Below are 72,089 nucleotides of genomic sequence, written 5' to 3'. Positions count from 1 at the left end.
GTCCCTATCACAGAGTTCAAGGTCTTATACTTTTACTACAAATTCATTGACTCAAACTTTGCAAACTTGTTGAAGAAATGAATGCTATATTCTTTGAAGGTGCCCCTCCCTTATATTTAGAACTGCCTATGATTTTCAGTGCAGTCTGACCTTTGACTGCAGGATATAATTCTCCCTAAAACATCATCTTCACTGTAGAAACTTTATCTTTCACAAAGTTCCTAGGTGATAGTGATCAATCTATATTTTTTATTTTCTTTTTTCAAAAATGCCAAATCATTTAATTTTTTTCAGTCATCATTTTCTCCATGCTGTTTGTATGCCAACGGTGCTACATACCCCACCACTTCATATTGCAAGGACACTTCATCTCGACAAGAGTGAGAATCGTACTAACAGTGAACCTATGGTTCATTAATGGTGAAAATCATGGGCTTACCCAGAAGTGGGATCCTCACTGCTTAATACCTATTAATAATCTAGCTCTAAAATCCCACCCTGGGATTTAATTTTAGCATCATTCCTCATTCCAGCTAATTTAACCTAGATGCTATTGAAGGTAGAACATGAGACAAAAGAAGACTGAAGAACACAGGAAGTGGAAGAGAGGGGAATGGAAAATACAAGGGTACTACAAGGCCACTGCCCAATCACAACAGGGCCTGGTGAGGACCTTTGTGAAAGGCTTCGCTTAACTGTTTACCTGGTGTTTCCATTGGTCATCGTCCAGCGATGGCTCTGTGGACATTAACCCCTCTGTACCTTTGGCATAGATGGTATCTTGCACAGGAAGACAGCAGTCTATCATATGGGGTCAGGGCAGGTTACTATCTGCATACTGATACTGATCAAACAGCTGAATGAGGCTGTTTGAAACCAATTTATAAGTGATCATAACAGCAAAGATTGAAGTAAGAAGTGGGACCAAGAATTTGCAATGCTGAATGAGACATCTTTAAATTAGAAACACATCTTTAAAACTTCCTATAAAATGAAGGCCTTTTGTCAGAAATGCTATAATAAAATACTACATATGAAATGTCTACATTTTATTATGTGACGCTAAACTAAGTAAGGCATGTGATGCTGGACTTACCCAGAGATACATGATATTTTTGTGTGTGAAAAAATTAGTGTAAGTTTAAAATTTTAAACAATTTCTCACATTCTTTGTTCCTCTTTTGCAGGTTTTAATGATGGCTCTAAATACTGTTTTTTGGCAGATTTGAGGTGTTGCTGGCTTGTTAGTTTTTATTTCCTTTCCATTTTTTTTTCTTTTGCTTTTCATTTGCATTTAAGCTAACAAATATCTCATGTTAGTTGGTGCTTTCATATAAACCCAAAATTAGGGGGCCTCCCTGGTGGCGCTGGGGTTAAAGTCTCAGCTCTAGCAAGCTATCCAAGCCACTGCAGCATGAGTTTGATACCCAGCCAGGGAGCTAACCCACATAGCACAGCAGACCTCTCTTGTCTTCCCCACTGCTCCCCTCAGCAGTGTATTTCAGTCAATCTGCCTGTTCTGCTCCCCATTCTGTCTCTGGCGAATCCTCTCACCCCCTGCACCTCTGGCCTACACCCCAGTTCCTGTATGTATAAATAAATAAAAATAAATCTTCAAAAAAATAAAAATAAAACCCCAAATTAGAACATTTAAAGATTCTCCCCATTCCTTTATCAAGATATTGTCTGAATTAGAGATGAAATCATCTGCTTTGCATGCTTCCATTTCTCCTTTTCCCTTTTAAAACAGATACTGATGCTACATCATTGTTTGATGTAGACTTACAGGGACAATTCCCACTAACTCCAGTTATGCCTCATATTCATTCTCAATGTAACATTTGAGGAAGTTTTATTTGGAACATGGGATGAAATGCAATTGCTACTTCTGGAGTCATTTGAAATGCAACATTCTTCTCTCTTTTTTTCCTTCTCTTTTCCATGATTTTTAAGGATGAAGATACACATTTTTCTCAGGAATTCTAATTCTACTATTTGAGAGGTATAGATTCTGGTGAAATAAAATATATCCTACTTTTAATTGGTTGTGATTCATTTACTTAAAAATGTATTCTATACCTCCCTATTCAAACATTTCCAAAATAAAAATATTGATCAAGTCACTCTTAAGTTGTCTAATGATAATTCAAAAGACAAATAGTCTTACTGTGAAATAATATGAAGGTATGGCTAAATATAAATAAAGTAGGTTTATTTAGGCTCAATTAAAATTTCAATGAAGTATAGGAGTGCCTTAGACAAGTCTTACTAAAATACTAAATGACAGTTCAAATAATTCTTTTTAGAAATAGAGATTAGACTTCAAGTTGGAAATACATTTTGATATAAGCCATTGTTTAGTTTCCACTGCAGATGTCATGTGAGATCTTTGAAGCTTATAATATAGTCAGCAAAGTTTTTGATGTGACTAGACATACAAGTTTGTAAGTATGAGGCTGTGTTTGAAGAAATAATAGAATCTCCTGGCATCCAGGTCAATGGACTAATGGGGCCATACAATGCTTGTGTCAGGAATTCTGGAATCATTGTATTGAATTATGCACAAAGCCGTGAACTTTGGTACAATTTTTTGAAACTTAAAAAAGATTGAAGATATTTAGAATGTTTTCTAAGTGCTCTCAATTATATAAGTTCAAGATGGGTGAAAGACAAGTCGTGATTAATTTCTTTGTACTTAACAAGAAGTGTTGCTGTTGCACTCAAGAACTGGACTTAAAATGAGGGAATTTATGGTAAGAATGAAAATGAAGTAAGAGTGATGCAGAAGATGGATGATGTCATTTCTATGAACAATACTAAAAATCTAAAGTCAACGAAGGCAACTATGCTGAGAGAATTGTCCCTGTAAGTCTATAGGTAAATCAAATTATGAGAAATTATGATTATCACTAACTACATAAACTTTGTTCTTAATAATTATTTTTTTCCTTTTGCCTATCATTTATTAAAAGTATAAGGGAAAGGTTCATGGCAAATAGCCTAAGTTTTTTAATAGGATTTGATTTTCACTCAAAAATGCTATGCTTTTTTGCTATCAACAAGATAAATGTTATACTTACAGGGAAACTTACAGTTTGGGTGAAGAATATACAAATAGCTTATATCAATTTAAGATTAAAATATAACATTATAGAAGCTATAAACATTACCTGACAAGAGTGTGAACTCTGGGGGCGGAGCAACATGGCGGCGAGGAGACACTGCGAGTAAGATCTCCCATTAAAAAAAGTTAATAGGGAGGAAAAGCGGCAGGTCCCAGTGAGAACTGGGACACAGAAGATAAACAGACGACTCCAGCAAACTGCCCGAAGAAGAAAGTTGCCATAAAAGAGGACGAGAAGGGAGGGAAGCGCAGAACCCTGCTCCCCTCCCCCGCCCACAGAGGCGGCACTCTCCGACCGGCAGAGAGGAGGGAAACAACAAACCAAAACGCCCAACAAGAAAAACGGATGCAGCCAGTGGGACTGTGAGTGGAAAGGAACTATTGCAGCCACCACACCCCGTGAACGGGAGCTGAGGCGAACCCTGCAGGATCCGCCGCGGAGGTGAGCTCCACGGGCCATTAAAGAGAGCCCCGCCCACAAGGAGGAGACCAGCACCAGCACACAGCCCCGGCCGCCCGGTAAGCTTGCGCGAAAGCAGCGCTCAGATTGCAGCTGCCCAGGTCCCCGCGCCTGCGACCTAGGCTTGCGGGGAGACGGCGGAGGCCCTCCCTGAGTGAGCAGGAACAAGGCGCCCAGGCAGGGGAGCGGGATTCAAAAGGCCGCCATTCCCGCGCCACTGATCTGGGCTACAGCCCGCGTCCTGGAACTGAGGGCTTTGGAACTGAGACCCGGGCGGAGGCCCTCCCTGAGTGAGCAGGAACAAGGCGCCCAGGCAGGGGAGCGGGACTCAAAAGGCGCCATTCCCGCGCCACTGATCTGGGCTACAGCCCGCTTCCTGGAACTGAGGGCTTTGGAACTGAGACCCGGGCGGAGGCCCTCCCTGAGTGAGCAGGAACAAGGCGCCCAGGCAGGGGAGCGGGATTCAAAAGGCGCCATTCCCGCGCCACTGATCTGGGCTACAGCCCGCTTCCTGGAACTGAGGGCTTTGGAACTGAGACCCGGGCGGAGGCCCTCCCTGAGTGAGCAGGAACAAGGCGCCCAAGCAGGGGAGCGGGATTCAAAAGGCGCCATTCCCGCGCCACTGATCTGGGCTACAGCCCGCTTCCTGGAACTGAGGGCTTTGGAACTGAGACCCGGGCGGAGGCCCTCCCTGAGTGAGCAGGAACAAGGCGCCCAGGCAGGGGAGCGGGATTCAAAAGGCGCCATTCCCGCGCCACTGATCTGGGCTACAGCCCGCTTCCTGGAACTGAGGGCTTTGGAACTGAGACCCGGGGCACGAAATTAGGGGCGTGGGTTCCCCACGACGGTGGGGCACAAGGCAGACACAGCACCCCAAAGCCGTTGAGGTGTACCCTACCATCCCCGCTCTGCTCCCTGTCCCACGGGGTGGAAAATCAGCTCCCCAAGGGCTCTAGGAGAGATCTCTGGTGCCACCTAGCGACTTGACCCCAGCACAGGCTACTGAAGGAGCTAGTGGCCAGCTGGGGAGTTAGCCCACACCGGGCCCCTTCTGAACAAGTAGTCTGAGCCCACAGGGAGAGCGAGCACCCACAGCCGGGGCAGACCAGGCGTGCAGAAGAGTGTGCCTGAGACCAGAAGCGCAGGGAGTGTGGTCCCACATCACCATTTTAGAACAGGGACATTTCTTCAGTAAAGACTACCTGCAGAAGGCTTCCTCAGGAGCCAGAAGTGAGCGGGGGAAGTTCGCCCACGCCAGACCCCCTCTGGCCTGCAGTCCAAGCCCAGAGGGGAGCAGGAACCCACCGCCGGGGCAGACCAGGCGCACAGGGGAGTGTGTCCCCACATCGGCATTTTAGAACAGGGACCTTTCTCCAGTAAAGGCTGCTTGAAACTGACAGATGACTCCTGGAAGAACCAGAGGGGAACAGAGAAGCCCACCCAAGATGCCGGCAAGTCCCAGCAACACAGTGTCCCAACGCATACGGCAAATTAGAAAACAGACAGTAGGGAGGAGAAGAACCACACGCAACCAAGCAACTCTCCAGAGAAAAAGCACACCACAAAAAGAAAGCCAGCCCCCAGATTGCAACGACAATAACTTGGAAGAATTTCTGAGCCTTCCAGAAAGAGAATTTAAAATTGCCGTGATTAAAAAACTGACAGAAGTCATAAAGGAAAACAATGATAAGGGAAAAATAATCAACGATCAGAAGAATGCAATTGAGTCCCTAGAGAGGGAAAACAATGGTCAGAAGAAAGAAATTGAGTCCCTAAAGAGGGAAGTAAAAGAAATGCAGGAGATCAAAGAATTAATGGAAGAACTAAAGAATTCTGGGAAAAGCAATGAAAGCAGAATAGATGAAATGGAAGAACGAATAAGTAATCTTGAAGACACAGAAATAAAAAGAACCAAAACAGAAAAGGAAAGAGAAGTACGAAGGAAAAAGAACGAAGAAAGACTTCGGGAACTATCTGACTCCATGAGGAAAGGAAATATAAGAGTTATAGGAATACCAGAAGGAGAGGAGAGAGATGTAGGAACAGAGAAAATATTCAAAGAGATAATTGAAGAGAACTTCCCAAATGTGAAGAAGGAGCTGAAAATTGATATACAAGAAGCAAGAAGAACACCAAACTTCCACGACGAAAGGAAAAATACAGCAAGACACATAATAGTAAAGCTCCCAAGAATCCAGGACAAGGAAAAAATAATGAAGCTGGCAAGAGGGAAGAAACAGATAACATTCAAAGGAAAACCAATCAGGCTGACATCAGACTTCTCCGAAGAAACACTACGGGCAAGGAGAGAGTGGAGGGACATAGTCAACAGACTCCAAGAAAACCGATGCCAACCAAGAATACTCTATCCCGCAAAGCTCTCCTTCCTCTTTGAAGAAAGAATATGGACCTTCCCAGACAAACAGAAACTCTGGAATTTCATTGCAACTAAACCCCCACTCCAAAAAATACTACAAGGAGTCCTAAAGCCAGAACCTCAGAGCGACGAATAACAATGAAAGAAGGCCAAAAAAAAAAAAAAAAAGTTATTAAAAGAATAAATAAATAAAATCAAAGGAAAGACAAACACAATGGCAAATACAGATGTTAACATATCAATATTAACTCTAAATGTAAATGGACTAAACTCTTCAATAAAAAGACACAGAGTTGCAGCCTGGATTAAGAAACAAAACCCAAGCTTTTGCTGTCTCCAGGAAACACATTTAGCTACAAAAGATAAAAATAGGCTCAAAGTTAAAGGATGGAAAACAATCCTACAAGCAAATGGACCAAAAAAGAAAGCAGGAACAGCTATACTTATATCAGATAAAACAGATTTCAAACTCAAAAAGATAAAAAGAGACCCCAATGGTCACTACATTATGATCAAGGGGACAATACTTCAAGAAGAAATAACACTCATTAACATATACTCACCAAATGAAGGAGCACCAAAATATATCAGACAACTGTTGTCCTCTCTGAAAACAGACATCAGAGAAAACACATACGTAGTGGGAGACTTCAACACACCACTATCAACAATGGATAGATCAACAAGACAAAAAATAAGTAAAGAAACCAAAGCTCTAAATAAAGACCTAGAGCAATTGGGCTTAACAGACATCTATAGAACACTAAACCCCAAAAAAATGGAGTACACATTTTTCTCAAGCGCACACGGATCATTCTCCAGGATCGATCACATACTGGGGCACAAGACAAACATCAACAGATACACCAAGATTGAAATCATATCAACCATCTTTTCTGACCATGAAGGCATCAAACTAGAAATAAACCATAAAAAGAAGGCAAGGAACTTTCCTACCTCATGGAGATTAAAAACCACACTACTGGAAGACCATTGGACTAATGAGGAGATCAAAGAAGAAATTAAAAAATTTTTTGAATTGAACGACAAGGAGGACACCAATATCCTAAATGTATGGGATGCAGCAAAAGCAGTAATAAGAGGAAAATATATAGCAATAGAAGCTCACATCAAGAAACAAGAAAGAACGCAAAGAAACAACCTAATCTCGAAGCTCAAAGAACTAGAAAAAGAACAACAAAAAAACCCCAAAACCAGTAGAAGAAAAGAAATAATAAAAACCAAAGCAGAAATAAATGAAATTGAAACTAAAAAAACAATCCAAAAGATCAATGAAACCAAGAGCTGGTTCTTTGAAAAAATCAATAAAATAGACAAACCCCTAGCCAGGCTCACAAAGGAAAAAAGGGAGAAAGCACAAATAAACAGGATCATCAATGAAAGAGGAGAAATCACAACGGACACAGCAGAAATCAAAAGAATAATCAGTAACTACTATGAACAGTTATATGGAAACAAGTTTAACAATCTAGAGGAGATGGACAAATTCCTACAACTCTACAATCACCCAAAGCTAGATAAAGAAGAAATAGAACACCTAAACAGACCAATTACAAGCAGCGAAATTGAAATGGTAATCAAAAACCTCCCCAAAAACAAAAGCCCAGGACCTGATGGATTTACAAATGAATTCTACCAAACATTCAGAGACGAATTAGTGCCTATCCTTCACAAACTCTTCCAAAAAATTGAGAAGGAAGGGACAATACCAAACACGTTCTATGAAGCCAACATTACACTAATACCAAAACCGAACAAGGACAACACAAAAAAGGAAAACTACAGGCCAATCTCCCTAATGAACACTGAGGCAAAAATCCTCAATAAAATTTTAGCTATCAGAATCCAACAATGTATCCATAAGATAATTCACCACGACCAAGTTGGATTCATTCCAGGGGCACAAGGATGGTTTAACATCCGAAAATCAATCAACGTTATCCAACACATCAACAAAAAGAAATATAAAAACCATATGATAATATCAATAGATGCTGAGAAAGCTTTCGACAAAGTGCAACACCCATTCATGATAAAAGCCCTTGAAATTCTTGGGATACAAGGAACATACCTCAACATCATAAAGGCCATCTATGACAAGCCAACAGCCAGTATCATTCTCAATGGTGAAAAGCTGAAAGCAATTCCATTAAGATCTGGAACAAGACAAGGATGTCCACTCTCACCACTGCTTTTCAATATAATACTGGAAGTCCTAGCCAGGGCAATAAGACAAGAGAAAGACATCCAAGGAATCCAAATAGGAAAAGAAGAAGTCAAACTATCACTATTTGCAGACGATATGATATTATACATAGAGAACCCCAAAAACTCCACAGAAAAGCTAATTCAACTCATCAAGCAGTTCAGTAAAGTGGCAGGATACAAAATCAACACGCAAAAGTCAGTAGCCTTCCTATACACAAACAATAAATCTGAAGAAGAAGAAATCAAAAAGACCATCCCTTTTGTTATTGAAACAAAAAAAATCAAATATTTGGGAATAAATCTAACAAAAGAGGTAAAGGACCTATACAAAGAAAACTATAAAACACTGTTAAAAGAAATAGAAGAAGACACAAAGAAATGGAGAGACATCCCCTGCTCATGGATTGGAAGAATAAACATTATTAAAATGGCCATCCTTCCAAAAGCAATATACAGATTCAATGCTATTCCAATCAAAATTTCAATGTCATTCTTCAAAGAAATAGAACAATTATTGATGAAATTCATATGGAATCACAAAAAACCCCGAATAGCCAAAGCTCTCCTGAAAAAAAAAGAAGGGAATGGAGGCATCAGACTCCCAGACTTCAAACTATACTACAAAGCCATAATCATCAAAACCGCATGGTATTGGAACAAGAACAGACATACAGACCAATGGAATCGAATAGAAAATCCAGAAATAAACCCACAGATTTATGGTCAACTAATCTTTGACAAAGGAGCAAAGACTATGCATTGGAGCAAAGAAAGTTTGTTCAATAAATGGTGCTGGGAAAACTGGGTCGCTACATGCAAAAGAATGAAGCTTGACCACCACCTCACACCATACACAAAAATCAACTCAAAATGGATTAAAGAACTAGACATAAGACCTGAAACCATAAAATATATAGAAGGAAATATAGGTGAAACACTACGTGATTTGCACATCAAAGACATCTTTACAGACACATCACCCAAAGCAGTGATAGTGAAGGCAAAGATAAACAGCTGGGACTATATCAAATTAAAGAGCTTTTGCACAGCAAAAGAGACAATAACAAAAACAAAGAGAAACCCCACCAACTGGGAGAACATTTTTGCACCCAACACTAATGATAAAGGACTGATCACAAAAATCTGCAAAGAGCTGATGAGACTCAACAACAACAAAGAAAATAATCCAGTCAAAAAATGGGCAGAAGAGCTTAAAAGAAACTTCTCTGAAGAGGAAATGCAAATGGCCAACAGGCATATGAAAAAATGTTCAACATCACTTGTCATCAGGGAAATGCAAATCAAAACTACCATGAGATACCATCTGACACCAGTGAGAATGGCACATATTAAAAAAACTAGCAACAACAAATGTTGGCGAGGGTGTGGAGAAAAAGGAACTCTTCTGCACTGTTGGTGGGAGTGCAAACTGGTCCAACCACTGTGGAAAGCTGTGTGGAGATTTCTGGACCTACTAAACATAGAGCTTCCATATGACCCAGCAATTCCACTCCTAGGTATTTACCCAAAGGACACAGAAACATCAATTCCAAAGAACACCTGCACCCCTATGTTTATAGCAGCACTGTTTACAATAGCTAAGCTTTGGAAACAACCCAAATGCCCAAAAATAGATGACTGGATCAAGAAGATGTGGTACATATATACCATGGAATATTACTCAGCATTCAAAAAAGATAAACACATGCAATTTGCTGCAACATGGATGGCGCTGGAAGGGATCATGCTCAGCGAAATAAGCCAAAAAGAAAAAGAAAAATACCGGATGGTCTCACTCATAGCAGGAATCTAGAAAACTTAAATAAGGGACCAGGAAAATGAATAACTATAAGAAAGTGAAAATCAAAATCAACAAAAAACTATGAACCAGAGACACTTTTAGGGGGGCGGGGGCGGGAGGGGAGGGATTGGGGTCAGAATGGGGGGCTGCAATTGTATGGGGAATATAACAATAAAATTTATAAAAAAAAAAAAAAAAAGAAAATATGTCAGTGTAAACTAACCCGGAAATAAAAAAAAAAAAAAAAAAAAAAACAAATACCCCAGAACCACGGACATTATTAATACTGTTAACGATGGTCCTGGTTTTCTTCAGGTGATAAAGGGAGGTGGAGACTAGCGAAATGGAGAGTGGTTTAATTTATGGACAACTTAGGAGGGCAGCTGTAAAAAAAAAAAAAAAAAAAAAAAAAAACATTACCTGACAAATAGAAGAAAAGACCTCTTTTTTTCCTATTTTTTTCTCTTCTGCCTTAGTCTTTGAATAGCATAGAAATTTGCTAGTCATTAATTAGTATAACTCGTAACTTTAATGATGAGAAAACACTCCCTCAGCTTTAATCTACAATATTATGGACACTTTAAAGATCTAAAATTCAGTGTAATTGAATTATATCCATGAGAAGAGAACTGCTCTCTTTTATTTTTGTTCAGACTTATTTGTAAGTCTTTTTTTTTTTTTTTTTTTTTTTTTTATTTATTTGTTTGTTTGTTTTATTTATACATGCACTGGGTACAGTCAGAAGCGCGGGAGGGTGAGAGAATTCACCAGAGCCAGAGCGGGGAGCAGAGCAGGCAGAAGGACCGAAGTACACTGCTGAGGAGAGCAGCGGGCGGCAGGAGAGGTCTGCGCGCCATGTGGGACCCTCCTCCGGTGGCCGGGGAGCAGCCGGGGATCAAACCGGCGTCGCAGAGGCCGCGGGCAGCTTCGCAACCCAGCGCTCAACCGCTGCGCCACCGGGGAGGACCTTTATTTGTAAGTCTTAAGGACTATTAAGAAATTTGTTTATAAAAAGAAAATTTGTATAACATTCCAAAGGGACTTTATATTCAGGTCTTTGAGTTTAGTCTATTTCTTACTAACATCTATAACTGAGTGACTAAAAAAGCTATCAGGAAAATAATTTCATTTATAATCACATCAAAAACTAAATATTTAGGAATTTACCTAAGGAAGAGAAAGATTTATACAACAAAAACTGCAAGACACTATTGGGAAAAAAAATAAAATGTTATGTTACCATAAAAGATCCCAAATAGCTAAAACCAGAAGAAAGATGGCAGTATCACATTACCCAGCTTAAATTTAATTCCAATAGCAGTTAAAACAGTGTGTTGTTGGAGATCAGTGGATTGATTAATCTGTTTGGAAGTCCAGAAATAAATCTACAGATATATCAATACTTAGTCCATAGCAAAGAAGCCATCATTATACAGGAAAAGAAATAGAATTTCTTTAACAAAGGGTACTGGGATAACTGGATGGACAAACAGAAAGAATAAACTGAGATGACTACCCACATGCACACTAATAAATTAAAAGTGGAATAAATGCTTAGATGAAAGAAGTGCAACTACAAAATACAATGACAAAATCATTAGCAATACATTTCATGACAACAGTGTAGTGATGTCTTTGGAGACTCTACGCCAACCTTAAAGCAAATAAAAGTAAAAATAAAGAATTGGGAATATCTCAAAGTAAAAATTTGCACAACAAAAGAAAATATTAGCAGATTAATAAGAAATACTACTGAATCATAGAAGATATTCAGAAAGCACACAACCAACAGGGGTTAACACCCAAGATATACTAAGAGATCATCCAAGTTAACAATAAGCAACCACTATAAGAAAATATAATCACAGGATTGGCACTTCAGGTAAACAAATTCATTACTGTTTTCATCCCACCACATCTCTGTGTTGTATATCACAACTGAGGTGAAATTCTCCCAGATTACATGGGATAATTTTATGACATTTTTGAAATTCACTAAATGTTTCTGATACTCATAAAGAAGTTGTTAAAAGAGCATTACTTGTTTTTTTAATGAAAAGTTGACTCTCTAGTGGTTTGAATTACTTTTTCTCTAATTTCATTTATTTTTATATTTAAATCACAAAATACAAAATTCCAAAGTACACAATTATGTCACTTAATAAAATTATTTAAAAATTATCCTGCTATGAAAATATTCCAATATTTGGTTCTTGAAGGTTTAAATTGCCCTTTAAGTTTTAAATTTTGTGATGAGACTATTTTTAGAATGTGCTGTTACTAATGTTAAGTATTAGTAATATAATATTTTTAGCATGAGTGCTTTTGAATCAAAATAAATGATGTGGAATTTAGTCTGAGACTTTTTCTGATTTATTTCTGTTTGTCTGAAACTATGAGCAAAGTCAAGTAGTACTACGTAAAGTAAAATTAACTTAACAACAAAGGTTTTTATATTCAGACAACTTTCCAATCTTTCAAATGTATGGATGATGATATATAATTCAAAGTATCACAGAAAACATTAAGAGTACAAAAGTAAATAGAACATGATCCCTAGAATCATACCATTACAAGTCAAATAGGAAAGATACATAGAGAGAAGTATAAGAGAAAATTTGCTAGAAGTATTATGCAGTAAGTATAAAACAAAAGCAATGCTAAGAAAAGGGGAAAGCTGGTCAAAATGAGAAAAATGTACAAAATGGTAACTGAAAGTATTTTGATGGAGATGAAAGATACTATTGGACACAAACAAAATAACAGGACCTTAGAGTTTAAAGAAATCTTCACTATCTAAACCACATTCCTACTCAGCATCATTATCCAATACAATCAACTCTTAGACTTTTAAGGAAGCTTGTAAATTTTCACTACGATGAGTAGTGCAGTTATCCAATCTGTGTCTCTTACCACTACCTCCATCCAACACATACCCAACTATGTTGTTTAATTGCCAACTTCAATGATTCTCCTGATTTCTCCTACACACAGTTTATAAATTATTGGAAGTAAAGATTCTGGCTTAATTTTAAACTTTGTTCACCAGCAGGATTTAGAAGTATCCAGTTCTATCTGGGTTGACTCAGTAGTAAATCACTGAGATCAGTAAGGGGTTCCTACCTGGGTGGGGTCCTTCCCAGTGCTCCATGGCTTCTTGTTTTATTCTTGAAAACATTTAGTGGTTCATGTAAACAATGGAAATATTTTCATTAGATCTGGTGTCACGTACTTGGTATATATCATTCTCTACTACTTATAATTTGCTTTGCACTTAACTTAGTAAGTTTATAAAGCTAACTTATAGGATTTAGGCATCTAATTCTTTAACTTCTATTTATTTAATTATTATCAGTTTTAATTGCAGTAACATTGTCTACAACACTGTCTATGACTTAGGTATAAATCACATCCATCAGGTGTTACCACACCACACCCCCCACCAAGGCATTGTTTTTAAAAGAATAAACACTGATTAAAAACCTAGGTAAATCCATGTTAATAATTTAAATGATTATATATTTATATGATTGTCTCAAACATTTCACACATGTAAACATCAAAACAGGGAATATATATTAACAAATTTATACTAGAATTGTTAATACTATCAATACAATTGAATAATTTTATACATAATTTATACTGGAGAATTGTTTTATACATTCTAAGAGCTACAATACTGGAGTAAACTAGTACTCTTCTCAGACTGGAAAAAAAATATAGTATTGCTGCAATAAGTTAAAAACTGAATTTTTGACTAATCACCTATTAGTCAAGGCACTTTAATGAGTTACATTTTGTGAAATGATTCAAACTTGAATTGTAGATCACCAGGCCAATCCCATTTTGTTAATAGCAGTAATTATTATATTTACGGATTTTTAAGTTCATACTTTTTTATATAGTATTTGACTAAATGAGAATGTTAAGAAAAGTTAGGGTGTCAAAACTATATGAAATGTTTCTAGCAATATAGTAATATCTGATTTTTCTTTTAAGAGATTTGTTGCAGGTGCTGGGTGCAAAGAAAACAAATGGAGAATTACTTCACTTAGAAAAGAGTAATAATAGCATTTAGGGGTAGAAGAAAAAAAATGGTAAGCTGAACTCATATAGGTCCCATACAAGAGGGAGATTTTTGTGTTTTTAGAAAAGAAAAAAAGAGAAAGATGTAAGGGTAACAAAAATTAAGGATAATTTGTAAGAAAACAATAGTGAATGAGAACAGTTTACTGTAATTATGATCATTGATATGCCCTCTTGGCACTCTTTGAGACTATCCTATAAGGATTCAAACTGGTTTTCAAATATGTTTGCTTTCTGATCAGTATTTGTTAATGTGACTTTATGCCAGTTCAAACTAAGCACACGTTTAAACATTGGTATTTGGAAGTAATTGGCCTGAGATTGAAATATTTCATTCCTAAATAAATATTTTGGAAGATAATTTTAAATCATTGGTACAAATAAGTTCTGTTTTCACTTTCATGATAAAAATAAAATTCTTAATATTTACTATTTTCTTTGGTTCCATTGTATGTACTAAGACTAGGTAGTGAATATTTGGACATTGCTCCTACTAAACAGTTTATGATAATTATGTCAATATTAACTTTATTTCAAGTCTTGTTATAACTTTTACTGTGACAATGTCAAGTAGTAAGAAAAAAAGAACATAAAATCTGGTTGTCCAATTGTCCAGAGAATATTTCAACAGATATGTCAGTATAAAGGCGATGAAAGTAAAAATAATTATGGCATGCAGATTACTTACTTAAGAAAATAACTTTCAATAGATAAAATAAAGTTCCCAATTTCTATTGCTTTTTTATATCTTCCTCATTCAAATTCCATTCACCAATGGTAATCTTTGCCAACAATTTGCAGTGACTCCTTTATTTCCTTTTTTATATATTTGCATAGACATATATGCTCATATATCTATATTCTATATAAAATTTGACATTCTGTATACTGGTCTATAATAAGGTCTTATTTTGGTCTATAATAAGGTCTTTCTGTTAATTGAAGTAATGTTGGTTTACATTATTGTTTGTATCAATGTTTTGGAAGCATAGGATTTCCCTCTTCCAGGTGCTGGTACTATCTGGCTCCAATTGCCAAAGCATCCATAGTTCACCAGCATAGTGTGACAAATTCTTTTATGTTAACAGAACTTTCAGGTTTCTTCACGTTAACTAATGATGATGGTGATGTCCATATATGGCACATATGGATGAGGGGTGTCCGTTCTCATTGGTTCCTGCCTATCAGGAAGCTTTACTCTGGTTTGTGTCTGCACTATACCAATCATGAAAAATTTAAAATATGGTCAATCTGCTCTGATTTTTTTAATGACAAATTGGATCTCTCTTCAATTTTTTAATGACTCCAACTATTTATAGTTTGTATTTCAAGTCAGTTATCTATAGTTAGAACTTTAAAGTATATAGTATTGTAGAATCTAACCTTTTTCAAAAAAGCCAACAGACCACCTTTGTTATTGAATAGTCCCTGACTTGGAATATCATGATGTATTCATTTAAAATATAATTTTAATTATATAATATATTCTCATATGTATATGGGTCTGTTTTTGTATTTGCCACTTGATCATTAATTCTTAAATGAAAAGTAAGCTTATTACCCTTTTTTCTAATTGCCTCCATCGGAAAACTTTTTTCTAAGAATATCTTACATAGAACAAAACTCAGAAGCTCCACTTAGGTGCCACAAACATGAATATGATCTTTATTCTTTTCCTAACTTGAATAAGATAAAGTTTAACAGGACACAGTACTCTTTAAAGCAGCAATCCTCAAATTTTAATATGGCAAGTGGTAAGAAAAAAAGAACATAAAATTTGGTTAACATTAAGCCAGTTGTCCAAAGAATGTTTCAAGAGATTTGTCAGTATAAAGGCTGGGAAAATTAAATATTTATGGCATGCATACTATCAAATCACTTTGTGAATATATTAACATTATAAGAAAATTTTCAAATAAACAAGGTGAGAATGAGCTAGAAAGTTTTTGTTTTAAAGAATATGTAATGGCAATATATATGGCAATTCATGAAGGATCTGACAAAGGTACATATAAGCTTAAACACAACACTTTACATGGGGAAAACACTGATGGCATAGCTACCTCACAGGGCCCACCTTTTCATTAAGACTCCTTAACTCTCTTGAGAATGAAGAATTGGCAGTTCTATCCCAGTTTACTCTACTCTTGTTACAGTTTAATTTCTACTTAAGATGTGGCATAAGTAGCTACCACCAAGTAAATGATTTTGTCTAGAGGATGATTGCAGGTCTGTGACTATTAGAGCCAGCAGGAGAACGTACCATGAAAAATCTAGGTTGGTATTACATAAGATGGGTTGCATTAGAAAACGGAGTTACAGGGACTTATGTTAAAACCATTTCAAAGAAGAATTTGTGAGCTTTAAGGTCTTAATATCTTTTCACAGATGCAGCATGTGAAGAGTCAACTGACAGACATTTCATATGTTATAAACAAAGTTAAGATCAGCAGTCTTTTAACTAAAGTAGGAAGGACACTATAAAAATATTTACACAAAAAGTTCATGATAAAGGAGTATATTACATGATAAGAAATTATTAATTTTTAACCATAACAAATCCCTTTCAAGCTCCCCATATCTTTGCGTTCTTCCTTCATCCCTGCTCATGATTCTACTGTTTCCCCTACTCTTTGCTTCTCCTTGACTTGGAGTTGAGGGTTCCTGTACAAGTGAAATCTGTGTATGTGTCAATTTCGAGAAATACTGTCTTTAGATTGTCCCCATGATATCAGCTTTCTTTTGTGTGAGACACATAATTGAAAGGATGAGACAAACTTGCTTTAAATACAAATACTGATTTCCTAGGGGAGACAGGGTCTGCGATGTGTCACCTGTCAATTTGAATAGGGTAGTAATGGCAGTAAAACCCCACAGGTGGTGCTCAACTTGAGTGTTTAACTTGTGTGTCCCAAGCACAGTCTCACCTTTTAGAATACTGTCAGTATGGTAACGTATGAATACTTTCTGGCTGAAATGTTGGTCAGTGAATACTTGTGTTCATTATCTTTGGTAATGGCTGGGACTCTGATAATCATTTTAGTTGCTGGGGGAGCAAAGCACTTGACTGACCCCCTTTTTTTTCTGTTAGCTTGCTAGCAGATTTTCCATATCCTCCTCCAGTTTAACAAATCAGCAATGTCATAGTTATTTCAAATTAAACCATTAGAATGATTAATTTGCACAGACTGGTAATGAATTTAAAATAGAAGGAATTTGTACCTAATTAATTTACGACTTAGAATTAATTTTTGTTCTCACTAATTTTTTCCTTGCACTTATGGTAACATTACTTTTATATTATTCCCCATTTTCCACACAAGAGAGTTGATGAAATTCCTCTTGGACAACAGCACGATAATGATGTAAACATGCTGTTCATCAAATTGAATTTCTCAAGAGCCACTGGAAAAAATGATGATTGCATGGCAAAGTCTGTGACATCCTGGAGTATACATATTATAAGAGAAGACACACTTGGAACTTTACATAAGAGGTATTTGAGTCACATCACTTGGGGAACTGGTACTCATCATTAATTAACTGGGTGAAATCTGCCAGGTTTCTGAATAAAAAATTCGGGGGGGTGGTGGATAAAGAGTTTGTGACATAAGGTGAGTCAAGAAGTAGATATATGTGAAGAGAGAAAAGTATTAGAGTTAGGTTTAACCAACAAAAATAATGTTAGACTACACTGTCATGTTTTTTAAAATACATTAGTAGTAAACAAATTAAACGTTTTCTTATAGACAGAGCAGAATGTGTACTATATAAGGTATAATCTCTACTCTCTTTTGCTATGTATATGTGTGTGTATATGCATGTATATGTAGATTGTCCCCATGATATCACATAGCAACTGCAAACTTTCAGATTTTCCAAGTTTTTTCTTGGATACCTCATCTTTCTTATATAAATTAACTTACCTGTTCTTGGTTGCTTATGCTTCTTTTCTTTCTTCAATGGCATGATCTGTATTAAAATGGATGAAAAGCAAAGATTCACCCTTCTCCACATTAAATACATAAACATACCACCATGTACACACACACACATTCTCTCCTTCGAAGGTAGGAAAAGGGGAAAGATTGTGAATACTTATACTTCAATATTTTATTCTTATCATCATATATTGTCCTTATGGACAATTACTGTGTACCAGGACTAAATTCTTATAAGAATAATGATATAGGAAGTATTATTCATCCATTGTGGATGAGGAAATATGAGCTTAAAATAAAGAAGATATTTGCTGGGGTTATAAAACTAGTACTTGGTAAAATATGTTCATGTCTTTTGACCTTGTGCAAGTTTTATCAAGGTATTCTGTACAAGGTAAGCTCTGATGACCTTTCTGTTGCCTGGGTCTAAACTTGCACAATTTTCAATGTCTGTTTAATCTAACCAGTTGTATATATTTTAAAGAATTGTTTAAAAGTGGTCACACAACCCTCTCTCAAGTATCTCTTGCAAAGTAGGATAAAAAAGAAAAAAATGAAAGCTGCTTTATAAGTTTTCTGAACACTTGAGTTTTTGTTTTTGTTTTTGTTTTTGTTTTTTTGGTGGGTGTATCATCACATGCAATGGGCTCAAACCATTAAATAAAGAGTCAGTGAAGTCTCCTTAGTTAAAGCATGAATACTGCATTTACACTGGTAGCTCAGGTGGATGGTATTTGAAAATGGAATGTTAGGTCAGCTATACAGCAAAGGTTATTGAGTAATGTGGAGAGTTTTCTAGACAGCAGACAGATTTAGGGTTTATTTTTAACATCAAAGCCAGAAAGGTCTGTAAATGTCTTTTTCCCCAAACTGCTGCAATAGGAGACATTTTGCAGTAAACATTTTACAGACAGCATGTATCATCTTTGGCAAGGAATGAACCAAATAATACATTCAACTATTCTGTCACTCTGTAGCAAAATGTTCTGTTTGTACATAGGGGAAAAGCACTCAAATATCAATTAAATCTTTGCATTTGAGTTAGAAAGATTCTGAACTTTTAATATGTGAGTTACTGGACACAATGATACTGAGACTTCTGTTCTCCAGCACATCAAGGCTAAACAAAGAGCCAACAAGTTCACATGAATGATTATATATGAACATATAAATATATATAACTAATATAAATGTGTGTATATATACAAATAACAGAACCATAATGAAAATTAAAATTAGTGAATTGACAGAAAAACTGAAACATTATGAAAGTGTTCATTATACCACATTTATAATGGTCTTTTTAATAAGTTCTTTAAATAAAATTATGTAATGCTATATAGAGTATTCTTTTAGAAAGAATTTCAATTATTCTCCCTTTTTTATTTTTTTTACCAAAATAATTTTGAGTTATAAAGGTCATTCTAGGTTCTGGCAAGGACTCAATTATATTGAGTCATAAAAGTTAATAACTATAGCAGGAGAATATAGCTAGCTTATAATCGCCATCTTGGTTCTCAGCATTTTCAGTGTAGTAGGCAGTTTTCCTTAGAGAACCAAACACATTCAGGGACTATTTCTTTTCAGTTGAGTTAATTCAATTTACCCTTAACTCTATTTAAGCATAAAATATTCCTAACATTTGTAGTCACTCTTGCCTTAGTTACCCTGAGACTTAAATAAATACCACTTTTCTTGATCTTTAGATAATTCTTTAAAATTTCTTTTTAGTATGAATCCTTTTCAAAAAGAGAGCACTCATTTACTGTTTCATGTGCAATGGAATTTTTCATTTATTGCATGTATTTTCTTATTTATGATGATATACTACAGTGTTTCAAAACTGAAATTTATGGACTAAGGGAAACTCACAGGTGTTTTCTCCAGGGGTCTACATGTCTTGAATATTAAGAAATCCAGGTTATAGTACATTGGCCAAAAATTTGAAAAATTCATTATACTTCCTTTGGACATCATATCAAATATTCTTGTGTCAATTTCAATTAAATTTTAAATTGAACTAGTATGCTATGCAAGAATGTATTTAATAGTAAAAAGATTGTTTTTTAAAAAGAAAGTACACATTAATGAATCCATCATTTTTCTCTTGTAACCCTGTCTCCTTGATTCAAAGTTTGAAATGCCATATGATTTTATAAAGATAAGGAATAAAATAAATGTAACATTTAATTAAAATGAGTGTTCATAGATCTGTTAAATCACATGAGAATATTTGGCTATTATTTCTTAAAATTGCAAATAGATCTATAAAACACAGGTGAAACTTGGAATGTATCCTAAATACATTAATTTCTTATATATACAGTACATGAATACAAAGGTACTTAATTATATCATCTGTCATTAATTTTTCCAGGTGAACATCTGTTCATGACTGGACAAGCATTTTCTTGGTTGACAAAACTCTAAGTTATTAAGAGTAATTATGATAAATCACAAAAAATTCACTTGTGTATAATACAGAGGACATTGGAGAATAATTGTATATAGAAGTTCAGCAGTGATATTTTGGCACAAGACACTGAAGAATAAACTAATGATACCCCATGTAAAGTAAAATTTATAGTATGCAGAGCATGTCAGGTGCCATCTGAAGGGACTTAATTACTGAAACACTAAAAGGATATTAAAAAGGCTGCATTCACAATTCAGGATATATAACAAGATAAATTAGAGATAATTTTCTCAGTTGAGCGATTTAAAAAAAAATCAGTTTGTTTAGAGCAGAGGTGTCAAACTGATGTCCAGAAGATGAGAATGGTCATATTTGTGTTTGCTTTACAAAGATGTATTGATTTCTAAAACATTTCAAAATTTGAATGTCTTTCACAGAAGAATGAAAGCAACATGCTCAGAAAATTTGAAGTTCCCTCCATCAAGAGTTTTGATTAATTCATTTTAGGTAACAGGACGTAAGCAAATGTAAGGGTACTTTAGGAACCCAAGTGAATAAGCTGAGCTTAGTCTAATAGTAAAGAGACATGACCTGTGTTTCTAATAGGGAGAAGGTAGACCTGCATGTGAAGCCATCTGAGAACAATCAGCTCCAAACCATGGACCAGGTGACAGAAGCAGCACCTGTGAGCCCAGGATATGACAGCAAAAGAACTACCCAGCTTAGCCCAGTACAGACTGAAAACCCACAGGACCATTATTAAAGTAATTGTTGTGTAGCTCAATGAGTGTTGGTGTGGTCTGAACAATAAATATAGCATGAACATAGCTAAGACGAGCTTCATTTTCACAATCCCATTTTGTATTACAAATGGATCCACACTTATATTATCTAACTGTATTTGTAAAGTATTTTATTTCTGGATCTGTGCTCTAATTCACTGAAAATCTACTTTGTAAAGAAAGAAATATCAAAATATATATTATGTTGTCTTAAAATAAAAGTCTGGAAATAATATGAACAAGACTTAGTAGTCCTCAAGGAACGGCTGTCTAGTGGAAAGAGAACTAGGTGTGCAATTAGCATTGGGAAGCACCAGATACCCGAGTGTAAAGGCAGTCACCTCAGATTAAAAATTCAGATCCCCATTGTGATTTCAGCAAGCTATTCAATCTTTTTCTATGGTTTTATCTTTTTCATATCCTAAGAATTCTAGGGTGAATATACAAGTATTAATAAAAATTTCTTGTAATCTTCACTTTTGTTGAATGTTCGGGAAGTTCAGTTGATCCTTTTGGTTAGAATCCATCCATTGGAATTCGCACCAGTGAGAGCACTTGGCCACAACTGTCTCTAGTGCCTGAAGTTGGCCTTCCTAAGTCAGTGTCTGAACTACTGCTCCTGTGCCAGTGCAGCAACCATTCCCCAAAGTAAGGAGGTTGTGTTTTGTTGTCCTGTGTTGTGACATGGAGGACATGTCATTAGAGGTTTACTCAAGGCCCTACTTGTAGAACAAGGCAACATTCTCCTTAAGAACTGTGTGCTACAAGGCCAAGATCTAGAAGTTTTAAGGAAATAAAGTACAACCAAATCACCTGCTTCTGCTGATGAAGTACAGAGCGGGTAGCCTCCTGTCGTAGACCACTGCTGACGTCAGGGTTATGCCAGCAGACAGGTAAGTGTTAAGATACAGAAGTCTTCTTTCCAGATGTCACACTTAGCTATACTGGAAAACTAATTTTCACAAAGTGATTCATTAAATCTTCTGGAATTTCATTAACCACTGTTACAATTACTTCTGTATGACTCTCTATTTTTCCAGAACACAAGGGCTTCTTGTGCTTAAATGTAGACATTTCTTTTCCTCTAGTATTTTAGCAGTAAAATAAAACAGTGCTCCAAGTGTTACAATTCACTTAAATCAATCTCTCTATCTGCCTCTATCTCTATATTTCTTTTAAACATACACACTCACTCATTCCTCCATACATGAACACAATATCCAAGAAAATATTTATTTAATTTTTTAGTATATTACTTGAATGCAATATTTTCTATTGAAATAACAGCTGAGTAAACACAACCTCTTCATTTTTTGAAGTACAGAATCAAAATTTCTTTTTCTCTTCTAGTCCCAAACAAAAAAAATTCAATATAATGGAGTTTTAATAATCACAAATAATCATTTGTTTGCAGCAAAAATAGGCTAAGAAAAATAAAAACTCATTTTTTCTCAGTTGGTTCATTTATTAAAAATAAAGATTAATGATGCTGTCCTTAAATGTCATTGTAGTTTATGCTGGATTCCATAAAATATAGCTAATTATAAGAAACTCTTCAACAAATACAGAGTATTTATTGATGAATAGAAATAACTGACAAGACAGTGCCATTGCAAGCACAATTCCCTTATAATTAATTCTTACTAGAAATGCAGTTTGACATTATTTACAACTATACCAACATTCACAGGGGCTGTATATCACAGGTATAATCCATATCATGACTATAAAATGTCTTTCCATACTTTCCAAATAGTTTGGTTTTCTCTATGAAAGTCAGTTACCACAGAGGTTAGATTATCCAAAGTCAAACTTGTTCTCAACAGGTAAATTCTTTCAAAGAGTTTCTTACATCTTTCCAGACGTGTACATCTGCAGATAGGAACAGAATGATAATTTTTCTGTCACCAAGTTCTTCATGTTATGTATCCACGTGTGATAACCAATCTTGATATGCTGTGCTGTTTCTTTAAAAGCAGTGACTTGCAGCAGGGGCATGTAGATGAGGAAGTACCTCCTGGCGATCACATCTTCCAGCATCTTCCATTTCACATGCTTGGAGTCCAGTTTGGGTGGGAGGCTCTCTAATCAGAACACCGTAGCTCTGTCTCTTTGGATTCCAGTGATGCATTCTGATCTCCTCCTTGGCCGCCTCACATGGTCTTATGATCTTAACACACTTCATTCAGTCTACTAATAATACTCCTTCCACCTCTTGAGCATACTCATAGACTTCCTTATGCATTATTTTTATCTTTCCATAATGGCAGGCCATTGCTAAATCTACTCTTCTGAGTCATATCTAAGCCTTGCTCTAAAAGACTAACAGAATATATCAATTATTGGGCAAGAAATTATACTCGGAACATAGAAGTAGATTCAGATGGTCTGGTTTACTAAAGTCAGCTGATACATAGGCAATTATATTAAAAGGCTCCACTTATAAAGTCCTAACCCCAGGCAACCAAAATACCATCAATACTGTGGGTTGTGTGAAGAAACTAGAGAGATGTCTTCTGATTTTTGTTGGGTTGCTAGAATCAACACTGGTAGAAGAAGCCAGAAGTGGAAAATGTGAGGAAATCTATATTGAAGTCAAATTTAAAGAATTCATTAGTTGGAATTTGATGTTTTGGACATTATAGTTATTTTCTAAAGGAACTATAATAAATAGCAATTTTTGGGGAAGAGTAGTAAAAGAAAGGGAGGATGCAATTCTAGATAACAGAGAAAAAAATATTAATTTTTAAACACAACTGTAGTAATTGCATAATATTTTCTCTTAAGATTGCCTTCTATTTAACCAGCTATTATTTGACATTTAGAATGCTTCAGGTTTATACATAAAACTTTTCAAAACTTTTTGTGTCATAATTAATGACTGCACATCTGATAATGTCCTTGACATAAATTCCTGGAGGTGGAATTACTAGATCATAGACAATGGATTTTTAATAAATTGCCTTTAAAAATATTTATTTTGAATGATGAGATTGCCTATGTTAATAGGACAAGGACCAGTTCTGAATTTTTTTTTTGAATAGCTGCTGAGTCTCATCACACTGCAAATATTTAAAAATAACTGATGAAATTTTGGGTTATTTCTCATCTAATATTTCTTTGAATTAAAATGATCTTTTCAGTTCAAATTATTTTATGCTATGAAGACAATACATTATAAGAGGTTAATTTAGTTTTAAAGTGATGTGCATGTGTGTGTCTATGTATACACATATAAACATATAGCATATATTTATAGTAACAAGTCAGCATGTTTTATTAGAAGTATTCAAGATACTGTACTTCCCATACCCAGCCCTCTACTTTTATTACTTCACTAACTTATCCAGATATTTAGATAGCAATAAATGACTTTAATTATGGAATATATTCATTAACCCATGAATTTTATTTAAAATTATTATGAACTATGTTATTTCCAACTATATGATAAAGATAAAATTAGAAGATAATATTTTTAAGCAGGTACCTGATAAATATGTATTATCAATTATTATGAAAACATGATTTCCCAAAGTACTGAGTTGTTTTACTAAAAAACAAAAAACCCTGATGATGGCAGAATATAATTATTTGTAAATAGATCATTATCAGACGACCTGTAGTGATAATGAATCACTACATAATCTGAACATTATCAGACTACCTGTAGTGAAATCATAGAAGGGATAGTCAGTTAAAACTACCTTCATAATTCAAGCTTAAACATAGACTGGGAGATATTGTATGTAGTAGAATTTTTTTTTGCTTAACAACATGGTTTTCTCTCTTCAGTCTATGATAATCATTGGTATTTTTCCTAATCTTGCCTCTTTTCAGAATTTGATCAGCACAAGCTAAATCAATTTTTATGTCTTCCAAATAGAAAGAGTCTTTGGTCAGTTTCTTTAAATTGCTTTTGAAAAGTAGGATACTATTCCTATCTATCAAGAATAGTTACATATTATTTAGTGGAATCCAAGGAAATACAGCAATAAGGTTTCATACTCTATAATCATGTGTTCTTTCAGACTGAAAAATTAAAAATACAAGCAAAAATAGTAGCAGATTATTGTCACTTTAATTCTGGTTTAGTAGCGACTCTATAGAGAAAATTCTATATTATGTTCCTTAAATTTTATTCTAATTTATTTAATTAGTATTTTCAGAGAAAGAATTACTTAAATTTTCACCTGCAGTTTCCCTGAGAGTTGTCACACGTACAAAGAATGCTCATTAGGGAAAAAGTCTTTTGAAAAATAGCTATTCTACCATATGCTTTTAGTCTGAGAATAAACTAAAATCCTACTATTAGGTGATTTTGCTATGTGCTTCCAAGGCTTTGTAGCTCTCCTGAAAGTGATTTTCCTTTTTTCTCCCTTTGATGAAAATAAGTGTTAAAGGTATGACATTTTATTGTAATGTCTCACATATAAACCCAGCAGCAATTATTCAAAATGTTAAGGTTTATTAACGTCCTGCTCACAAGTTTGAAATGAGCATGCTCAAGTAGTATTACTGAGAAATGAAACTTTGCTTAAAATTCAGTGGGTGTGTGAATCAGTTATTCCATAAATGTATGCTACGTATTTTTTAGTGCGAATAATAGCAAAAAGCTGTCATGTAAATATGTCAACATTTTGAGTAAGAAAAAAATACCCAATGAAATGATTATTGAATTTGTTTCTTTAACAATAGATAGGAAAAAGTAATTAAAATTTAGATTGTTATGGCTTATATGTCTACAGATCAGGTTAGGAGGAAAGAGAAACAGTGTATAAAAATCACTTAGAAAACTACAAAACTACAGATGCTTGTTCCTCCCTACCTTATAGTTATCTGATAGATGATTAACTTATGAGCCCAACTGGCATCAATTGATAGAGAATGATGTAGACTAGGAATTAGTATTTCTGTGGTCTCTAGCATGTTCTTTCAGTTAACTTGAGCCTGGCTGTGAGAGTTTGCTGTTAGCATAAGATGCTGGCTAATTGGGCAAGTTATCAAGAAGGAAACTTAGGTTCCATGACACAATATAATTTGCATAAAATGGTGCACACCTCTTTCCAAGGGGAACTACCATTGTATTCTACTAATGAATGTCTGAAAGCCGATGACTCATTGAAAGCAAAGGCTTGGCAGCAATCTGGTTTTAAATGTTCATGAGTTCATAAGAGAGTAATGTTTTATTATTCATTCTGTGATGTTACTTTTCATTGCAAGGATGCCTCCTCTCAATAACATTAAAAAATAAAGAGAAAAAACACTAATCCTTCATTGCAACTTCACTCAAGTTGAAGTGCTTCCCTCTGATCTATAAAGAAAAGGCAAGTTTCTTGAAAGCATCTATACTTGTTAAGGATCAAAGAGAATAGTTCTAAATGAAAAGGTACAGAGATAAAAAAAAAAAAAGCTAGTGGTAGATTTCTGCCCTACTCTTTCAGTATCCTAGAATGACTCTTCTTTTTATCGTAATTCTAATGGTAGTAGTTCTTTAAAAAAAATTACAGTGCCTATCTTTTAAAGTAGCATTCAGAGGTGAAAGGCAAAAGCCCTCTGTAGGCTTCCACATTAGGGGGATTTGAATCACATTGGTGGATGGAACACCTCTGCTCCATCCACCAGACTGGAAATTATGGAATTTTTAAAACAGAAAACAGGTTCAAATGAATTTATGGAAATATCAGAAAAGAGGAAAACTTCAGTCCAAAACAAACAAAGGAGAAAGTACAGTAAAGGAAAGCAGTTCTCACCATAAATTTCAGATTAAAAAGTCAACAAAGTAGAATGAAGACTGAGGTGGTCTTCAGGGTAATACAAGTGTTGCCTTCAGAATATTACATCAGAGGATCTGTCACTATTCATCTATATGAAATGAATGGCACCAGAATGATTTTGCCCTTGGCTACTTTTCAGCCTATTTTCTAAAGAATGTGACTGATGTGCTCAGGGATAGTGTTTAGTTCAGTTAGTGGAAAAGAATGAAAAACAGATAGAGACTGTGTGATTCCGTATTTCAACAAAGAGTGGAAGAGAAAATAAAGGGTGAAAAAGGAAATACCATTTTTTGCAAATGCATCCAGAATAAAGCTGCATGTATATGTTTGTACAGAGTAATGCTGCATCCAAGAGATACCCAAAGTGGATATAGGGAGAATTCCAGACAGGGATCTATGTTGCAACCCTCATAACATAAACTTGCCTACTCCATGCAACCAGGTATGTTAAACATTCTCTGAAAATTCTCGAGCAAGACTGTTAGATTAAAACTGGTTTTCACCAGTGGAAAAATTTCTTATTTGGCCTGAGAAAATATACTGTTCAATCTAGGAATTCCATAAGAAACATACAACAGTCAATTGCCTATTTATGTTAAACCACAACATGGAATGAAGTCATCAAAGTTATTAACAAGACTAAATTAAGAATAAACGATTAAAAGAGGGAAAATAAAATTTAATGTAATAAATATACACATATTGAATAAGAATAGATAATATAGGGGCCTCCCCAGTGGCGCAGCAGTTGAGCGCTGGGTTGCAAAGCTGCCAGCAGCCTCTGCAGTGCCGGTTCGATCCCCGGCTGCTCCCCGGCCACTGGAGGAGGGTCCCACATGGCGTGCAGACCTCTCCTGCCGCCTGCTGCTCCCCTCAGCAGTGTACTTCGGTCCTTCTGCCTGCTCTGCTCCCCGCTCTGGCTCTGGTGAATTCTCTCACCCTCCCGCGCTTCTGACTGTACCCAGTGCTTGCATAAATAAATAAATAAATTTTTAAAAAAAGAATAGATAATATATTTTGCAAAATGTGGAAGTTAGCATTCAAAATTCTTGATATGTAGGCAAACATGTATGTGTTTATATGGAAAACATAATAGACACAACTGAATTTAATAAGCTAGAGTCCTAGAAAGGAAAGCTACCAGAAATCACAAAAAAAATGAATAAAAGTGAGAGTACATAAAGGGTAACAAATATTATATTAAAACATTAATTTTAATGTAATAATACATGTAGAACTACTAAAAATAATCTTGTATGGGTCTCAGGTTCCAGTAAAAAAATGACAGCAAGAAATGAGAGAATAAATAATCAAAAAAATCAGAAAATATCTCTAAAGTTTTAAATGAATGGCAAAAGTCTGAAAAAAAAAAGAATAAAATTTAACTGAAACCCAGAAACACCCTTGATGTTTAAGAATTGCACAGATGAGATAAAACTTAATATTTCAGAGAGCAAGTAAAGAATCAAAGGGACAGCAAGTTTCAGCTTGAGCAGAGAAACGTTTAAAGGCAATCAAGCAATCTCTTAAGTACTTAGGGAAAAGAGATATAAAATCTAGAACTTTTCAGCTAATCAAATAAGCATTCAATTATGAAGGCAAAAATAGAATTAATATTGTATATGCAAAAGCTCTAAGTCTATTGGGGATAGATCCTTTCTGAAAGAATGGCTCACTGCAACAAAACTAACAAAATAGAATAATGAAAATCTAAGAGGACAGGGTGAAATAAGAGTGGTTTATGATAATAGAGTAACATTATGCATAATGCTAAATCAATTTTATATATGAAGTAATAGTAAATATGATATTTTATTTCAGAATATAGATTATAGGGATAGGGAAAGAAAACTTGCTAATTAACTGCAATTAAAACTGGATCAATTCAACAAAAGTTAAGAAAAAATGCAATAAAGGAATCAAAAGAGTAGAAATTCAATTAACATAAGAAATATGCATAATTAATACCCCATTGAAAGATCTCAGAATGTCATATAATTCTGGGCATATATGAAATTATAGCAAGAGAAAAAATAATTATCAAAAAATATTACAAATAAAGTGACAGATGCAGATACACTTGACAGAAGTTATAAAAAGAAAACAAGGCAAAAGTATGCAAGGAAAAGGAAAAATTAACACAAGATATTTGATGAAGAAATGAAGACTATTGAAATCTCATAGAATTAAACATCACAAAAGATGTGATGGACAGAATCCATTAGGTAGTCAACAACATATATTATTAACCATCAAATTGACTCTCCCATGGTGAGCAAATATCTAAGCACAATCTGATAATATTGAGTACAATTTCTTTCTTCTGAAGTTAGTTCAGTTTTAAATTGACCTCAGAGTTCCCCTGCCTGCCTTGAATACACAGGGATTTCTTTTTTTTTTAATGATTGATTTATTTATGCATACAAGAGCTGGGGTGCAGGCCAGAGGAGGGGGGGATGAGAGGATTCACCAGAGACAGAGTGGGGAGCAGGACAGATGGATGTACTGAAATACACCGCTGAGGGGAGCAGCAGGTGAGACAAGAGAGGTCTGCTGTGCCGTGTGGGTCACCTCCCTGGCCAGGGATCAAACTCCTGCTGGAGTGGCTGCCAATAGTTTCATAGTGCTGAGACTTAACCCCGTGCACCACCAGGGAGGCCCAATGCAAGGATTTCTTTTCACAAACCTTTCCTTTGCAAAGCAGCAGCAGCAGCAGCAGCAGCAGCAGCTCTCCTGCTCAGCTCTGACCATATAGGTGCCTGTCTTTTTAAATTGTAAATGAAAAAATAAATAAACCATTCCCTCGCAAAGGATTTGCACAAAAACCTTTGAAATTTCTAGTAATCTATCAGAATTTAAAGTACTGACCAGTATCTAGTACAATAAGAATTCTTTCTTCCTTTTGCTTTATTTCACATTTTTATGCAGCCACCAACCTTTACACCCATTTCCTTTTCTCCTTCTCCCTTCCCCCTTAACCTCAGAAGCCTAAATTCATTTATTAGTGTCCTTTAGTTTTGTAAGTATTTTTCTTTGTCAAAACCTTTGCCAGAAAAATGTTCAATATTTGTCATTCTGACTGGCTTTACTACATAACATCCTGGAACTTGTTTTTTTTGTGTGTGTGTGGAACCCTCGCCAGTGGCTGGGGACCGAACTGGGCAGCCCAGTGCTCAAACGCTGTGCCACTAGGGAAGGCCCCATCCTGGAACTTCTTACATGTATATGGCAACATTTCATCTTTTCTTGACTGAAAAGTATCCCACTGTGTGGCTATGCCACAGCTTCTTAATCCAGCCCTCCAGTGTAGGCACTGAGGTTGTTCCCATGTCCTGACTATTGTAAATAATGCTGTAATAAACATTGTAGGAATATACTTGTTTGAATTGATGGGTTGATGTTCTTTGAATAGATGTCCATGACTGGGTTTGCTGGGTCATATGGTATTTCACTTTTAGTTTTTAAAGGTAAATCCTGATTGCTTTCCAAAGTGACTGTACCAGTTTTCATTCCTACCAGCAATATGGTAGAGTTCCTCTTTGTATGTTCTTCAGCACTTGTCGGTGATCATTTTCTCACAACCAATTCTGAGTCTTATCCTGGATGTGTCTTTGTCCTTAAGATCCGGTGCTTAAACTTTGGTTAGTGAGAACATTCAGTTGTCTCTTTTGGCCCTAGGTTGTGGGAAGGCAGGTGCTTTTACATCTCAGAGGCTTGGGCTGCAAATAATAGTCTCCTCCATGAAGAGACAGAAAAGGTCTTAACTGACTCTCCCAGTCAGTTTATGCCCAAACCGTTCTAGTTTACAATCTTCAGGTTCAAAAATCATCACCATACACCCTTACTAAATAGTTCTCCAGGGGTGTCCCCTCTGTCCTCTACATCGACACTGTGCTGTCCCTTCTCAGTACAGTGTCCAGTTTGTAAAGTCCCCAATGTGGGCATGGTATCCTGAGACATCAATAGCAGAAGGGCTCCATAAAGTGGCCACCTAGCTCTTGTGGGCTGTGCTCTTCTAATTTTGTTCTAAACACAATTTAATTGCAGTTTTGTCCACCCCTTCCTACTCTGTTGCTCCTGATGTATGTAGTGGTTATCCACTTATCTTTTTTTTTTTTTTTTTTTTTTTTGTGGGACCCTCACTGGCGGCCGGGGAATGAACAGGCGCTGCAGAGGCTATGGGCAGTCTCGCAGCCCAGTGCTGAATCGCTGCGCCACCAGGGGAGGCCCAGTTATCCACTTATCTTTTAAGGCGATTTTGACTTCTTTTTGTGTAATTTGGTGGTGAATATAAGGAGGAGGTGAGCTAGTCTCTTTACGTCGCTGGCAATCCTGCCCTGCTCTCAATTCTCAACAGCCTTATTTTGAAGCCAATGTAGAAAACTTCAGTAAGATTTTCAGAGAGTTTAGCAAATCTACCAACCATTTGTGGAATGATTTGGGGAATCTGAATAATTATTTATAATGTACAATATTTGTGTATGATCATATAAATCTATAATAATGTAAATTTTTGCCCAGAAAGATAAAGCTTAAATTGTTAAATTGATCAAATAGCCATGAAATATTTTAAGTATTAAATCATTTGAACAGGATTAAGGAAAAGCTCAAATTTTCCAAAATAGAAGTCTTAAAACCTACATTTTTTTGTCCACAGGAAAAAAAAATAAGTTGGATAATTAATAAGAAACAAATATTAAAATTAAGTTTTGCTGTACAAGCTGCTGTATCATAGAAAGTTGGGGCAATCAGTAGGTCTCAACTGCAATGACATTTTGTAGGACTGTTCTTAGACTTAATTGAGAATGAGACAATGTCAGCTCTAAATCTCTTATAAATTGGGGTTAATTATTAGTTCCTTATAAGCTAGGTTTAAAATTTCAGTATTTTAGGAAATTTTTTTTTACACTTTTCTTTCTTTTCATCACAAAGAGTTTGGTAAATATAAGTGGGAACTAACTCATCTCTCTGGGCTAGACTTCAGTATGACTGACTCAAAACCAGTGAGACTACATTTTACTTTATTAAGTGATAGAAAATTCATTTGAAACTAATTAAATCATCACTTCTAATCATAATCATGTCTTAACTTACTTCCTTACTGAGAGGCACATGTCTATCTCTAGAAAAAAATATTAAATTACAAGCAAGAATAATTTCTTAGCCAAAGGGGTCTTTTCTGAAAGCTTCTGCAAATATTACTATTCTGTTTTCTCTTTCCTCGTTTCTGTACACAACACAGACACACACACACAGACACACACACACACACACATGCCTAGTAATATATTAGCTTAAAAGTCATCTTTCTTATTTGTAAGGCTCTAAGATTGCAAATACTAAGAGAAAATTACAATAGGTTAAATGATCCATGCATACCTTTGATTGTAAAATTCGTATTTTCTTTAGAAACCTGCAAAAGGAAAGAAAAAGCAGTATTATTTTTAAAAATGATAAGGGAGTAGAGGAAGGGAAGAAGAAAGAAAGCAGACAAAGGAAAAAAAGAAAATCGATATACTGAAAAACGCATCATAATAAAATACAGATTTAATGTGATTTCTGGCTCTAGGGGAGATCAAATTTCATAGTTGGGCTTCAACTAAATGCAGGATAAAGCACATGAGAACTTGTAGAATATGAAGAAAAATACAACATATGATAGTATCGGGAAAGTTGTCTGGAGCCAGAATATCAGTCACTCACTAAAAATTAAAAAACATGAAGTCAGAAATATATAGCTCTCTTCATAAAGGTAAAGTATTTAATTATCTTATTTTTAGTTTCATTGCAGTTCAGTAAATTATCACTGCCTCAGAATATTACAAAAATTTGTAGTTTCAGTGGGATAATCTATGTAAATATTTAGATGAAAATAAAAGTAGAAGTTCTAGTTGTATTTGCTATGCATTTTTCCCTGCCTTATAATTTTCCTTAATACTCATAGTCCAAAAATAAGAGCCTCCTCATACTTATCTACACCTTGACTAAATACACAAATGCCAAGCATTACATTTGTGTGGATTTTAGGTTTATAAAACGTATTTTTATTTTTTATAATTTTTATTGAAGTAACTTTGCATTATAACATTATATAGGTGTGCATCATTGTAATCAAAGTTTGTCTATACTACAAAGATCACACTTAAAGTCCAATGTAAGATCTGAAAACATAAAATACAGTGAAGAAAGCAGAGGCAATATACTCCTTGATATAGACCTTAGAAATGTCTTTGGGGATTTGACTTCAACAGTGAAATTACTAGTTTTCTGTTTTATTTTCCTTTTTGTATATCAGACTGGATTTTTTTATTTAACAAAGAATGCATTTATTTTGCTTTTAAAATTTAAAAAATAGGGCCTCCCCAGTGGCACAATGGTTGAGCGCTGGGTTGCAAAGCTGTCTGCAGCCTCTGCAGCACCAGTTCGATCCCTGGCTGTTCCCCGGCCACCGGAGGAGGGTCCCGTGTGGCGCTCAGACCTCTCCTGCCACCTGCTGCTCCCCTCAGCAGTGTACTTCGGTCCTTCTGCCTGCTCTGATCCCGGCTCTGGCTCTGGTGAATTCTCTCACCCTCCCGCGCTTCTGACTGTACCAAGTGCTTGTGTAAATGAATAAATATTTTTTACTTTAGAAATCTAAATAACTTAGGCTTCAAAACATCCTAGAAAGTATTATATTATTATACCACTGTTACAGAAGAAGAAACTGGTCTGGAACATGAATTCCATATATTTGAGAAAGATCACTAACATAACTGGCATGTGTCAAAGCCAGTGTTCTAACCTTGGCTGTCTGGCTCCAGAGTTCATAAGCTTAGACACTGTATGTGCTTATTTGCAAATACCAAATACATTATAATGTCTGTATACCTAAGGGAGAGTAGAAATAGACATGAGGATAGGCGATGATAACAAAACAATACTATTACATCCACCAGATTTGAATGTACTGAGGATGCTGTGATGTCATTAACACTGTGAAGCTAAAGAAGGGAAAGAGGTCAAAGAGTTAATAAATTAAGGGATAAAATTCAAGTTTGGGGGGATTAATTTATTTAAACCTTACTGAATATCCATTACCTGTACTTTACTATACTGTATAGCAGAGAGATTTCATAGGTTGTCTGCCTTTTATTTTTATCTAATTATCGAACAAAATATTGAATTTATCTTTGTCTAAATTTGTCATGCCTAAATTATAGTTTGCTTTAATAGTTCTTTATTGTAATAGAAATCACACTGGAATAATTTAATTCCAAACTAGAATTAGTAAAGGGGTTTCTCACTAATTGTTTGGTGGTATCAAATGCTTAATTTAGTTTTTATTTTTTCTGAAACAAAGAGCTCTTGTTTAGGAGTAAATCACACAAGATTTGAAGGAGAGATGTAGGATAGTTAGCACAAATAAATAAGCCAATGAAAATTGACTGACTAGAAACCAAAGGGGGAATAGATTTATCATGTCTACCTTAGTTATTTAAATAATTATTATTTTAGTCTTTTATCATGTGACCTCACAGAGTAAACTCTAGAAACAATCAACTACCTCAATATCTATTTAATGACATCCAAGTATAGAATTTATTATGAGTGAATTTTGTCACATGAGTAGTAAATGGAAGCTAACCAATGGCAGTAAAATAAAAAAAATTGTCTCAGTTTCCTACTAATGAGTAAATAGGTTTAAATGATGCATTCAGAAGAGATGAAATACATAAGAATAAAAGTTTAGTTAAAATATTTTAGCTAAATGATGTTTTTTAGACACAGCTTGAGACACTGATGCTGATTTTATTTTTGCTTTGTTAGTTTTCTTGTGTTTCTGTGGGTTTAAAATGCAGATGTGAAAATTACAACAACTTGACCTTTTCTGTCTGGTCTTGCAGCTATATGCCATCATTTTAAATTGAAAGCATTAAGTTATGGGTTTTTTCTAAAAAAAAAAGTCCAAAATATTACCTACCATAGGATTATTCAGTAGCAGTCTAGAAGTGTCAAATGTTTCAGGGAAATAATTTTCTATCTGAAAGACTAAGTAATGATTAATGTTTGTCATTCGTAGCTCATTATAATAAAATGGTTCCCTCTAAAGGCATGAAATGTCAAAAGGTTCATACAAATACTTTTAAGATAATGTACTATTCCCAGAAATCATTCATTTTTTGAAAACTAGGAGGTTTTTGTCTTGCCTTATTTAAAAAAAAAAAAAGCTAGTTTGTATTGCTGGAGATACTTATCTTCTCATAATATTTAACCAGAGTACGTCTTTTTTTCAGGGATAATAGATCCAATTAATTATATCATAATATCAACATAAAGATTTATGTAGTGACTAAACCACTTCATTTGTGTTATTTTTTTCCTTGAAATTAACAATCATATTTCCCAGCACACAAAAAAGTTTATTTTTTGTTTCTGCTGAAAATGTCATAAATATAGCCTACCATTTACTCTTTAAGCAGAATAAGACCAATTCCTTATCTCAGGGAATTATCAAGTACTTTGAATTATCAACCTCAGAGTAGTCATCACAGTGTGATTATACACTTTTGATGTTTATTTTCATGGTTGTCTATTCCATCTTCATCTGGATGTTATTTTGTCAGAATTAGACTAATACCCTTAGTTCTAGCAATTATTGTATATTTTCTAAATACTTTTCCACTCTTGAATTGTAAAGCAAATATGACTGCTTTTTTTTTTTACACTGCTGAGGGTGGGTGCAGTGGGTGCAGCAGGAGAGGTGGGTGCAGCAGGAGAGGTCTGCATGCCATGTGGGACCCTCGCCTGGTGGCCAGGGATCAAACTGGTGCTGCAGAGGCCACGGGCAGCCTCACAGCTCGGTGCTCAACCTCTGTGCCACCGGGGAGGCCCAAATATGACTGCTTTATATCCAAAGAAATAAGAAATATAATAAGAAGGTTCTGTTTTTAATATATTGCATGTTTGTCCATCAGTAAAGTTGGTGAAATTTGCAAGGCAGCTCAGAGGGTTTCGGCTTGTGTTGACTATGGTTTTTAATGTTCATAATGAATTGTTCAAGGTGTAAAGAAGTAAAACAGTATGTTTTTCACCTTTCACTTTGTTAATACAGATCATTTTATATATTTATATACATATTTCAAATGTTAAATCAACATTGTATACCTGGGATTAACCCACTAGCTCCTAATGAATTGTCTGTTTAACATATTATTAGATTCAGTTTACCAATATATTGTTAAAGATTTTATACCTTTTAATAAATTATCTTTTTCTGCAATTTCCCTTTTCTTGCAATATTTCTATCTGGTTTTGGGTATACTGTAATTATTAAACAACAATGGAAATGTTTATGTCTCTATTTTCAGAAGGTGATTTTGTAAGACTGCCATTTTCTCTTAACTGAATGCTTGCTCTACTTCACCTGGAAAACATTCTGGGACAAGAATTTACTATGGGAGATTTTTAATAACAAATGTAATTTCTTTAATAGACATAGAGTTACTTAGGTTATCTAATTCAACTTGTATCAGAATGATAATCTCTACTTTTTCAAAAGAATCAACTCTTATTTAAGTCACTGAACGTGTTTTCTTAAAGATGTTTAAATTTTTATTCTTTTAACCATTTTTTATCTCTGTTTTATCTCTTTCTTACCTTATCCTGGTAATTGGTTTATCCTGAAAATTAGTTTTTTCCCTTTATTGATATATTTTGTTACTAATTTATTAGTTTTATTAATCTTTTAATTAATGAAGTCCTCAGATATATGATGTGTTTTAGCTGTGGAGTTGAAATCAATTTTCTGAGACATTAATTGGATGTGTTATTAGAAATTTGCAGAAACAAAGTTGATCTGAATTTCTGTTGTTTTGATCTTCTATTAACCTTATTATTTTAATAACATGTGATACCAGAAACTATGAGTTGAAACACTGAGGGATTGGGGAGTGAAGCAGATATGAGGAGCTTAATAGTGTTTTTGTTTAGCAATAATAAGATTGATAGATCTATTAAATATTCATATCTTGAATATAGGAGAAGTTTTGGCAGTGATATATTAATAGTTCTCATATTTTAATAGATAATACTTAATACATAGGACTCTTTCAAATCACCTGAGGATTTAAGTATGAATGATGATGAAGAGTACCCCATTGTTATACTTAGGAAGAGAACAATGATTCATTTAATGAAATTGAAAAGGATTTGCCACAGAGTAAATAGGAAATTCAGATAGTATTATCTCCCTAACATCAAATTTTTTTTTTCCCAAAAGGATGGGTCTGCTTAAATGTACTAATGCTTAGAACTACCTTACACAAAGAATCATCAGTGTATATATTAAATACATTTGGAAAAATTATGTTCAACATAAACAATATTAACTGGCTTCCTGTCTTCAGGTAAAGTATCCAAAAACTATTTGGACCACGCAGTTTTTCCCAATGAGTAGCATTGGGAAAGAATGGTGTTCTGTGAATAGTTTCACGGAAATTCCCACTTGCATGAATCAAACTCTAAGTTGCAAGTTCTACATCTATAGAACTAGTCTCCGATTTTTATTTCAGTATCTCATCTGTATAAATATTTGAACTTAAATATACCCAATGTGAAATAATTATTCTTCAAAATGTTTCTTTTTTTAACTTTTTAAAATTTCTTCAGAGCTATAAAATTTAAAATGACTCATATTAGTAGAAGGATTTCACAGTTGTAAATTTACTTGGTGCTAAGGGCCAATTCAATTAATTAAGATCTTACTTTCAAATTGTTACCAACTGGCTCATTGGTTTATGACAGTTTTCTCCCTTTATTTCCATGTTTCTAGGGAAAAAGATGTTGAAAGAAATATACTACAAGACTAATTACATTTTAGAAAGGGTATTCTTCCTCTTCTTTTTAAGCATTAGTAGGCAACATGGATTTATTTTTAATTTACAAAGGAACAACTGATTACATTAAACAAGAACATAATGTGAACTCTATGTGTAAGCCAAGTTCAAGCTGATTCCATCCTCACTTAAATTTCTCATGTTTTCAGAGAATGTGTGTGTGTGTGTGTGTGTGTGTAAAACACACCACAATGAGCTTGTCTGTTTAGGATGGGTGTCTTCTAACTTAAACTCATAATAATATGTCCTCAAATTGCCATAGTTCACCTACCGATAATTAACAGCACTATTTGCAACTATCATTTCCTTGCCCCTTTTTATTAACATTCACTGAACATTTTTCATTTTTAAATGTGCTTTGAGTTTGCTTTTGATTATGATTCTGTTTTTTTTTTTTATTTGTTATTGAGATGGTATCTGAGCATTAGGTGAGAACCTTTACTTTCATTAATTTCAACCTCACTGGAGCAGCTACAGAATTCCCTACAACATGTGGAAGTGCACTGGCAATAGAACCCTGAAATATTTCTAGAAGAATATCATTTCTGGTAATATTTACCATGAATAATTTCAGGAAGTGTCTAAATTCTAATTTTACAGCTGGTGGGACTAACAGAAGCCATAGTTATACAATGAGTAAATCTTCAAAAAATGTTAGCTCTGGTTAAATTTAGGGATTTTACAGATATTTGGGGCCAACTATTTCCAATAATTTCTTGGAGGCTATGTGTTAAAAATGGATCTAATTTGGCCACACTGGATGGGAAAAAGAACAGGTATCAAAAATGGAATCAGGATATATACTTATTTTTTTCCTACTTCCCTGTGAATGATTTAATACAGACTTCAAATTTTATGTTTTCCAGATGATAACCAAGCACTATATTTGCATTTTGGCCTCCAAACCAGCCTGAGGTAAAAACATACTCTATGAATAATCCATTCCTTCAGGAGTTAACAATAAAATTCTGATCAGGTACAAAAAAAAGGCATGTTTTATAACAGAAAAATGTTTTTAAAGACTTCATATTTTTTAGAACTTTGAAGATCAATAAGCCTCATAAAGGGTTTAATAGTTTTATTTTTCTTATATCAAGTAGACTTAGTTGAGGCAAATGAAGTAAACTTCAATTTCCTGTCCTCTAATTACAAGTCATTGATTTCTGAAGATATATCATCAATTTAATAACTTCTTAGAGTAAAAATAAGCATTGCATTTAATACACCTATCAAATAAAAGACCAACCCTGATTTCATAAGTGTTAAATGTACCCGCCAAATAAGTGCAATGCAGAAATAAACACATACCATGTCAGGGTTAATTATTTTCAAAAGATTGATCAAAGAACCCTTTAGATATTGTACTTAGATATTGTACTTCTTTTGTATATTTTTAATTTAAATTTAATATACTCTATTTATAGAAATATCAACTACATCTACATTATTTTACAAAATAAGACTTCTGGCCATTTATGTCCTAGGGGATTAAATTGAGAGCAATTACCCATTTTGCAAAATCCTTAAATACATATTTTCCATTAATATGTCAACCCTTAGCTTATATATGAAATTCTATTATTGAATTGACCTGACTGTATAATTCCTATTGGATGAACTTGCTACCTACACTGAAGGTGTATGTGCAGACAATGAGGAAGTGTGGTGCACAAGAATGTCTACTCCCCTGGCAATGTTACAGGTGTTCTTACTCTGGCAAAGGATTAGATAGCTCATTTGGCTTTGTTTTAAGTAGTGATGAAGTGTGACTTGTAGTATTTCTTCCCTCGACAGCAACACATTTGTTTTGCTTTTATATCCTCAGCTGTTTTTTATTTTATTTGTCCAACCTGTGAAGTTTGATTAGAATAAGCATACAGATAATTTTTTTTAAGTGACAGAACTAGTTCCTGTGATAGTCACTGATGAGATATGGTGTAAACTATATCTGTTTTGAGATATTGAATTAAAAACATTAGGTAGTATCACAATCAAATTTGAAATAATTTGTTGGACAATTCCCCTTTCTATGTAGTGGAACAAGCTGAGAGCATAGTGTAGCTATGATGATTTCACAGAAAAGGTGCCTTTTGATAAGATTTTCACGCAGCAGATACATCCCTTGATAGACACATTCAAGTATATAAGAAAACCCCTTTTGTTTACTTTTTAAAATTAATTTTTATTGTAATATAATCTCCTGAACAGGAAATTCAATCCTATTATCCTGGACAGGGTAGCGGAGAGTCTTTTTCTAGAGAAGTGCCTGGAAAATGTGGAGTTTCCTTTGTTATTCTTCTAGGTTATCAATATAACTGATCACAATCTAATTTCCAAGGTTGTGTGGTCCCTTGAAAACATGTGATTCAATGAGAACTTTTATCAGTACCTAACATCTAGACTTCCTGGGTACTTGCCAGCTATTTACCTCTAAGGACTTGTTCTTGACAATATCCTAAGGAAAGGCATACCAGGAAAAACCTAAGATGCCAAGTTCAATTTGAATTATAGATTAAACAAATTTTTTAAGTTTACATTGAAAATATTGCATTATATACATATATTTTTAATATATTCATTGTTTATGAGAAACTCAAACTGAACTAGATGACCTGCATTTATATTTGCTAAATCTGGCAGTCCTACCTGGGACAAAATCAGTGAGTGGCTTGGGTCCTCCATTATGCTCAGAAATCTAGATGCCCTTCTTCTTCCTGGCTTTGGGGAAAAATTGTGTGGCTCTCTATGTCTTCCTGTTCTTCCAAGGAAAACTTTCCCATCTGAAACACAGAATAAATATTTTCAACTAAAGACACGGCTGGCAACCCTGCATGCCCACAGATACCATGATGTAATATGCATGATGAAGCAGGCTCAGAGAGGACTGCTATGAATTATAATAAATCAGTTAACAGGGGCAGCTGATATTCAGTTTCAGCCAGGGACATCCTGTAAATATTGGCCCAGAATTGCTGAATTTTCTGAAACCCAAACCCACTGTTTGTTTTTGTTGTTTTTTTAGGGGGGAAGCAAAATGCTAAAAGCACATTGATACAATTTTTAAAAATAAAATAATCTGTAGGTTATACTTAGTCTGGTTTTTCATTTTCAGTGTAAACTTTTACTAAAAATAGTAGTCAAAATTTTCTCCAACCTGTTTCAGTTTTCAGTTCTGCAACAGAAGCCTCATCTAAGTTGAGCACATTCAGAGCCCTATTATGAAACAAAACATAAATTAAAAAAAAACAACACATAACATGGCTTGAGTGTCTTTATATTATGTGCTTTGTGTGATGTAATATCCTGTAAAACATTCATTGACTTAAATTGAAAGTGAGTAGTTCAGGGCCTCCCTGGCAGTGCAAGGGGTTAAGCATTGCATTATGAAGCAATCCGCAGCCTCTGCAGCGTGAGTTCGATCCCCAGCCAGAGAGATACCCACATGGCGAAGCAGACCTCTCCTGTCTTGCCCACTGCTCCCCTCAGCAGTGTATTTCAGTCAGTCTGCCTGTTCTGTTCCCTGCTGCGTCTCTGGTGAATCCTCTCACCCCCCTGAATCTCTGGCCTGTACCCCGGCTCTTGTATGCATAAATAAATATTTTTTTTTTAAAAAAAGAAAAGTAAGTAGTTCAGCATCAAAGCTTTATTTAAATTGGTTGGTACATGTTTTATAGACCTAGAGGAAATCAATAGCATTGCCATATTCATTGATGTCCCAGAAAAGCCTGGCTATTTTAATAAATTTTTGAGCTAATAAATGAAAGATAAAAGTTAAAATGCTACCTTATTCTTTAAATCAAATATATGTGATTTTTGTATTGATTCAACAAGATACTATTTTCTTGTTCCAATTATGTCTTATGACAGCACTAAAGTTTCATATTCTTGAATGGGTTTTTTCATGTAAAAGTTTTGATTGTTTATATAGCAATATTAATTTATGTGTGAAATTCTGCCTTGTCACACTTTCCTTTGATACATATATATGGAGAGTTTAAAATTGTATGGCAAATGGTAGTAAATGTTGCTTTATTTTAAATGCAAATGGGATAAATCTAAATTCATTTTATATTGTAATAATTGCTTTTGGAATTTGAATATAACAAAAACTAGCATTCTAAGGTAAGAAGCTAGGTGAATATTTTGAGCAGAATGACTGGTTAAATATATATGTGCATATTTAGAAATCTGCTTTGAAAGCCAATACTTCAAAGAGATCGTCACAACTTTATCTGACAATAAAGAGTAAACAAATAGCACAAGCATTTCAAAGTCAATTAACTTTTCTTGGGCATGAAACAAAGAATTACTTGAAGAGAATGAATATCTAGCAAACAGGATAATGATTTGGTAACTTGTATAACAAAAAAATAAGAAAACAATTACATGTTTAACCCCAAATTCAATATATTTCATTCATATTTTAATCACACATTCATTGAGATCCTATTCTACACCAGGCATTGATGGTACCAGATGCTTTTAATACAATTTTTAACAATATTCCTGATGCCATGATGAGATGCAATTTTGTGGCAGGAGAGAGGTACGTGAACAGGTCATTACAATGTTATGTTAAGTTACTGGGAAATGTTGATTTCTATGGGACCACACAGGAGGGACATCAAACACAAATGATTTTCCAAATTTTGGTGATGGAATTATTTTTAATTTTCCTGCAGAGAACATCTCCCAGAGATTTTGATTATTGAACATTCCATGAGACAGATGAGAGAGATAGTTGGGTCTGTGTCTTTAGCTTGGTTAGTAATATATTTTGTCCTCCATACTAGGATGCTTTTGTGAGAGGCAACACTATAAAAATTTGCACTGGGATGTCAGAGTTAACCTGAAAAGCCCCAGAAAAAAATAGAATACATGATCACCTCCAGGATGTTCCATTTGAGATCAGCTCCAGCAAGAATAGTTGCTTCATTTTCTGCAGGCCACATTTATTCTCTACTTTATAATAAAATGGTTAATTTGGAATTTGACATTTAAACATATACCATTATTAACTGTGGAGTGTCACTTTCAGAAGTCTTTGATATTAGTCAGTATTATACACTTGTAACGTGACTGGCAGGATGCTTCTAACTGCAGAACAGGATAGGTTTTCCTCATTTAAGCAGACATCAACTGTCCAGGGTCAATTTTTTTCAGAGGCCAAGTCAAATCTCTACCACTTCTTTCAGATGTCTAGAAAAGGCAAGCTTATTATTTGAGAGTTCTTCAGTCAATATTAAAATGATGGAATATGCAAATGTAGTTCGGGACTTGAATAGAAAAAGAAATATGCCAGCCTTATGTGACTCAGGGAAAGAAAGAAAGAAAACAAAACTGTTATTTGACTTAGGAAAAGACCTGCTGGCTGTTCCTAGTCATTTCAGGAATTCAGTGTACCTGAATAATGTAATAGAAATTATTGTTTTATGCCTTCCTTTTTTTAATCTTTCTGGAAATGTTACAAATGTATCTGAAATGTTACTGTCCCATGTAAGCAATAGACATTTATTAAACAAAATGTGGATGAGGAATAATGATGACAAAAAATACATTTGGCAGAATTACTACTATTTCATTGTACTTGACACTTGCTTGGTCATGTGATGTCTGGTGCACATAATAACAGCTAATGAGACTTTAATGCTAAACTGCAAAAACGTGCATTTTATTGTAGGCTTTCAAGGACAATAAATATTTTCTTTAATTTTTAATTATAATAAATTTGTTTTGATTGGAATATATGTAACAGTACTACTCAAATGGATTCCATGGACACTTTTCATAGCATATGATTTATTTTAGCATTACAGTCACAGGCCAAAGTGGCTATTAATACCTCCTATTTATTTAATAGGAAGTGTCTGCAAAGTGTGACAGGCCAAGTCATTACAATTCACATTCTTCTAATTCTTTGCTACTGCACCATTTCAAAAACTTCTTGTAGAATTTTTTAAACATTTTATGCTTTGCTAAAATCACTTATTTTGGTAATGAAGATGACAATGACTCATTATAAAATTTTAACAACATATTTGTCTGTATAATAAGGAAGATACAATTGAGACTGAAGAGTCTGATAATCTTGAAAAATATTAATAATTTACTGAAAATAAATTTAGTGAAATTAAGCAGAAGATGAATTATTCCCTTTATCTTTCATAGAAGTTGCTCAAAATTGTCATCATTAAATAAGATTTTCTACAGCATCACAAAGCCAGGTTGTCATTTGACCCAACAGTTCATTTATTTTCAGTGGTTAGTATGTTTTGTGTTGTAACTTGTCAGCATAATATAAATCTTTTTTTTTTTTTAAAGATTTATTTATTTTTTATTTATTTATACAAGCACTGGGTACAGTCAGAAGCGCGGGAGGGTGAGAGAATTCACCACAGCCAGAGCAGGGAGCAGAGCAGGCAGAAGGACCGAAGTACACTGCTGAGGGGAGCAGCGGGCGGCAGGAGAGGTCTGCGCGCCATGCGGGACCCTCCTCCGGTGGCCGGGGAGCAGCCGGAGATCGAACCGGTGCAGCGGAGGCTTCGGGCAAGCTCGCAACCCAGCGCTCAACTGCTGCGCCACCGGGGAGGCCCTCAGCATAATATAAATCTAATGAGAATAAAATATTAGTAATCAATTTATTTGAAAGTATTTACCAAGCAGCTAGTTGGATAATTTATACAAGCCAATTTACAGAAACTTTACATATGTCAATGTCTGTTAGCATTTACAAGTTAATTGATCACCCATGAAATGTATAAAAGATTTATATTTATTGTGTGATGGTTAATTTTTTTTAAAGATTTATTTATTTATTTATTTATTTATTTATTTATTTATTTATTTATTTATTTATTTATATAAGCACTGGGTACAGTCAGAAGCACGGGAGGGTGAGAGAATTCACCAGAGCCAGAGCGGAGAGCAGAGCAGGCAGACTGACAAAGTACAATGCTGAGGGGAGCAGCGAGCAGCAGGAGAGGTCTGCGTGCCATGTGGGACCCTCGCCCGGCAACTGGGGATCGAACCGGCACTGCAGAGGCTGCGGGCAGCTTACGCAACCCAGCGCTCAACCGCTGCGCCACCGGGGAGGCCCTGTGATGGTTAATTTTATATATCAGCTTGACTAGGCCATGTGTCTCACACATTTGGTTTAACATTACCCTGGGTATGTCTGTAGATAGGTATGTATGTTTTGGATGAAATTAATATATGAATTGGTAGACTGGAGAGTAGTTTGCTCTCAACAGTATGATTGGGTCTCATCTAATCAAATCTCTTTGCAATGAATAAAACAAAATTAAGGACAGAGATAATTTGTTCTCTCTGTCTGACTATTTTCAAACCGGGACAGCCATCTTATTCTGTACTAGAGTAGAAGTTACCACCAAGAGAAAGTTCTAGCACTCAGGCTTTTGTACTTAGACTGGAACTATATCAATGGCTCACCTGGGACTCCAGATTGCAGACATGTCTTAAGAGGACTTCTCAGCCTTCTAAAATCAAGGGAGCTAATTCCTTATAACAAATATTTATAGGTATGTAATATAGACACTACATATAAAGATGTATATGTAAATGTACATACCTTTATATACATACATATGAACATCCTTTCTGTATTTCTGGAAAATTATGACTATCCCACAATTAGATAGAATGTTCTCTTTAGGAATTTTTAAATTAAATTATATGCATGAAAACACATGGTATGAATTAAGTTACCTAATTAGGCAGTGAATGATATAGCCTCTTTTTATAGTCTATTAAAAGTCTATTATAGTCTACTAAAATTATTTTTTCTAACCAATTTCCAGTTTTTGCTAAAACCACAAACATTTTTAATTCAGTAAAATACAAATGTTTTTTTTTTCAATTTCCTGTTTCTATTAGAATATTTTGGAAAATTTGAACTCTACTGGCCCTCTCATACTATATTATTCCTGTATGTTAATTTCTAGATATTTCAAATCAAATAGCATATTATTTTCTTGTTTGTATGGTCCTTAGTCTTTTATATTTACTAATATATTTACATTTTTTTTTCTTCCAGAAATTTAGTGTTACCTGTTGAGTTCATTTTCCTTCTTTGTGAAAATCTCCCCTTAGTGTTTTCCTTTATAAGATCTTTGCTGAAAGAAGTTCTTTCAGTTTTTGTTTTCTGCATTCATTTTCATTTACCTTCATTTTGCTGTGATATTTTTACTGCTACGAGTTTTTATGGGTCACTATTTTCTTTAATCATTTGAAAGTGTACTTTCTATTATATTATATGGTGCTGTTTATCATTTCTCTCTCTCATATATTTCATACTCTGGAGTTCTAGCCATGTTTTTCACTGATTCAGTAATCTTCCACTGCTATTAACTAAACAGTTTATTCATTTTAACTGTATTTCATGGTCATTTCTTCAGTCAAACATTTCTGTTGGTGATCAAAATACCTAGAGTAGGCAGACCGGGCGTGCAGGGGAGTGCGTCCCCGGCACCGGCATTTTGCAGCAGGGACCTTTCTTGCTGGAGACTGTGTGAAACAAGCAGAAGGCTCACCGAGGAGCCAGAGGTAAGCTGGGAGGCTTGCCCATGCTGGGCGCCTTCTAGCCTGCAGTCCCAGCCCAGAGGGGAGCGGCACCCACCGCTGGGGCAGACCGGGTGTGCAGGGGAGTGTGCCCGGCACCGGCATTTGCACCAGGGACCTCTCTTTGGTGGAGACTGTGTGAACCCAGCAGAAGTTCCCCAGAGGAGCCAGAGGTGAGCTGGGAAGGTCGCCCAAGATGCCGGCCAGTACCAGCAACACAGTGTCACAAGGAATACGGCAAATTAGAAAACAGGCAGTAGGGAGTAGAAAAACCACATGCAACGCAGCAACTCCTTGGCAAAAAAGTACACCGCAAAAAGAAAACCATCTACCACATTGCAACGACAGTAACTTGGAAGAACTTCTGAGCCTTCCAGATAGAGAATTTAAAATTGCTGTGATTAAAAAACTGACAGAAGTCATAAAGGAAAACAATGATAAGGGGAAAATAATTAATGACCAGAAGAATGAAACTGAGTCCCTAAAGAGGGAAGTAAAAGAAATGCAGGAGATAAAAGAATTAATGGAGACGCTAAAGAACTCTGGGAAAAGCAATGAAAGCAGAATAGATGAAATGGAAGAATGAATAAGTACTCTTGAAGACACAGAAATAAAAAGAACTAAAACAGAAAAGGAAGGAGAAGTACGAAGGAAAAAGACCGAAGAAAGACTTTGGGAAATATCTGACTCCATGAGGAAAGGAAATATAAGAGTTATAGGAATTCCAGAAAGAGAGGAGAGAGATGTAGGAACAGAGAAAATATTCCAGGAGATAATTGAAGAGAACTTCCCAAACGCGAAGAAGGAGCTGAAAATTGATATACAAGAAGCAAGAAGAACACCAAACTTCCACGACGAAAGGAAAAATACAGCAAGACACATAATAGTAAAGCTCCCAAGAATCCAAGACAAGGAAAAAATAATGACGCTGACAAGAGGGAAGAAACAGATAACATTCAAAGGGAAACCAATCAGACTGACATCAGGCTTCTCTGAAGAAACACTACGGGCAAGGAGAGAGTGGAGGGACATAGTCAACAGACTCCAAGAAAACAGATGCCAACCAAGAATACTCTATCCCGCAAAGCTCTCCTTCCTCTATGAAGAAAGAATAAGGACCTTCCCAGACAAACAGAAACTCTGGAATTTTATTACGACTAAACCCCCAATCCAAAAAATACTACAAGGAGTCCTAAAGCCAGAACCTCAGAGGGACAAATAACAACAAAAGGAGGCCAAAAAAAAAAAAAAGTTATTAAAAGAATAAAATCAAAGGAAAGACAAACACAATGGCAAATACAGATGCTAACATATCAATCCTAACTCTAAATGTAAATGGACTAAACTCTTCAATAAAAAGACACAGAGTTGCAGGCTGGATTAAGAAACAAAACCCAACCTTTTGCTGTCTCCAGGAAACACATTTAGCTGCAAAAGATAAAAATAGACTCAAAGTCAAAGGATGGAAAACAATTCTACAAGCAAATAGACCAAAAAAGAAGGCAGGAACAGCTATACTCATATCAGATAAAACAGATTTCAAACTTAAAAAGATAAAAAGAGATCCCGGTGGTCATTACATTATGATCAAGGGGACAATACTTCAAGAAGAAATAACACTCATTAACATATATTCACCAAACGAAGGAGCACCAAAATATATCAGACAACTATTGGCATCTCTGAAAACAGACATCAGAGAAAACACATACGTAGTGGGAGACTTCAACACACCACTATCAACAATGGATAGATCAACAAGACAAAAAATAAGTAAAGACACTAAAGCTCTAAATAAGGATCTAGAGTACTTGGGCTTAACAGACATATACAGAACACTAAACCCAAAAAAATCTGAGTATACATTTTTCTCAAGCGCACATGGATCATTCTCCAGGATCGATCATACACTTGGGCACAAGACAAATATCAACAGATACACCAAGATTGAAATCATACCAACCATCTTTTCTGACCATGAAGGCATCAAACTAGAAATAAACCATAAAAAGAAGGTGAGGTACTCTCCTACCTCATGGAGATTGAAACCCACACTACTGGAAGTCCACTGGACTAACGAGGAGATAAAAGAAGAAATTAAAAAATTCTTTGAATTGAATGACAAGGAGGACACCAATTTCCTAAATGTATGGGATACAGCAAAAGCAGTAATAAGAGGAAAATATATAGCAATAGATGCTCACATCAAGAAACAAGAAAGAACTCAAAGAAACAACCTAATCTCGAAGCTCAAAGATCTAGAAAAAGAACAACAAAAAAACCCCAAAACCAGTAGAAGAAAAGAAATAATAAAAACCAAAGCAGAAATAAATGAAATCGAAACTAAAAAAACAATCCAAAAGATCAATGAAACCAAGAGCTGGTTATTGCATAAATCAATAAAATAGACAAACCCCTAGTGAGGCTCAAAGGGCAAAAAGGGAGAAAGCACAAATAAATAGGATAATAAATGAAAGAGGAGAAATCACAACGGACACAGCAGAAATCAAAAGAATAATTAATAACTACTATGAACAGTTATATGGAAACAAGTTCAACAATCTAGAGGAGATGGACAAATTCCTACAAATCTACAATCACCTAAGCTAAATAAAGAAGAAATAGAACACCTAAACAGACCAATTACAAGCAGCGAAATTGAAATGGTAATCAAAAACCTCCCCAAAAACAAAAGCCCAGGACCTGATGGATTTACAAATGAATTCTACCAAAGATTCAGAGACAAATTGGTGCCTATCCTTCACAAACTCTTCCAAAAATTGAGAAGGAAGGTATAATACCTAACAAGTTCTATGAAGCCAACATTACACTAATACCAAAACTGAACAAGGACAACAAAAAAAGAAAACTATAGGCCAATCTCCCTAATGAACACTGATGCAAAAATCCTCAATAAAATTTTAGCTATCAGAATCCAACAGTGTATCCATAAGATAATTCACCACGACCAAGTAGGATTCATTCCAGGGACACAAGGATGGTTCAACATCCGAAAATCAATCAACGTTATCCAACACATCAACAAAAAGAAATATAAAAACCATATGATAATATCAATAGATGCTGAGAAAGCTTTCGACAAAGTGCAACACCCATTCATGATAAAAGCCCTTGAAATTCTTGGGATACAAGGAACATACCTCAACATCATAAAGGCCATCTATGACAAGCCAACAGCCAGTATCATTCTCAATGGTGAAAAGCTGAAAGCAGTTCCATTGAGATCTGGAACAAGACAAGGATTTCCACTCTCACCACTGCTTTTCAATATAATACTGGAAGTCCTAGCCAGAGCAATAAGACAAGAGAAAGACATATAAGGAATCCAAATAGGAAAAGAAGAAGTCAAACTATCACTATTTGCAGATGATATGATAATATACATAGAGAACCCCAAAAACTCCATAGAAAAACTAATTCAACTCATCAATCAGTTCAGCAAAGTGGCAGGATACAAAATCAACATGCAAAAGTCAGAAGCCTTCCTATACACTAACAATAAATCTGAAGAAGAAGAAATGAAAAAAAAATCCCCTTTATTATTGAAACAAAAAAAATCAAATACTTGGGAATAAATCTAACAAAGGAGGTAAAGGACCTTTACAAAGAAAACTATAAAAGTCTGTTAAAAGAAATAGAAGAAGATACAAAGAAATGGAAAGACATCCCCTGCTCATGGATTGGAAGAATAAACATTATTAAAATGGTCATCCTACCAAAAGCAATATACCGATTCAATGTTATTCCAATCAAAATTTCAATGTTATTCTTCAAAGAAATAGAACAATTATTGATGAAATTCATATGGAATCACCAAAATCCCTGAATAGCCAAAGCTCTCCTGAAAAAAAAAAGAAGGAAATGGAGGCATCACACTCCCAGATTTCAGGCTATACTACAAAGCCATAATCATCAAAACTGCATGGTATTTGGAACAAGAACAGACACACAGACCAATGGAATCGAATAGAAAATCCAGAAATAAATCCACAGATTTATGGTCAACTAATATTTGACAAAGGAGCAAAGAATATGCATTGGAGCAAAGAAAGTCTGTTCAATAAATGGTGCTGGGAAAACTGGGTCATGCAAAAGAATGAAGCTTGACTACTACCTCACACCATACACAAAAACCAACTCAAAATGGATTAAAGAACTAGATATAAAACCTGAAACCACAAAATACAAAGAAGGAAATATAGGCGAAACACTATGGGATATGCACATCAAAGACATCTTTACAGACACATCACCCAAAGCAGTGATAGTGAAGGCAAAGATAAACAGCTGGGACTACATCAAATTAAAGAGCTTCTGCACAGCAAAAGAGACAATAACAAAAACAAAGAGAAACCCCACCAACTGGGAGAACATTTTTGCACACAACACTAATGATAAAGGATTGATCACAAAAATCTGCAAAGCGCTGATGAGACTCAACAACAACAAAGAAAATAATCCAGTCAAAAAATGGGCAGAAGAGCTAAAAAGAAACTTCTTTGAAGAGGAAATGCAAATGGCCAACAGGCATATGAAAAAATGTTCAACATCACTTGCCATCAGGGAAATGCAAATCAAAACTACCATGAGATACCATCTTACACCAGTGAGAATGGCACATATTAAATAAACTAGCAACAACAAATGTTGGCGAGGGTGTGGAGAAAAAGGAACTCTCCTGCACTGTTGGTGGGAGTGCAAACTGGTCCAACCACTATGGAGAGCTGTGTGGAGATTTCTGGACCTACTAAACATAGAGCTTCCATAGGATCCAGCAATTCCACTCCTAGGTATTTACCCAAAGGACACAGAAACATCAATTCCAAAGAACACCTGCACCCCTATGTTTATAGCAGCACTATTTACAATAGCTAAGCTTTGGAAACAGCCCAAATGCCCAAAAATAGATGACTGGATCAAGAAGATGTGGTCCATATATACCATGGAATATTACTCAGCATTCACAAAAGATAAACACATGCAATTTGCAGCAACATGGATGGAGCTGGAAGGGATCATGCTCAGCGAAATAAGCCATAAAGAAAAAGAAAAATACCGGATGGTCTCACTCATAGCAGGAATCTAGAAAACTTAAATAAGGGACCAGGAAAATGAATAACTAAAAGAAAGTGAAAATCAAAATCAACAAAAATCTATGAACCAGAGACACTTTTGGGGGAGTGGGTGGCGGGAGGGGAGGGATTGGGGTCAAAATGGGGGGGTTGAAATTGTATGGGGAATATAAAAATAAAATTTATTATTAAAAAACAAACAAAAAAAAACCTAGAGTAAACTGGCATAAATGAAAAACGTGAAACAAATAAAATTAGATTTTTTTGTTATTTTAAGGCTTATATATCTACATTATACTGAGTGGTTTATATTAATTATATTCAAAATAAGGTGTTCAAATGAAAAAAGAAACAATAAAATAATATTTTATTACATATACTGGAAATACTGTTTTATCTTCTTTTAACATATAAAAAACAATTGTTTTTTCAGTAAGCAAAATGTGCTGGGAAAAGCTATGTTAATAGTAACTCTCCCCTGCCATTTTGATGATCTTCCTATGAAATTCGTATGCACAGTAAAAACCTAATTGAAAAATTAAGAACTAATTTATTTTAAACAAATGAGCATCTTCATTATTGCAAATAATAAAAAAGTGAATCAAGAACTCTTAATCATGGAAAAAAGAAAATTATCATATCGGTGAGTAGAAATGACTAATGAGGAAGAGTTGCCTAGGAAATAGACATTTTGGATCATTTTTATTTCCAGTATTATTAGGAAAACCTATCAAACCTCTTCCTCAAGACACATCCATCCTTTTTGACTATATAGCTGGTGTTTGGCAGATGTCACATAGTTTGTAGTAAAGAACACGGCTATTTAGGATGCCACATTGCTAAATCCAGTTCAGGCCAAAGAGCGAAGACATCTTTTCCCCTACAGAATACCTCATCTCAATAAGTGGTTTTGATGAACTCATTTAAAAAGAAATCATGGAGGTATCTTTGAATCCTTTCCTTTTATTACACTCTACATTTACTGAATCAGCTCATACTAGTTAGAGACTTTTGGACTTTGGGAAAGAAAGTTACTCTTATGTGTATTGAATGGCTATTGATATTGAAGATATTTGTGACAAACAATATAGACCATAATAAGTAAACTACTTTTGCAGCTAAGACTTTGTCTTTCTTTAGTATGATATCACCTGATGGTGTTTAAAATCAGTATTTTCTCTTTCAGGAAGAAGCAGTTAATTTATTTTGGTAAAGGTTCCACTGTCCACTTGTTAAGTAATTTACATGTAGGACCTCCTGACTATTGCAAAACATACATTTTTTATATATCATAGTCCACATGAAAGTGTTATGCTGTTCTGAAAATGTTTTAAGTGGGTCTACTCAATTCATAAAAACAGTTGGGATTTTCCAGAGCCATAAAATGCTGAGTCTAGAATAAACAATTCATTTCTCAAATAAAACATGTGATTTAATATGACTTTTATACTTCATTAAAGCAAGTTCTCAGTCTGGGATGTCTTATAATTATTGTTTAATTAATTTCATTGTTATACTGATTGTGTACAATTATCACTAGTGGAAGCAACTTCTCATTTGAACTTAAGATGTATTTCATAGGCTGTAGACACTTTAATGGATTTCATATGGTCTTTAAGCTTTCTTAGCTTTGGGTAAGGAAAATTTTTCAGTGAAGTTTATGTCTCTTCAAAGATAATATTTCAAAGCAAAAAATATGTATTTTTGGAATCTTAAAAAATCAAATCACATTCCTTAACGAAAATAAATTGAAAGGTATATGATATTCCTAATAAACTATATAATTGTAAAACCACGAACAGATATAAAAGCAATTGAATTAGTCTGTTTATTTGTGTTTTTGTTTGGCAGACAAATGGGGAAAGGCATATATTTAATGTGAAATTCATTGAGAACTTCATATTATAAATGATTTTTAAACTTGATTTGTCTTCTTATTGATGAAAAATTGTTTAATATTTTTTATTAAGGTAGTATTAGTTTACAACACTGTGTATAATTCACAGACAAATCAAAAGAATTTCAAGGCAAGAATCACCTGGAAGACACAGGAAGCTTCTGTTTGATGAATATGAAAATGGGTTGGTAATTATAAATTGTACTTTGATCTTACAGGTATGAGTGAACTTAGTTTAAAGGGGTGAAGGCTGTGCAATTAATTCCTTGTCTTTCCAAATTCTGTTTTTTCCTCTATAGTTTTCCTCCATGTATGCCTATTTTCTTATTTTTGACTAAGTATCTCTTAATCATTTCCTGAACTTCCTATTTTCTCCAAAAAACATTAATTGTTCATACCCTGTTATAATTCTGCTTCCACATTTCAATTCACTCATATTCTATAGCACTTACTCTATGATAGTGTAAGTACTGATTTTCTTTCACAACTTTTCAAATGGATTGAGAATTCCCTAATTGCAAAAACTATGTTTTCTTCTTTTCTCTATCTGAAGCTATAACTCAATGTTTGGTATCTTAGGAAATCAGCAAAAATTAATTGAATGTTGAATTAATGGAACGGATAAAACTCTCCCTTATCTAAAATTATTACCATTTGCAAAATTACATTATTACATACAACTACAAAGAATATCTTAATTAAATATATTCTTCCCTTTTAATTTAAAATGGACAGCCTGCATTATTAAAGTATTGTATATACAAAATTCAAAAAATACAGAACTTGTTTGATTCCTTATCGGGTAATGAATCAGGAATAGAAGTAATTTCTCAGTAATGGAAGAAATTGACTCAAATTCCCTAAATTTACTCTGATTTTGGGGAAAAGTTGCTGATCCAAAGCTAACGAAAAGAAAGCCTGCATGGACTGTTTTGAAAAACATGCATTATTTTGATTACCTTTGATTTACAATGTAGGTAAATCTCTTAGGACAAAACTAACTTCTTCAACAGCTATGTTTAATTTTATTGGAACTTACCATTTGAATTGGGTATTCAGAATGATTGTATAGCTTTTAGCAAAAAAAAAAAAAACTGACAGTATCAGTCATCTTCATTTCTTGTGCTGATATAAATTTTTGCAGAGTTTAGTGAAGAAGACTCTCAAAACATTTGTGTAATGGAGATATGTGTAAACTACCAAGTCCACTGATTGTTTAAAAGGACCTTTATTCATATATATTTATTATTATTTGGAAAACATAATAATGCACTCCAATTAGTATATATCATTCATTATATGCATGAACTTCTAGACCACAAAAAAATAAGTGTGAAAAAATATTAGCTAATTATCAAAGAGGAGGGTTGATTTATGCAAATACACATATCTGTGTGTTATAAGTATACAAACATATGTACTTGTTTATATATTTGTATACATATATGTACATATGCATATATATAATATTATGCCACTTTATTATAAGAGACACTCCTATTACTGAGGAAATTTCAAAAGTTTCAGGTGTTGTCTATTAGGAACGGGAGACAAAGACCAAATATATTTCTTATTCTACCATAGCAGTCACTGTATTTCTTATCTTTATTCCTCTTTAGGTGAAGTGCAGTTTTTCTTTGACTTATAAGAATTTTCTTCAATTTTTTTGTAGTTTGAATATGATTTACTCATCTGTGGCACCTTGGGTCTTTACACTACTTTTTGTTCTCTGAACATTCTGCATTTGTGATTCAATATTTGTCAAGATTTTAAAAATTCATGACCATTATTATTTCAAAAACTTCATCTACTGTCTCTCTCATTTCTCTTGTTATTATATTGCATATATATTACACATTTGTTAATTGTCTTTTAGTTTTTAGATATTCTGTTCCCTTGAAAAACATTTTTCTCTTTGAAATTCTGGTTTGGAAATTTCATTGGCATCTTCAAGCTCACATAAGTGAGCAAATTAATGCAGAAAAAATTAGATCACTATACTATTGGTGATCAGAGCAGGCTACCCCAAATATGCCACATTTGTACACTGATTGCTTTGAATTAAAATTATTTAAGAAACAGCCAGTGCAAAAAGGACATCCTGACTCTCTTTTGTGTCCTTAATAACAGGAAATAAATCTCCCAAGTGAAAGACACTCCCTTGCACCAGGAGTTAGAGAGACATCTTTATAGCCAGAGACAGGAACTTTAAGGCCAAAGGACTTGTATAAATAAACTCTACTTCATTTTCACTTATTTGTAGGGAAGCTAGAGTTTCTTTGTCTTGTCAACTTTTTGCAAAGTTATTGTTTCTTTGTCTAAAATCCATAGAAAAAGTCTATTTGGTCATTTCACAGGTTCTACATCTATGAGACCTCCAAATCATTTTTTTTTCTCTCCTGTTAATCTCTCTTGTGCCAATTTAATTATTAGACCAACCAAAAGAATTTAGAAGGGGGAGAAAAAAAAAGTTTTCTCCCATAAGTTCTGGGCCTTTATATACATTTTATTATCTATGAAGAAAAAACCAACCTAAAACACCACCGATTTGACCCATGTATTATGGGTTGTGAGAATTAAATGTATACACATTTTACAGTTCATTGTCAGTGAGAAAAATATTTTTTTTTCAGAGTGCCCAGGACAAAGACCATTGGATGGAAATGCAAAAATACAATATCCATCAGATACTTTTATTTCAATAGATTAAGATTAATGTGCATACAAAATAATGAATACACCTATATTTCTTAACTAGATTTATTCATTGAGAAAAAGAACACATTTCTAAATTTACAACCTAAAGAGTTTAGTTCCTTATATAGTGAATGTATGAGTTAGAGTTCTTTTTCTTCTAAGGGTCTTTGGATTAATTCACATTTGAAGAGAACAGAATAGTTTTGTTTTTGTTTTTGTTTTTTTTTGGTAAGTCTTAGCAGCAAAGTTCACATTTGTTATAAAAAATAGGACTAAGAGGAAAGTACTTTCAGATGCTGAATAATCAGCAATTTAAGCAAAATCTGTCAGAAACAGATGTTGTTTTGACAATCCATCCTAAATAGACTTGTTTTGCATTCCTATCTTTGGTTTCAAAATAACAGTACACTAAAGCAACGTAGTCCTCTGAAAAGGGTAGACTGTTGTTGCAGTGTGTAAAGTTAGAAAAGGGTGTAATGAAATAGTATGAGTCTACTGTAAATGAAATGAATGATAGTACATTAATTTATTATTAATACCAAAGTAGTTATCATGAAAGAAATATACTAGTTATGTTTTAAAATTTCACTTCTAAAAGACTTTTTATAGGGCAATGCTTTTTTTAATATTTGAAAACTAGTTACTATATATTATTAATTTTACAAGTTTAAAAAGCCAGAATTCCTTAAAAATCTTTAAAATATTCCAGTTTGTACTTCACAAAACAAAGCCTAGGCAAAGAATTTGAACAATGTAAAAACTTATGTTAGTAATAAAATAAATAGAATAAGAGAGAAGAGCTTAGTATGTACAAATCAGGCAACTCATTGGTTACTTTTTATTTAAGTATAAATTATACAGAAGGAAAATGACATGATGGTATTAGCCAGGTTAGTTGAGAATTAATTTTTATTGAAGAGAAACAAATTGAGTAGAGATGGAAGTGCCAACATTCCTTGGAGTGGTAGGGCAGGCTAATCTAACAAGGGGCTTTTGTACTTCAAGGAAGGGGCAGGGAGTGCAAGTCTGCTTAGTAGGTTATTAATTACACTTAACAGCAAGTAACAAATCTAGCACTCTCTCAGAATACATACAGAAAGATGTTTTGATTAATAGGTCTACAACAAGAATAATGCTAAAATAAATTAAACTTTCTAGAGCAATTTGCAAATAAATCACGAAGAAATTTAGGTTTTTATACAGACTCAGTGCACAGAACTTGGGTATGTCAAAGAAGAAAAAATAATAGATTAGTAATTAAGTTTGAAGAATTTTGTATTTGTGTCAACTAGAGTATTGCTCCAAATGATATATCTGCATTATACATGTTAGCTATTTACATAATCCTGTTGTGTTTTAATGAACATTTTGTAATTATGAAACCTGTTGGAGCCATTATCATTTTTGAAATTCAGTTGCTTTATATATCTTTCGAGTAAGGTTTTTACCTTTCATAGGAGGCAAATATTTTTACTACATTTGTTTATTCTTATTTGTTACATAACATTGTAACTAGTTCAAGATTTATGGAATAATCAATAAATGTGACTTATTTAAATTTCCTTCAAATTGTTTATGAAGTGAATTCAGTGATATAACTGTTGATATAATACTTGTGATGTTTAGGAATTTGCCAAGTCAGAATTTAACATGTTTGGTTGCGTGGATCTGAAACAGACCTATAGCTCTATAGCAGAATAATGAATCCCTACAAATATCAAGCTAACATTTATTTTTGTGATCTAATCCAAATTTGAAGCTATCCACAAGTTATCACTAAATGAAGAGTTGGGAAGAAATGAGCTCACAGTTGAACACATTACACAGTATTTCCACCTTACTGACATACTAAATAAAAATAAATCCGATTCTAGATCATAGTTGAATGTAACAGAACAATTAGAAATTGATGGCTTGTGAGTATTATTACAATTTTAGTATTATTTATTACATTGTGAATTATCTAATTTATTTTCAGCTATTGTTGTGATTAAAACTGGATCCAAAAATTACTGAACATTCAGCAATTAGTTCTCACTAGCTGGTGAAATGGCTCCAGCACACCACTGGCTAATTCCAATAATATGGAAGTTTCTCTACCCTTTTCTTCCTTTCTTTCTATATGCATGTTCTGATTAATTTGGAATTTGCCTAAAATATCTCTTCAAATCATCAGTTGACCCAGTAATGCCCTCTTCATTTAGCTATTTCCAGTATTCATAATTGATTTTAATAATTATTGAGCAACCAGGATGTGCTAATATTATATGAAGCCTGCACAGTCACACATATCAACTAATTAGAGTTTTGAGATGACTGAGACAGCTGCTTCTCCTGAATAGTTAGCTCGCTGGATATTGATACTTTGCCAATACATGGTCTACAAAGGTATGTCTTGGTGCCATCATTTATTAAATATGCCATTCATTATGTGCGTATAGGGCAATGAACAACTTGATGTTGATTAAACATGAGCAAAAAAATAATCCTTAGTTTGTAGCTAAGAGTCAATCATTAGAAGAGGAATGGGATCTGTCCTCAAGCTGTAGCTTATTTATTTAATGAATTTACTTTTTGGAATTCTCTAAGAGATAAAACATTCACAGCAGTTTGGCTAATAACCTGCTGCTTCAGCTAAATAACAGTGTCAGAATCTATGAGTTATAGTGTAACATTAAGGAGTATAATGACAGTTATTCTCCAGAGGATGTTTCAAAATCACAATGAAGTAACAAGCAATTTGTTGAGGATCCTTCCTGTGAGTTGCCAAAGCATTAGCATTCCATCTGCCAGGCAGTGTGGTTAGCATATCCCTAGTGAAGTCGTTACTGGCAACTTTCAAAAGACTAAATCAGTACTTTGTAAAATCTTCAGGGAATCACCTTGAAGACTATATTGACTTATTTCTTTAGAGATATATTGTTAGCTTTCCTCTTTGCTGCTTTATTATTATTATTTTTTATTTTTTTAAGATTTATTTTTATGTATACAAGAACGGCGGTACAGGTCAGAGGCACGGGAGGGTGAGATAATTCACCAGAGACAGAGCAGGGAGCAGAAAAGGCAGACGGACTGAAGACACTGCTGAGGGGAACAGACGGCCTGGAATTGAACACACCTGAAGAGGCTGCGGACAGCTTCACAGCATGGCCCTCAACCTGCTGCCACCGGGGAGAACCTGTTGCTTTTTTATTTATATTCATTTGTTTTAGTGTCTTAGATGATAAATGACAGCACAACTAGACACTAGAACATTTTTTTCCACTTGAGCAATTGAAAGCAATGCCATAATATATTTAGTCCTCTTAGAAACAACCCAAGGGAATGAATAGTTATAAGTCAATATTTTACAGAAGCTTTTTCTAAAGTTCAGCACTGTGTTTACAATTCCTGATTAATTCATGAATCTTCATTGATTCATAGTTATGATCTTTGAAAATTATTTGTAGTGTGTGCTTGAAAATGTACTTCCTGTGGTGTTTTTCCCAAAAGTGCCTTTTTTTAAAATAAATTCTTTCTAACATTTCTAACACACTTGAGATTAAGCCAAGAAAGCCTCACTAGTTAGAAACTTGAGTGAAAAAAAAAAAAGAAGTCTGTTAAAATAGTCCATGTCTAGTTATACATTAGGAGATGATTTTTCTGCCAGGTGCACTCTAAGACTAGGAAGAGAGTTCAGAGGGTGAATTTATAAATTAGTAACCCCAAGATAGTACAATTAGGGTTTGGCATCCAGTCTCATAGAGTTATGAGACAGGTTTAGTTTTAATAAAGAATTCAAACATCTGGCAGCTTGTGAATAGTTCTTTAGTTTCCAAAGTTTTTTTTTCTCTTCATTCTGCTCCCTATTTTGGGTACAGAATTGCCTTAGATGTTTTTGATCTAAGAATATTATTGTCTGTTAGCCACCAATTTTTATAACAACAGAAGTGTTCTTTTTTATGTGTTTCAAGACAGACGGATGTTATAATCAATTGTTTCAGCCTTGTTTCTTTTAGCTAGAAGACATACATATTTATACATTGTCATTTTAAGCAAATAAAAATTATTCTACTCAGTCTAACACTACCTGAAATGACAAATAAGTGTATGATGGCTTAATAAACAAGATAGGAACCTATTCCCTGCTTTCCTGTAGTCCTGATCAGTGGATGACTTTTCTCTAAAATAGATGAACATCTCTCCCATCTTTTCTTTTACATAACATATGACTTCCAAGGTCATTTTGCCCATATGCCTCAAACAAACTGATTTTTATTTATATAAAAATTCCACATAGAAGTCTTGGAAATGGTGTATCTATGTCCCATGGGCTAGAACTGAGTCATCTGATTATACCTAATAAAGAAGAAATTAGGAAAAACTAGACCAACTTTGTTCATAAATTGAAAGTGAAATGAAACTGGGGATCAGCTAGCACACTTTTTGCCATGGATAGAAAACTACTAGACTACTAGGCTGATATGAAGTCAAATGATGAGGTTTGAAGTAGTCATGTTTATCATCATAATGAAACAATGCTTCTAAATTGTTAATTACAATTAGTTAATGAATACTACTTTTTCTTTTGTTCATTTGAAGCTGAAAAAATAAATTCCTTTGCACTGGTATTTACTTACTTATTCAGTCAGTATACTATAATAGTCCACTTTCATATTTTGTCTTTATTTTCAATGTTTTTTAATAACTGTTGATATTAATGATCCATGTCTTAGCAATCTGAAAGTTATTAAAGATAGATATAAAATTATTAAAGTTCTATAGGATTAAAACATAAAATAGGGTCTCTCTGGTGGCAGAGCAGGTTGAGCGCTGCTCTGTGAAGCTGTTTGCTTCTGCAGGGGTTCAATTCCCAGCCGGCCAGGGAGAAACCCACATGGTGCGGCAGACCTCTCCTGCCTCTCCTGCCTCTCCTGCTGCTCCCCTCAGCAGTGTCTTCAGTCTGTCTGCCTGTTCTGTTCCCTGCTCTGTCTCTGGTGAGTTCTTTCACTCTCTCATGCCTCTGTACCTTGGTTCTTGTATAAATAAATAAATCTTTAAAACATATATATATATAAACTTCCTTATGAAAGGAAATGTTTTTTCTGTGTGTTTTCTCATTTATTTCAGTTTTATCTTAAAACACACAGATATTCAATGTTAATAACAACTAGTAAGACATATAGAGTACCATTAGTAGGAAACTCTTCCCAAATATGTTTGTAGGTATATAATTTACAGAAGCCTCTTTTTAAAAGTATGTTCTCATTCAAGATCACTTCATTAATCCATTCAATAAACATTTAATGCTGTTTCAAATCCTAAAGGAATTTAGTATATTAATGTCATCTTTTTAGATTGTCAGCACATCAGTATTTTACACTAGTACAAAATCTTTCTGTTCTTAGTAAAATATATAACACTTTCACAAGCTATTAGAGAACATTATGAAGAGTAAATAAAATTATAATTACAGTCAGGAAAATTGATTACTAAGACTAGAAAGAGGATAGTATTTTATCATTAGCTACTAGTTTTCATGATTATAATAACTGAAATTTATCTCATGGCTTGAGGAAAATGACTCTTCACTATTCACTGTATCTCCATTTTTTACACCACCCTCTCAAAGTTAATGAATTAGAATGGTAAATAAAAATGAAACCTGTAAAATAGTCTTATATACATAAATATCCAACATATATATACATATCAAATATCCAATAGTTTATATATGTTTTTATTCCTTTGGTTTATTAGGTTTGTGCCTAGAGGTATAACTCTCAATATGAAGATATGGTTATAGATGAATCAAATATTATGAAAAAAAACTGGAGTAGAGACAACTGAAGGAGCACAATGCATTTCTTTGCTCATAATGGGTTATGGTAAAATGAAACATTGTCCCAAAACTTTTCCATGTTTTAATTGCTGGAAGCTATGATTGTTAACTTATATGGCAAAAAGAACATTGCCAGTTTGACTAAATGAGAATCTTAAAATGGGGAAGTATTCTAGAGTATCTGAATGGAGGCTAAATTTTATGCCAAGTGTCCTTATAAAAAAAGGAGGTAAAAGAAGATTTGACTGCAGGAACATAGAAGGTAATATGATGAAGGAGGATGCAGAGGAGGAGGAGGATCTGAAGATGCTGTGCTTACTTCCTGGTTTGAAGATAGGAAACAGGGGCAGAAAAAAAGGAAAGCAGGTAGCTTGGTAAAGGCAACGAAATGGATTTTCCCCTAGATTCTTGAAGACAGACCATCCTGCTGTCATCAGACTTTAAATAAGTGAGATTGATTTTTGGATTCTGACTTCTAGAGTATTAATCTGTGTGTATGTGGATTTTTTAACCTCTGATGTGTGGTAATTTGTTAAGGAAGCAATAGGATAGATAGATCTGGATAGATACCTATGGTATCTATAGGAAATTATAATATATACATTATATAGGCATTATAGGCATTATCTCATTGCACAGATACTTTTATAACCTCCTCTATGGTAGAGGTTGAGTCAAATCTTTCCTACAGTAATGACTCATTTCTCTGCCACATTTACTGCTCAAATGTTGAAGAGGATGAGGAAATTGGAGGTGATAATATGTATTTTTGCTTATATTTGAGGACTTCAGTAACCAGGTGTTAGGGGAAACTGGGGTGTGAGAGAGGCAAGGGATTAAAGAAGAAAATCAGAAACAACAAAATAGACTAAACTAAATCTTTCCAAATGGAGTTTCTTACCTAGTTTCTCTCTTCACAGAACCACTGTCTCCTTTGCAAAATACACAACTATTTTCTACTAAAAGTCTCTATCTTCTCTCCCTCTCTCTCTTCTCTGTGTCTCTCTCTCTCTCTCTCTCTCTCTCTCTCTCTCACACACACACACACACACACACTCACTCATCTCTGGAAAGTGGGGAAAGATCCAATGGTTGTGCCAATGGTTCTCTGAGCTCCAGTTTGATACAATCTGGAAGTCAAATTGATGTGATGTGAAACACAGATTTAAAATTCTAGCATATGAATCATTGGATATTATTGCTTAAATAATTATTATACTCAGTGATTAGGAAAGTAAACTATATACATTATATAGGCATTAGGCATTATAGGAATTATCTCATTGTACGTGTACTTTTATAACCATAATATTAGGTATACGTGCTGTGGCTGAAGCAACATGTAAATTCTGTTTAGTCACTAGCCAGCTATATGATCTTTGGTAAATTGTTTCATTATTCTTAGGTTATTTTCTCTGCCTTAATTTTTGAACATAATAATGCCTCTGTCATTTGGTTAATGGGAAGATTAAATGGGGAAATTCATATAAAATATATCAGAGACTGGCACATAGTAAACATTCAATAAGAGTAAACATATTATTGAATAGAAAAACATCAGACCAAGAGGTGATTAATAAATTCTTATTAATGAAAAATATCAATCTCCATATATAAAACATTGCTTGAAACATTATTGTGACTAGAATTCATTTATAAACCTTAAAACATGTCCTGAAGAGGCAGTACACCATAGTACATAGATATTTATGTAAAAATTAATTTATCTTCAGATAATAAATTTTAGAAAATGTTTTTTAATCTCTTTGATTTATAATTCATATTATTTGCTTCCTACATTCTAATTTTCTAAAACTATGTTCCAAAGCATCATACATATTTAGAAAATTTACTCATATTATTTAAGATATTTATTTTGATATACTTGAACATCCATTTGAACAGTTTTTTTATTTACATATAAACAATAACTGTTCATTGATATAGATTTAAAACATTTTAAGAACAATTCTACTATTTTAATATTCACTCCTAAATAGCTAGTATCATTACTTCAATGAATAAATTAAGTCCTGATTTTATCTCCATGCATCTACTTTTTAAAATACATAAAGTACAGAGGATAGTTTCTACTGATTTTCTCAATGAAAATAATGCCACTCATTAACTTTTTTCTTTTCTAGGGAAGGGATTGTTCCTTGTGCTTTCCTAGTACACTGTCAGCTGGTGGTTTTCTTGTTCTTATACAATAAATCCATTTTAACATGCTCATCTTTATGAGCCTTCTGCCTACTTTTTCAATATTCTGCTTAAGTAGATCTGACACATCTGCCTCATTTACTTGGTGTTTCTGAGTTTCAAAGAACAATTCTTAAAATATATTAGGCCTATCTCTTATATTCTTAATGCATTATTAAATTCTAAATGATGAGTGAGTGGCCCTTTATCAACAATCTATTTCCTATCAGCTTTTATTTCACCTTCCCTCATTCAGCACCCTCAAAAACTACTCTCTATTTTTCAGATTCCTGCCAGTACATATGAGACTGACCTATAGATCCTTTGGTGCATAACTTTTCTTAGTAGGAACTGTACTTTTACACTTGAGTTGTGATGAGAGGCTCCTATCTATTTGCCTAGAAGCAGTGAGCAGAAGTGGAGACACATCATTTCTGGAGGAGACCAGGAATGATTTTGCAAGGCATTAACTTCAGGTGAGGCCTTTTCAAAATGGACAATTAGCAGGAGGACTGCACGCCTCCAGCAAGCAGAATGGAATCTATAGAGCGTAGAGTGCTCTGGGATAGCTAGAAGGTTTAAATCTCTCTTGCATCTTTACTCAAATATATTAGCCTTTGGGGCTCAGTCCTTATCAGGGCTCAGACCTTAAAATGAAAGCCTTGTCATAGCCGTAAATCAATCTTCTTCTATATCCAACACCTCCTTACAATAAAACCCTGATTTTTAGCACTTTTGCCTCCAGTTATAGAAATAAGGGTTTCCTAAATTGCTGCTAAGGACAGGCTGTGGGTTTCACACTGTATGCTAAATAAGTGGTTTGCTCATCTCTGTTACTTTCTTCCTTGGCACTGCTAAAAAAATAGGGAAAAAAAAAAAAAAAGGCCTGAAAGGAGACTTTCATGCTGGGCCTCCATCCAGCTTTAATATCTATTGCAGTTTCAGTCTCTCCTCAAAACTATGAACCTCTTAACCAATCTGGAGTTTCCTAAGGGACACCAGTAAAGTAATCTGCATAAGCCTCTACCTGCTTCCCCTGAGGAAATGTGGCTTTACCTGAAATAATCTTTTCTTTTGCTAATAACCTTGTGGTAACCTTTTTCTGTCTAGAAATATCGCCCCTCTCCATTTTGTGTATCTCCTTATAGAATATAGATGGCATGCTGCCTTATTCATAAATCATGTGATAAAAACAGGCCTCTAAACTTATAAATTTTGATTTTCTAACAGTACTGGTGATGGTACCAGTCACCAATGACACAATCTGCACAATTTACATCACTTTTTTATTTCAAGCACCAGAATCATTGCATAAAGCAATGTTAACTTTCCACCATGATTCTGTTTTATTTCTTGTACAAAATTGCATTGCACAAGATGTTATAGATTATTATCATTCTAGTTACCACCAGCAAGGGCGTCTTGATGACATCTGAACAACAAATGGTCTAATTCCAAAATCCCATTCTTCACCAACTATCTTAAACTGAGTACCTGGATTCATACCTGAAGAAAAGGATTTCACTGCAAGTTAACTGAGGAAGGATATTAAGGGGGTAAGAAATAAAATAGGGAAGGAAATAAAATGAACAAAAGATGCTTTTATTAGCCAGGATAATTCTGAAGGCAAATGGGGTTCAATTTTGAGGGAATCCTCTATTATATACCTGAATTGTCTGATCCAAGATTCAAGAAAACTAGGTCATTTACTCTTCAATACACTTATGTTAATAAATGAGTGATGATCTACTCAGAACCAAATCTAGGACACTTCTAGCTATAAAGTGTGCAGGTACAGAGAAAACACTACCAGAATAAAAGGCCCATTACTGTTTTTTTTTTTAAATAATAAATTTTATTTTTATATTCCCCCATACAATTGCAAACGCCCCATTCTGACCCCAATCCTTCCCCTCCCGACCCCCACCCCCCAAAAAGTGTCTCTGGTTCATAGTTTTTTGTTGATTTTGATTTTCACTTTCTTATAGTTATTCATTTTCCTGGTCCCTTATTTAAGTTTTCTAGATTCCTGCTATGAGTGAGACCATCCGGTATTTTTCTTTTTCTTTTTGGCTTATTTCGCTGAGCATGATCCCTTCCAGCGCCATCCATGTTGCTGCAAATTGCATGTGTTTATCTTTTTTGAATGCTGAGTAATATTCCATGGTATATATGGACCACATCTTCTTGATCCAGTCATCTATTTTTGGGCATTTGGGTTGTTTCCAAAGCTTAGCTATTGTAAACAGTGCTGCTATAAACATAGGGGTGCAGGTGCTCTTTGGAATTGATGTTTCTGTGTCCTTTGGGTAAATACCTAGGAGTGGAATTGCTGGATCATATGGAAGCTCTATGTTTAGTAGGTCCAGAAATCTCCACACAGCTCTCCATAGTGGTTGGACCAGTTTGCACTCCCACCAACAGTGCAGAAGAGTTCCTTTTTCTCCACACCCTCGCCAACATTTGTTGTTGCTAGTTTTTTTAATATGTGCCATTCTCACTGGTGTGAGATGGTATCTCATGGTAGTTTTGATTTGCATTTCCCTGATGACAAGTGATGTTGAACATTTTTTCATATGTCTGTTGGCCATTTGCATTTCCTCTTCAGAGAAGTTTCTTTTTAGCTCTTCTGCCCATTTTTTGACTGGATTATTTTCTTTGTTGTTGCTGAGTCTCATCAGCTCTTTGCAGATTTTTGTGATCAGTCCTTTATCATTAGTGTTGGGTGCAAAAATGTTCTCCCAGTTGGTGGGGTTTCTCTTTGTTTTTGTTATTGTCTCTTTTGCTGTGCAGAAGCTCTTTAATTTGATGTAGTCCCAGCTGTTTATCTTTGTCTTCACTATCACTGCTTTGGGTGATGTGTCTGTAAAGATGTCTTTGATGTGCAAATCCCGTAGTGTTTCGCCTATATTTCCTTCTATGTATTTTATGGTTTCAGGTCTTATGTCTAGTTCTTTAATCCATTTTGAGTTGATTTTTGTGTATGGTGTGAGGTAGTGGTCAAGCTTCATTCTTTTGCATGTAGCGACCCAGTTTTCCCAGCACCATTTATTGAACAAACTTTCTTTGCTCCAATGCATAGTCTTTGCTCCTTTGTCAAAGATTAGTTGACCATAAATCTGTGGGTTTATTTCTGGATTTTCTATTCGATTCCTTTGGTCTGTATGTCTGTTCTTGTTCCAATACCATGCAGTTTTAATGATTATGGCTTTGTAGTATAGTCTGACGTCTGGGAGTGTGATGCCTCCATTTCCTTCTTTTTTTTTCAGTAGAGCTTTGGCTATTCGGGGTTTTTGGTGATTCCATATGAATTTCATCAATAATTGTTCTATTTCTTTGAAGAATGCCATTGAGATTTTGATTGGAATAGCATTGAATCTGTATATTGCTTTTGGTAGGATGGCCATTTTAATAATGTTTATTCTTCCAATCCATGAGCAGGGGATGTCTTTCCATTTCTTTGTGTCTTCTTCTATTTCTTTTAACAGTGTTTTATAGTTTTCTTTGTATAGGTCCTTTACCTCTTTTGTTAGATTTATTCCCAAATATTTGATTTTTTTTGTTTCGATAATAAAAGGGGTGGTTTTATTGATTTCTTCTTCTTCAGATTTATTGTTTGTGTATAGGAAGGCTACTGACTTTTGCGTGTTGATTTTGTATCCTGCCACTTTACTGAATTGATTGATGAGTTGAATTAGTTTTTCTGTGGAGATTTTGGGGTTCTCTATGTATATTATCATATCATCTGCAAATAGATATAGTTTGACTTCTTCTTTTCCTATTTGGATTCCTTGGATGTCTTTCTCTTGTCTTATTGCTCTGGCTAGGACTTCCAGTATTATATTGAAAAGCAGTGGTGAGAGTAGACATCCTTGTCTTGTTCCAGATCTTAATGGAACTGCTTTCAGCTTTTCACCATTGAGAATGATACTGGCTGTTGGCTTGTCATAGATGGCCTTTATGATGTTGAGGTATGTTCCTTGTATCCCAAGAATTTCAAGGGCTTTTATCATGAATGGGTGTTGCACTTTGTCGAAAGCTTTCTCAGCATCGATTGATATTATCATATGGTTTTTATATTTCTTTTTGTTGATGTGTTGGATAACGTTGATTGATGTTTCGGATGTTAAACCATCCTTGTGCCCCTGGAATGAATCCAACTTGGTCGTGGTGAATTATCTTATGGATACATTGTTGGATTCTGATAGCTAAAATTTTATTGAGGATTTTTGCATCAGTGTTCATTAGGGAGATTAGCCTATAGGTTTCCTTTTTTGTGTTGTCCTTATTCGGTTTTGGTATTAGTGTAATATTGGCTTCATAGAACATGTTTGGTTTTGTCCCTTCCTTCTCAATTTTTTGGAAGAGTTTGTGAAGGATAGGCACTAATTCGTCTCTGAATGTTTGGTAGAATTCATTTGTAAATCCATCAGGTCCTGGGCTTTTGTTTTTGGGGAGGTTTTTGATTACCATTTCAACTTCGCTGCTTGTAATTGGTCTGTTTAGGTGTTCTAATTCTTCTTTATCTAGCTTTGGGTGATTGTAGAGTTGTAGGAATTTGTCCATCTCCTCTAGATTGTTGAACTTGTTTCCATATAACTGTTCATAGTAGTTACTGATTATTCTTTTGATTTCTGCTGTGTCCGTTGTGATTTCTCCTCTTTCATTTATGATCCTGTGTATTTGTGCTTTCTCCCTTTTTTCCTTTGTGAGCCTGGCTAGGGGTTTGTCTATTTTATTGATTTTTTCAAAGAACCAGCTCTTGGTTTCACTGATCTTTTGGATTGTTTTTTTAGTTTCAATTTCATTTATTTCTGCTTTGGTTTTTATTATTTCTTTTCTTCTACTGGTTTTGGGGTTTTTTTGTTGTTCTTTTTCTAGATCTTTGAGCTTCGAGATTAGGTTGTTTCTTTGAGTTCTTTCTTGTTTTTTGATGTGAGCTTCTATTGCTATATATTTTCCTCTTATTACTGCTTTTGCTGCATCCCATACATTTAGGATATTGGTGTCCTCCTTGTCATTCAATTCAAAGAATTTTCTAATTTCTTCTTTGATCTCCTCCTTAGTCCAGTGGTCTTCCAGTAGTGTGGCTTTTAATCTCCATGAGGTAGGATAGTTCCTTGCCTTCTTTTTATGATTTATTTCTAGTTTGATGCCTTCGCGGTCAGAAAAGATGGTTGGTATGATTTCAATCTTGGTGTATCTGTTGATGTTTGTCTTGTGCCCCAGTATGTGATCGATCCTGGAGAATGATCCGTGTGCGCTTGAGAAAAATGTGTACTCCGTTTTTTTTGGGTTTAGTGTTCTATAGATGTCTGTTAAGCCCAAATGCTCTAGGTCCTTATTTAGAGCTTTAGTTTCTTTACTTATTTTTTGTCTTGTTGATCTATCCATTGTTGATAGTGGTGTGTTGAAGTCTCCCACTACATATGTGTTTTCTCTGATGTCTGTTTTCAGAGAGGACAACAGTTGTCTGATATATTTTGGTGCTCTTTCGTTTGGTGAGTATATTTTAATGAGTGTTATTTCTTCTTGAAGTATTGTCCCCTTAATCATAATGTAGTGACCATTGGGGTCTCTTTTTATCTTTTTGAGTTTGAAGTCTGTTTTATCTGATATAAGTATAGCTGTTCCTGCTTTCTTTTTTGGCCCATTTGCTTGTAGGATTGTTTTCCATCCTTTGACTTTGAGCCTATTTTTATCTTTTGTAGCTAAATGTGTTTCCTGGAGACAGCAAAAGGTTGGGTTTTGTTTCTTAATCCCGGCTGCAACTCTGTGTCTTTTTATTGAAGAGTTTAGTCCATTTACATTTAGAGTTAATATTGATATGTTAGCATCTGTCTTTGCCATTATGTTTGTCTTTCCTTTGATTTTATTTATTCTTTTAATAACTTTTTTTTTTTTTTTGGCCTTCTTTCGTTGTTATTCGTCACTCTGAGGTTCTGGCTTTAGGATTCCTTGTAGTATTTTTTGGAGTGGGGGTTTATTTGTAATGAAATTCCAGAGTTTCTCTTTGTCTGGGAAGGTCCATATTCTTTCTTCATGGAGGAAAGAGAGCTTTGCGGGATAGAGTATTCTTGGTTGGCATCTGTTTTCTTGGAGTCTGTTGACTATGTCCCTCCACTCTCTCCTTGCCCGTAGTGTTTCTTCAGAGAAGTCTGATGTCAGCCTGATTGGTTTTCCTTTGAATGTTATCTGTTTCTTCCCTCTTGTCAGCTTCATTATTTTTTCCTTGTCCTGGATTCTTGGGAGCTTTACTATTATGTGTCTTGCTGTGTTTTTCCTTTCGTCGTGGAAGTTTGGTGTTCTTCTTGCTTCTTGTATATCAATTTTCAGCTCCTTCTTCGCATTTGGGAAGTTCTCTTCAATTATCTCCTGGAATATTTTCTCTGTTCCTACATCTCTCTCCTCTCCTTCTGGTATTCCTATAACTCTTATATTTCCTTTCCTCATGGAGTCAGATAGTTCCCGAAGTCTTTCTTCCTTCTTTTTCCTTCGTACTTCTCTTTCCTTTTCTGTTTTGGTTCTTTTTATTTCTGTGTCTTCAAGAGAACTTATTCGTTCTTCCATTTCATCTATTCTGCTTTCCTTGCTTTTCCCAGAGTTCTTTAGTTCCTCCATTAATTCTTTGATCTCCTGCATTTCTTTTACTTCCCTCTTTAGGGACTCAATTTCCTTCTTCTGATCTATCACTTTTTTAATCATGGCAATTTTAAATTCTCTTTCTGGAAGGCTCAGAAGTTCTTCCAAGTTGCTGTCTTTGCAATCTGGGGAGTGGTTTTCTTTTTGTGGTGTGCTTCTTTCCTGAGGAGTTGTTAGGTTGCGTGTGGTTCTTCTACTCCCTACTGTCTGTTTTCTAATTTGTCGTATGCGTTGGGACACTGTGTTGCTCGGACTGACTGGCATCTTGGGTGAACTTCTCCGCTCCCCTCTGGCTCTTCCAGGAGCCATCTCTGTCTTCTGGGGGAGCTTTCTGCTGGTTTTAGGCAGTTTTTACTGAAGAAATGTCCCTGTTCTAAAATGGCGAAGCGGGATGCAGTCCCTGTGCCTCCGGTTTCAGGCACACTCTTCTGCGCACCCGGTCTGCCCCGGACGTGGGTGCCTGCTCCCTCTGTGGGCTCAGACTACTGGTCGGATGGGGCCTGGCGTGGAATAACTTCCCGGCTGGCCACTGGGTCCTCCAGAAGCCTTCTGCCCTTTTCAAGCAGTCTTAAGAAATTTCCTGTTCTATGGGGTGTTAGTGACTTTTTTTTCCTGGTCGCTAGGTGGCGCCAGAGATCTCTCCTATTGTCCTTGAGGGGCTGTTTTTCGCCTCCCCCACCCCGTGGGACAGGGAACAGAGCGGGAATGGTAGGGTACACCTCAACAGCTTTGGGGTGCTGTGTCTGCCTTGTGCCCCACCGTTGTGGAGAACCCATGCCCCGAATTTTCGTGCCCGGGTCTCAGTTCAAAGCCCTCAGTTCCAGGAGGCGGGCTGTAGCCCAGTTCAGTGGCGCGGGAATGGCGCCTTTTGCACCGCTCCCGTGCCTGGGTGCCTGGTTCCTGCTTACTCAGGGAGGGACCTTCACCTCAGTGAGGACCTCCGCGCGTCTCCCCGCAAGCCTAGGTCGCAGGCGCGGGGACCTGGGCAGCCGGATCCTGGTCTGCACTTGCTTTTCAAGCGCGCAGAGCAAGCTGCTTTTCCGCGCAAGCTTACTGGCAGCCCGGGCTGTGTGCGCGTCTCCTGGGGTCTTTGTTCTTCTCTAATGGCGCCGGAGCCGTTCGCTCACCGCCGCGGCGCTCAGCTCCTGTTCACGGGGTGTGGTGGCTGCAATAGTTCCTTTCCACTCACAGTCACGCTTGCTGCGTCGTTTGTTCTTGTTGGCCGTTTTGGTTTGTTGTTTTCCTCCTCTCTGCCAGTTGGAGAGTGCCGCCTCTGTGGGCGGGGGAGGGGAG

This window comes from Talpa europaea, assembly GCF_964194135.1.
Source record: "Talpa europaea genome assembly, chromosome: 1".
Taxonomy (NCBI): Eukaryota; Metazoa; Chordata; class Mammalia; order Eulipotyphla; family Talpidae; genus Talpa; species Talpa europaea.
This window is presented reverse-complemented; position numbering follows the sequence as displayed.